This window comes from Nesoenas mayeri (assembly GCF_963082525.1).
Source record: "Nesoenas mayeri genome assembly, chromosome: 8".
Taxonomy (NCBI): Eukaryota; Metazoa; Chordata; class Aves; order Columbiformes; family Columbidae; genus Nesoenas; species Nesoenas mayeri.
This window is the reverse complement of record NC_137554.1, coordinates 33478701-33549386: the sequence shown is the minus strand read 5'-3', so window position 1 is coordinate 33549386 and position 70686 is coordinate 33478701. Positions and strand designations below refer to the sequence as shown.

At 45.4% G+C, this 70686-nt stretch overlaps 3 protein-coding genes across 5 annotated transcripts; 2 read left to right on the top strand and 1 right to left on the bottom strand.

Annotated features, from left to right (window-relative positions):
• Positions 1 to 17810: 17810 nt before the first annotated feature.
• Positions 17811 to 34088, bottom strand: CMPK1 (cytidine/uridine monophosphate kinase 1). Its single transcript, XM_080348551.1, has 6 exons — positions 33658 to 34088; positions 24171 to 24317; positions 23239 to 23391; positions 20755 to 20831; positions 20579 to 20675; positions 17811 to 20117 (listed from the first exon to the last, which is right to left on the bottom strand). Exons 1-6 carry the CDS (start codon positions 33730 to 33732, stop codon positions 20076 to 20078), a joined length of 591 nt encoding a protein of 196 aa, XP_080204677.1. The 5' UTR covers positions 33733 to 34088; the 3' UTR covers positions 17811 to 20075.
• A 776-nt stretch (positions 34089 to 34864) lies between these two features.
• On the top strand, positions 34865 to 54908 carry STIL (STIL centriolar assembly protein; the record flags this gene model as incomplete). Its single annotated transcript, XM_080349172.1, has 16 exons — positions 34865 to 34896; positions 35998 to 36105; positions 37772 to 37887; positions 37995 to 38182; positions 39146 to 39393; positions 40181 to 40264; positions 40379 to 40465; positions 42036 to 42183; positions 43355 to 43464; positions 44288 to 44402; positions 45208 to 46266; positions 47540 to 47699; positions 48473 to 48698; positions 50628 to 50820; positions 51437 to 51690; positions 53553 to 54908. 16 exons carry the CDS (start codon positions 34865 to 34867, stop codon positions 54379 to 54381), a joined length of 3957 nt encoding a protein of 1318 aa, XP_080205298.1. The 3' UTR covers positions 54382 to 54908.
• A 3372-nt stretch (positions 54909 to 58280) lies between these two features.
• TAL1 (TAL bHLH transcription factor 1, erythroid differentiation factor) lies at positions 58281 to 70482 on the top strand. 3 transcript variants are annotated; one of them, XM_080348495.1, is made up of 5 exons: positions 58281 to 59083; positions 61851 to 62279; positions 63049 to 63140; positions 67386 to 67843; positions 67999 to 70482. In XM_080348495.1, exons 1-4 carry the CDS (start codon positions 59070 to 59072, stop codon positions 67802 to 67804), a joined length of 954 nt encoding a protein of 317 aa, XP_080204621.1. In that variant the 5' UTR covers positions 58281 to 59069; the 3' UTR covers positions 67805 to 67843; positions 67999 to 70482. The 3 variants fall into 3 exon arrangements, with proteins under 3 accessions (XP_080204621.1, XP_080204620.1, XP_080204622.1); XM_080348496.1 differs by adding an exon at positions 60413 to 60562 and having other exon boundaries at positions 58292 to 59083; positions 67386 to 70482; XM_080348494.1 differs by having other exon boundaries at positions 58284 to 59083; positions 67386 to 70482.
• Positions 70483 to 70686: the final 204 nt, after the last annotated feature.

The following is a 70686-nucleotide window of genomic DNA, read 5'->3' as shown; positions in this document are numbered from 1 at the left end:
CAAAGCAGGGTGGGTTGGGAAGCAAAACAAATACTCAGGATTTGGGGCACCTACACAACCCAAAGGGCCTCTTGGTGTTCCTCCACCTGTGGGATGCACCACCACCTCCTCCTCCCCAGCAGCTTTTCATCTGTGCCTTCCTCCCCCCTGCATCTGGGCAGCATCTGTGATTGTGGGGGCATTGAGGACCTCAGAAGAGGGTCCATGGGTATCCCAGGGAGGCTCTTTGGGGTCCTAAGACCCTAAGCTAGACAGAAATGATGCAAGGGAAGGGGACACAGCTTTCATGCTGTGCCCCAGGCAGGACATTTGGTGGCTGGCTACTGGGCTGTCCCTCCATTAGCCGCAGCTAACTTCATCCTTGAGTATAATATGTGGTATTTCAATTAAGTCTAGAATGAGGGATTTCAAATTGTTCCACCTGGCCTCAAAATTTCTGTGAAAGTATGAGACAGTCAAAGAAAAGCATCCCTTGCCATGCCTCTGAACTGCAGACAAAACCGCTTTCAGGCTGCCCTCCCTGCAGATTTCAGCTTCTCCTGCTTCTATGAAGATCCTAACAAGGTTGAAATGCCCAACTGGTGTGGAAGAGACAATTTCCCACCTTGGCTGGGGCCCAAAAATAATCCAGTACCAGGGTGAAAATGAACAATACAGAGAATGAACAATTATCTCAGCATTTCCAAATGGGCACCCATGAGGGTGGAGGGAGAACAGTGGTGAAATCTGAGCAGAAAAGGAGATGAAGGGAAAGATGCCAAGGAATACTAACAGGAGAAAATGGGAAGGAAGTAACTAAAAATCAGGGAAGGGGTTCTACCTGTGAGGGATGTCACACCATGGACACCTGCATTGTCACCAAGAGCCTGCTCCAGATTTCCTCCAAGTCACTCCTCACCTCCCTCCTGTGAGCCCAGCCCCACCTGGTGAAGATCAAACACCCACATGTGGGATCTCAGCAAGTGAAACCTTCACCCCCGAAAAGCCATTACGGTCCCAGTGGAAGAAAGAGAGCTTTTCAGGGGGATCATCACAAATTCAACACAAAGAGATGCTGAGGAATACCTGGGGAAGACCAGCAAAGGTGCCTGCCTGACCCTGGGGAACAGCAATACTTGGTCCTCCTTGAGTATGGGGTGCAGCCAGGACCAACCATGCAGTTACACACACATTGAGGGCTGTTAGTTATCTTAAATCCCAAAGAAAGAATTAAAAAATAAAATTGCAAGGTCTCTCTGCATCCAGAATCATCTCCCCTGGAGGCAGGTTACCTAGACCATGTGCATGCAGGTGTAAATCAGAGGTTGCAGCCACCCAAACAGGAGGTAAAATTGTTCTGCTGTGACTACTTTGTTCCCCAGGTAACATCTGAGGGGATCAGGCTTCAGGCAGCATCCTTTGGATGGTCCTGGCTGTGTAGATATGGATAGACAGGGCAAGTGCTGGATGCTCCTCTTTGCCCATCCTCAGGCATGGGAGAAGGGCAGCTCTCAGGTTTGGTCCTCTTGTTCTGGGCTCACACAAGCGATGGGAAAAACCACTGGTCCCCAGACCTCTCCTGAATCGCTGTGGCAAGGGAAGCACATCCCCCTGTGCAGGAAGGAAGGGCTCAGTGGGCATCAGGGAAAGGGAACACCAGCCACACCACTGCTTGGGACAGAAGGCAGCTCACATGTGTTGCATTTTATAGAATAAAAGTGGATCCAGCTGGTCCAACACACTGCTGGTGCCAACAGCAAGAGCCCTCTGCAGGGAGGCTAACCTGCACCTCCACCTGGCCCCTCTTTCCCAAAACCCCAACAATAGTAAATGTGAAGGGAAATTCAGAACAAGTGGAAGGGCTCTGTACGGCCCCACGCAAAGGAGACTCCTATTTCTAAAGAAAGTCTAAACCAACTGTCATCGGCCAAGGGGTGCATTGTCCCTCGGAGCAGCGGCTGGTGCCACATAGGAGGTATTCAGTCTAAATTAACTCTCCCCCTAATACCTGAGCAAACATTTTCAGCTTGAGACTTAATATCCCTGGACATGTCTGCTGTCTCCCAGGTGAATCCCCAGATAAACAAGGTCAGTTCAGCTCTAATGCAGCTGTAAAAAGCTGTCAGTCAGCCCAGGAGGTCTGGCTGCAAGGTCAAACCAGTTCTGAAGGTTGCTGGGGCCAAACCTGGCCTGTCATTCATTTTAAGAGCATGAAGGTTTGTTTTCTTATCACAATGTCAGGGATCCCAAATTTAGGATTAGCTGTCAGCCGTCACAACACTGTTCTTTTTAAAAACAAAACAACACCCACACACAACAACCCCTGAAAAAGCCCAAACGTGCATGCATGCTGCCTCATCCACAAATGAATCTGTGTGCTGAGCCTGCCTGCAGCTGGAAGGTGAAAAGAAACTTGCCCTTCAAGAAAAGAGAAAAAAAGACATTTCCAAACATTGTTTGACATTTTCTGGCACAAAAGAACCCCCAAAAGCACAGAGTAATATCCTTTAGTTAAAATACACACTTGAATTATATTTCCACCTGAATAATCTGCTTCTGAGAAGTCTCTTTGTCCAGAGGAATAGGAGAGAGGCAGGGCAGCCTCCATCTCAAGGGGAACAAGTGGAAGCTGTCCTGAGCCAGCTGTGTGCAGAACAGCTTTGCGTGGGATGAATCCTTGGTGCCACGTGTGAAAGGAATGCATAGTCTCTCCCAGACTCCACCAGCTGTGTAAGCATGGGGACCAGTTTGTCTCTCTGCATCTTTTGTCCCAGCTACACATCACACGTGAGCAGATGACGCTCTGGGAACAAGGACCAAACCAAACAACCTTGGCTTGGTCCTCCCACCACCCTTCTAGTAACAGCAGCTCATCACAGCAGTAACATCCACAATCTGAGGGATAAAGGGGGAACATATAGATGTGGTCCCCAGGAAAAAAAGACCTCCATGGTGCTTCTCTAACCACAACACCGTTTAAGGAGAAACTCTGCCTGGGGTGGTTACTGTGGAAATAAGTCCACAACGAGGGATGTTAAAGGGCATCTTAAGGCAGTTCATCCCTTTCAGAAGTACATCAATGTCTATCACAAAACTCACTTGAGCTTTTGCCTCCCACCAGCTCCCATGTCAACTGGGTTCAGCACTTCACCTTCTGCTGCTAAAAGCAGCATAAGTCAATCTGTGGCCACTTTATTCCTTTTGGGGAGTATCCACATTGTTCCTCCTCTTCTCCCTTGGTGTTCGGCCACAGCATTGATCCTGCAGATGTTTGGATGCGGTGTTTCTGCTGGTGCAGGGACCATCCAGGGCAGCCCAAGGCATGTGCCAGGGACCCTGCCTGCAGCTGAAGAGCAGGAGGATTTATTCAGGAGGGATGGATGAGGAGCAGGGAGCTGCCCCAGCCCCTCAGAACAAAAATGACAAAAAAGCTCCTTGGAGGAGGAACTACCAGACTGTGCACAAAGAAGTGAACCTGAAGAGACTTGTGCCAGGAATGCCTGGCGTGAGACAGGCTCACGACTGACAGCATCACCCTCCCTTCATGGCAGATGTTGTGGCAAAGAGCAGGATAAGTGCCTTCACCTTAGCCCCTGGTGTTGTCACACACCAGTGGAGGTTTGGTGTCCCATTCCTCAGCTTGTGTCGTCGTGCTGCAGCCATCTATGGAGACTAGTGGACCAGGCAGACTTTGCTGTGGTACCTCAAAGAGATATATTGACCTCTGCTCCCATCACTAAGCAGATCCAGAGGTGCCCCAAACTCCACCAAGGATGTAGGCAATGTTCCCAGGACAGCAGAGAGGACAGGTAACCATTGCCTCTTTGGGGCACGAGTCTTCGCTCTCCAAGGCTGTCAAAAGACTCTCTTCACCCACAGTGCGTCTCTAGGTTTTGCTAGTAAGCAGCTATTTCAGCATGTAAATGACTAAGGAAAGCATCTCAGCCACCAGGATGATTCATGGGGAGAGATCATCTGAATGGCAGAATATTAGTGTGCAACTATATAAAGCCTCGGCTCCCAATGAAATAACAAATTAAGAAATCACCATCCTTGGTGCCCGCAGCTCCATGCTACACTTCATTGCCATAAACCCCCCAAAAGGATTAGTTTTTAAGCAGGACCATTTGATTCTCCATCTAACTGCATAGCACAGGAGATGATCCATGGTATAGCTGGGAGAGCAGTTGGGTCAGGAAAGGCTCCTTTGGGTTTTTTTTCAGCCAAAGTAAGTGAATTAATTATCTATGGACTTCAACAAAATTCAGTTGACACCATCTGCTGCCCATCCTGGAGGAAACTTCCCAAATGATTATCTCATGGTGAAAGAAACCTCCAGAAAGCAAATAGACAACAAAACCCTTTAGAATGTCAAGGGTGACCCTCATCATCTGCAGGGCTATTTCCCCAGAAAGATTCTCCTCCATGCTGTCCACCACAAGAACATCCCACAGCCAGTTCACAATATATAAAATTGTTGTATTTTTGTTGTTCTTTCAATTTTCAAGGCATGTTAATAATTTCAAAATGAAGAAGCAGGATACCATCCTTAAACATCCCAAATATTTCAAAGTCAGCTTTGTTTCCCCAGAACTGTGGTTTTTTCAACAATTAAATCAGTAATCTTTTTCAGATCCACGCAGGACCTTATCTAGATACAACATTTATCTTCCTGATCTCAAAGCCAAGGAGAAAATAGCTATTTTTTTTTTAAATTCTGCTCCTGCAAGACAATACTGTCACAACATTCACCACTGCTTCCAACCCAGGCTGTCAATGCATTCAGGTATCGGGCTTTCCTCATGATGCAGCTCAGCTTAAAAGATATGATTCTGTTTCACCCCATTACATCATGCTCTCAGCATCCTAACAAAACCAACCAACCAACTCCCACACCACAAACAGCCACTTAACCAAAAATCCGCTTCTTGCTGAGAGCTCTGAGAAACTCTCCCAGGTTGTCCCAGAGAGGTCTCGAGCTGCTGTCACCAGCTCCTTGCTCTGCTGGAGGTCACTGCGTCCACTGAAGAAGGGGAATGATCCACCCAGCCACCTACTTCTTAGCCTAACTCATCACCACTTGACCATCACAGCCCTTACTCATTCCTATAGCAGCTTACGTGTAGGTGTTGCTCCATCTTCTCACCTCTCTATTTCGCATGAATTTCAGCTGAATACAGATCCACTCTCCAGCAAAGGCATTGGAGCTGGTACTGATGCACTGCAGTGGTGGTGAAGTCTTGGCCAAAAACCAGCTCTCTTTCCCAAACAATGTCATTCTCCATCCTGGAGCATAGCATGATGGATGTTTTCACCACCAAACAACACTCAGAGCAACACAAACACACTCATGGTTTACAAAGCATGTTCCTTGCCTCTCCTCCTGCCTTGCCTGCTTGAATTCAGAGATGGCCAATAACTATTAAACACATCTAAGTAAACGTTAGTAGATCGCTTCTAATAGGAAACAAAAATGTTTTGAGCAAAGCTAATTGCCGGGAAATAAGGTCATTCCAATATTTCAGCAGGGGGTTATAAATCTCTAGGTTCCTGCCTCCTTCCAGCATTAAGGTTTTACAGATGTTGCTGTCAGAAGGAGAAGAATGATTTCAGATGGTTGTTTCCACTTTACATTAAAAAAAAAAAAAGGCAGATACTGCCGAGTTTTCTTTCTACAAGAAAAACACACAAATCTCAACAAACCAAATAAAGAAAATCTGCACTGGGACTCCTAAAATCTTATAAAGGTACAAATTACTCAACACACTGACAACTGGCAAACTTTAAAATGTAATTCCACTTGGCCAATTGCATTGACCGCTAAAATGCTGCTTCCAGTCCTCTGCTTCTTTTCACCCTTCTCTGCCACCAAATGTTCAGTGTACATGGAGAGGGACCCTCCAGCATCACAAGGAGGTCAGGAAACAATCCAGTCCTTCCAGGGCTGGAAGAGAAGGGGTTAAGCAGCCATGGAGGAAAGCATTGTTCTCTGCTAGACCTAGACACAAATGCAACCACCAAGAGGTCTGGGAGAGGGAAGAGAGCATCTATTAAGCACAAGAGGAAGCTTAGGGAAGAGAATAAGTCATAGTGGCTGCCTCTGAGTTGGCTGTGCAGGGGAGTTAACTATTTGCATGGGAAATACCCATCAAAGGGGCTGGCTCAGGTCCTTTTTCCTCACGCAGAATGTCTGATGAGCTCTTGGGAGCCCCCAGACACATCCAGTCTTAGGGTGAAGCTCCCCTCCTGCCCCATGCTGACAGCCCACAGTGCATACTGTACATGGACACAGGGTGTGCTCATCTCTTTGGAAACCATTTCTCAAACAGGAAAAAATCTTGTTAAAAAAAAATAAGAGCAAGGTCTATCAAATTGAAGTGCTCGGCTACATGAAGAATTCTCTCCCTGGATAAAACAGGGGAAGCGTGGAGAAGACCAAAGGCAGACAGACCCTCCAGGAAGGTGCCCACTGAGTTTCTCATCACTTTGTTAATTGAGGTAACGTAGGCATCAGGCAGGAGGATTACGCTGTGGCTCCTGCTTAGCACCACCACAAGATCTCGGTCACCTCCCCAGCCAAGCTGGTGTCCACACTGTCAGCAGCGTCTGCACCAGGAACCGGTCACACGAGGACTCAAGCAGGCTTCAGATGCCCGTGTCCAAAACTGCTGCTACAAAAGGCGAGGTGGCTCAAAGTGTGATGGGGATACATACACAAAAGCACCCCACTTTTCTCAGCTTTAACCCACTGAGCTGATTTCACATTCACGGGTATCAGCGTTACATATTGCAGCGTGCTAATGTGACCTTTTTCTCCAGAAAAGTGCTATCCACTCACTCTCCTTCAACTTTACTTACTTTTAACTCCTTGACACAATCTAAAAAGAAGGAACCCACACTTTGCTCCCCCCATTCCTGTTACCCTCAGTGACTTCCTTGGGGCTCAGTGGCATCTGTCCCAAGGCACCAGCCTTGCTCCAAACACACCTGATACAAGCCAAGGGGCCAGAACCTCTCACAAGAGGCATTTGGGCTGCTCTATTTTTCCCATCCAGCAGAAGCTGCCTCTCCTGCTGAGAAGCCTGGAGCCAGCTCTGAAGACTATGAGTCTGTTCCAGATTTACACTATTTTTCCTTAAGCTCAGAGATCGCCACTGGGCTGTCTCTCCTCCTGCTTTTGGCACCTTCTTGCATTTTAAACTACAATTATACCCGCCTCCAAAAAAACATATCCAGGCAAGGGAGTGTCCAGTTCAGCTCTTCTTACATTCCCAGGACACCAGTATGACTTCTCCAACCATGGTGGGGTTATAACTTTGGATCTGATTTCCACAAGACCCAAGTGGCACCCCTAAAAAATAAGCCAAGCCAGTAATAATCCACCAGGACATAAGAGCTGAAGTCCAATATATCTCTCATTCAAGCAGAGGGACTCATGTCTGTCTTGGAAACCAGACAACCACCATGTATGAGGAAGCAGGTACGTGTCCATCTTAAATCTCACGATACTCACACATGGCTGGACCCCAACAAGAAGGAGGATGTATGAGGCTGTATTCATGAAACCCACATGGCTGTTCTTCTCATTTCTCACCACATGGGATGCTTTGCAGGACCCACGGGTGATGATTTTATTTAGGATAGCTAGACCACGGACCCATACTTTGGAGAAGATAAAGGTGCTGGGATGGCCCATTTCAGGATCAGCCTGTTCAAGCGCAGAGGCCAGTGTGGCATCTCCAGGAGTCCCTGTGTGGCAGGTCAGCACCTCCCAAGCCACGGGCTCAGCAAACCCACCAGCAAGGACAACCCTCACCACCTCCCCGCAGGGGATCGCACCAGCTCCTTGCAGGAGGGGCAGTTTGAGTGCCAGATGTGCACCCTGGGGTGCCCATTTCAGGAAGGTTCCTCCCCCCAAGTTTAAATACCAGCCCCAACTGCAGGTTCCTCCGCAGCTCGCCACGTTCTTCCAGCACAAGTGCCAAGACAAGCCCACGTGAGCCTCCGTAATCGGTGGTTTGTTGGTCTCCTGGGGCCAGTGAAAGCCCAGATTAGACTTTACAGCTGACTTGAACGCACAAGCAACCGAGCTCTGTTAGGGCTACAAGCAACTGTGGAATGATTTAGGAAATAGGCCCTTGAAGTTGCCAATTATTTATCTAGTTGATGACTCAGACAAGCAGTTTTACTGTCCAAACCTTGGGGGGAAACATGTGGAACTAATCAGGTGTCACTTAAAGAGAAAAAAATTCTTCTAAAATAAATTGCACGATGCACACAATACCAAACATGATTTTTCCTTCCAAATAGGCACCATATCTAAGTGAGATGCGTTCTGTTGCTTACTTATTATTCTTTTGCTTTTAAAGTGCAATGAATAGCAGCAGAAGACGTTTCTGCAAGCACAACAAACCCATCTATTCACAAAGAAAGGCAAAGGCTGTTTATTCAGCAGGTCCCTTCTATTCATAATGTTGCCATCTGAAAACCAGAATGTCACTAGAAATAATAATAAACCAACACATTTTTGTGATTACCCTAGAAATACACCAATTTAGGTGTTAAACCAACCAATATAAACAAGATTTATGCTAATAGGTACCTTGCATTTGTTGCCTGTTAGACTAAAAAGGGAGACAAGGTGCTTTGGTAGTTTAACGTTGGCTGGGAGACTTGGGGTCCTCGATGTTTTGTGCCCCAGCGCCCTTGGGAGACTCACTTTAGCTCAGCTCATCAGAAGCTGGATGCTCAACTCCCACAGAGATGCACATTTTTGGGATCTTGTGGGATTTCGGACCACTGCACCACACAGCGATGTCCGGAGCCCTCACACTCAACCAGCCAGGATCTGTGCCATGGTAATCTTTAGTTTCAAATGTCCACATATGGATAAAAACTGAAACTTTGCTTAAAAATTACAAATGTTTGCTGGAATTCCATTCTGGGGGAGGGCGACTCAAGTACCAACTACATTAAAACAATGTACGTAGAAACAGGTCTGAAAACTGTTGCACCCAGCATCAGAGAGGACATAGACTTGAGTCAGCTTAAGTCAGACTCAGCTTCACACCAGCTCCGCTCCAAGCTCTCACATCGCCTCTCCAGCACCAGGGCAGCACATCCCCTGTCCCACCAGCCACCACTGCCCCGTGGGACCCCAGGGCTTGACTCTGAGCCAGAGGCTCCTGCTTGCCTGCCCATTCAGCTGCCTCCTCCTTGATGCACAGCCTCTCAGATAACATCAGGCCAAGGCGACTAAGTCCCCCCCCAGGGCCAGCAAACCAGATTTTCTGAGTGACCTGCCCAGATCACCTCTCATCAGCCTCACACACCGGTTGGTTCCAGGCATCTTCCTCTACAAAAGTCGCCAGGTATTGTCTTGGAGTCAGACAGTTCCTCTGTCCTTATGTTCACCAAAAGACTGACTGTGTCGTTTCTGGAGCCATTCATTTCACACATGCTCCAGTGATTCACATCCCCACACCAGCATCAGGTCACTCCAAGACTTACCCTTCCACCATGCCCATCCTGTTTGCTTTCTCTTTAGAATTTGCCTTCTTTGACTAGGCAAATACTAAAGAGCAAACGAAAGCACACCTTAAAACAGAGCAACCACCTCATATGGCATGCAAGAGACTTCTTTTTATTAAAGGGGGACAACTGGTATTCAGGCTGACTTGAAAGATCGAGTGACATGCTGCAACTGCCATTTCAGGGGAGAAAGACAGAGGGAGAGGGGATTTGGATTCAAACTAAACCCTTGCAGCAGGTACCCATCAACATGTACCCCAAGGTCACACAAGGGAGGCAGGTCCTTTCAAAGTAACAGGACAGCTTGAGGCTTTCCTAACCTTCAGAAAGGCTTTTTCACTCTGCTGACTGTGGCATGTCCATGGATGCCCACCTGATTAACCCATCCCCAGACAGGCTCTCACCCCTACAATACATAGCCCTGTACTGACACTGCACTAGGATACTGTCCCCTATGTACATGACCTACTGGGGGGTCAGGCTCACGCAGCCTCTTATCCCTCAGCAGCACAGCCCATCCTTTCCACCTCCATGTACCTGTGGACACTCAATTTTAAGCCATATAAACCCATATAGACATCTGATTTCCTTTGTTCACACCATTGTATGTTTCAAAACAGCACAGATCAAGCCTGAGATGACAAATTTGCTACTGGGGAGCAGTGGGTCTGTCCCCATGGCTGGACACAGCAGCAGCAGAGCCACCAGGTCCCACTGCAGCAGCTCAGTGGTGTGGCAAAGAGTTCTCATTTCTGTCACCCCTCTCAGGGGTTAAAAAACCCATCTTTTTGAAGCAGAAAAGCCATAACAGCACCTCCTGTACATGAGACGGAGAGCAGGGCTGGTGCTGCTGTGGGTGAGGACAATATGGGGTTATGGTCTTTCTGTCACAGATCCGCTGTGCATCCCAGAGCCCTGCAGAGGAAGGGACAGGGTTTCCTCCTGCAGGTCACTTGCCCATTGCTTAGAGCTTGCTCCAACTTAAAACTGAGCTCAAAAAAGACAAAGTAACATGGCTCCTCCTCAGAATACGTGCTGATACACAGGCAGAGCTGGTCACCAGCCCCATAAACCAGGGCAGCTCCTCCAGCAAGGTACACCAGCTTGCTCCAGGTTGTCTGGCAACTCATTTAACCTTCAGCATTTCTCTTCCACCTCTCATCCTTTGCTCATTTTCTTAGTTTAATCCCAGAATGTCAGGGGTTGGAAGGGACCTGGAAAGCTCATCCAGTGCATTCCCCCCATGGAGCAGGAACACCCAGATGAGGTTACACAGGAAGGTGTCCAGGTGGGTTGGAATGTCTGCACAGAAGGAGACTCCACAACCCCCTGGGCAGCCTGGGCCAGGCTCTGACACCCTCACCGGGAACAAGTTTATTCTCCAATTTAAATGGAGCCTCTTGTGTTCCAGTTTTAACCCATGAGTTTAAGTTTGGTAGCAACGCTCCCTTAAGGCTTGCAATACAGAAGTTAGAGGGACTCAGGTAGGATTTTGTTTTCCCCTATAGATGCAATTCTAAGAGATAATACAGAAATCTGAGTCTGCTTCAAAAGGCAAAAACAACCTTCCTACTCCTTGTGGTTATGGGACAGAAACAAACAAAAAGGAAACCAGATAGCAAACTGAAAACTACAAGCTTCAGATGATTTCTAACCAAATTTCACGCTCTCCAAGTGCCTAGCAGGTTTACCAGTCACACAGGCTTCGGGCCACCAAGATTCTCTTAAGTAAAATCAAACTCCTCCATAATGTGGGAGTTTTGGGGCATTTACTAGTAGTGAAGGGGACCAACAGGCAGCACAGCAAAGCCCCACAACTGATGGAGGCCTCTGCCCAAGGGATGCCAAGGTTTTGTGCTCTGACTCTGCCTCCAGTGACACCCAAAGAAAAACAAGGGAACTACTCAGACACGGTCATCAACGCTGCCTAAAAGCACCCCCAGCACATTCCCCACTCACTAAGTCCAAAGCAGCAGCTTTGCCACAACCAGCACAGAAATAACTAAAACCAGAGCTCTCACCTCTGCTCTTCTCTTGGATCCCAAAGCAGAGGCTGCAGGACCAGCTTTTCTCTCCGTGGGTGTGAAACCCTAAACAGCAGTTTGCAGTTCTGCAGCAATTTCTAGAGACACCCAGTTAGCAAGTGTCCCTCTGTCCTCACCCACTTGGGCTGAGTTCCCTGCTGGAACCAATTAGTAGCACATCAGAGTTACCCTTCATTTGTACTGAGAACTGTCACCTGTGGGTTTTTGCCAACGCTCTTACCTATTTCTGTGCCCTTCAGCATCTCCTTGGCTGTTTGTAGGGGGTCTTCTCTCCCCACTTTTATCCTTCTCCCACAAAGCTCATGTTTTTAGGGGGCTGTGCAAGTGAGAGAGGGAACAGCAGGGTAGATAATTCAGGAATTAATGAATTGCTCACGAGGAAGAATAACAACAAAGCTAAATTAAGGCTCTTCATATGTCTCCTGTCATTAGGTGCTGTGGTGACCCTCTGCCTGCTCAGACAGCAAAAACCTGCTCTCCCGAAGGACTCAAAATCTCCCTTCTCCGGAGTAATCCCTATTGCAGCCTCAGTTAAGGGATGAGTAATTTTTTCACTCATTTCCAAAATTATTTCTTCATTTCCTTTTATGCTTCTTCTTATTATTAGGGTCCCTTGGGCCTTATCATTTGAAATAATTGATGCTCTCATTAACTTCTGAAAACATGCATTATCTGAAGCCTAATTCTCTAGTCTTTTATTCTGCATCAGAGATGGACATAAGCAGTTTGGACACGACTGCTGAGAGGTGTCACATCCCTCAAGGGCAACTGGGCTCCCAGGCTGGTTTTGCTTCTCACAATCTGCCCACACTGTGTTAACTGGTTTGTGAGGCATTTCCCTTCCAGCATGAGCCTTAAAAAATGGCATTGATGAATTTCCCGGGAGAAAAAATGGCTATTTTAAATACTTTGGAAAACAGAACTTGTTCAACATCCTGACCTAAACACCTGGAGTAACTTTGCGGGTAAATGACTCTCAGCTCATTGAACTGATGCAGTGAAGTTCTCCTAAACTGCAGTAAATCTGTCCTTCCTTCTGCTGCTCCTCAAAGCCTGTCCAGCAGCCAAAAATACCTGTTTCTTTCTGGCGATTAATTTAAAGTTATACAAAAATGAAAACAAAATGATTTTTTTTCTGACAAGTTAGGTCTTTCGATATATGGGAAATACTGTACAGCTTATGAATGATGCTTTCAAGCTGCATCCTCTCCTCCGTGAGACTTGCACCCCTCCTTGTGGTAGATTGAAGCAATTGTGTGAGCAAAACCCTCTGCTGGGCTTTGGCTTCCAAAAAGAGCTCAACTAACCACCCGAGATGGGCGTTCAGCTCTGGCATTGAGCATCATCTTCTCCAGGTTGTTCAGCTCTGGCATTGAGCATCACCTTCTCCAGCTTTTTCAGATCTGGCATTGAGCATCATCTTCTCCAGGTTGTTCAGCTCTGGCATTGAGCATCACCTTCTCCAGCTTTTTCAGATCTGGCATTGAGCATCATCTTCTCCAGGTTGTTCAGCTCTGGCATTGAGCATCACCTTCTCCAGCTTGTTCAGCTCTGGCATTGAGCATCATCTTCTCCAGGTTGTTCAGCTCTGGCATTGAGCATCATCTTCTCCAGCTTGTTCAGCTCTGGCATTGAGCATCGTCTTCTCCAGGTTGAGAACGTCTCTAAGTTAGAGCTACAAACAACTTCTCCTTCTCACTAGAAGTCAACTATAAGCGTACGTTTCAAGCATAATTAAACTGGAGGGTGTAGATTTGTGTGACACATTGGAAGAGTTAAAATACCCAATCTTAATGTTTGTTTAAAGGTTACTTCTGGATGAAAGCTGGTTAGAGAATACATAACAGATGCTGAAGGCATCCATTATGTATTTTTGCAATTAGCAGAAAATCTTAGTACTTTCCTTAAAGAACATACATAATTTTGTGGGATGTTTATTGCTGGAAGCAATCTGCTTTCGCTGGCAAGAACGGCATCCAAGAGCCTAGAGAAGCTTCACAAGAAGTCACACATGGTGAGCCAAATGCCATCCTTGCTTCAGGAACAGCACTTAAAATCCTCAGCTCTCTGTCACAAGGAAGCGGTCAAATGCACTTTCGTTCCGCAGAAAATTTTAAATTAGAAAGAACATGGTAAAATTATCCCTGTTTCTATTTTCCATTGACATTTTGATTACCCAGCAAAAACGTGGCTGCTGATTATATTTCCATTTGAGAAACACAATCAGGATGTTTCATGCCATTGTTGTCTACAATGCCCAAGGGTTTCTCGCATGGTTTGGCTACCAGCTCCCCTGTTGCAGTAGGGACATACTACCATACCTTGGGAAACCTTGTCCATCCAGGTTGGAAAGGAAAGTAAGGAAGCCACTACAGCTCCCAGAGAGCATCCACCTCTCATAGCAGTTTGTGTCTTTAGAGTATGAGGTGGGGCAGCAGCTTAACTTGAGACTCTGACAGTCCTGCCCCTGAAATAAAAGCACTGGTGATTTCCATCATATCCAAACAAAACCACAGGAGGTGCTCAGACCAGGACAGAGGTATTTGGATTGGAACACAGTGTGGAGCTCAAGATGCTTGGGGTACACAGCTGTGGACTTCAGCCGGTTCTAGTTTAATCAGACAACAGGAATAACACCCCGAACAGCAACCTAAAGAGAGAAATCTGTGCTCAGTCAGGAAAGAGGAGCACTGCATATTGCATCTTCCAAATATATTGATAGATCACAGAATCCCAGAATGTCAGGGGTTGGAAGGGACCTGGAAAGCTCATCCAGTGCAGTCCCCCCATGGAGCAGGAACACCCAGATGAGGTTACACAGGAAGGTGTCCAGGCGGGTTGGAATGTCTGCAGAGAAGGAGACTCCACAACCCCCCTGGGCAGCCTGGGCCAGGCTCTGACACCCTCACCGGGAAGAAGTTTCTTCTCAAATTTAAGGGGAACCTTTTGTGTTCCAGTTTGAACCCATTACCCCTTGTCCTGTCACTGGTTGTCACCGAGAAGAGCCTGGCTCCATCCTCCTGACACTGCCCCTTTATGTATTGATGACCATGAATGAATCACCCCTCAGTGTCCTCTTGTCCAGCTCCAGAGCCCCAGCTCCCTCAGCCTTTCCTCACACGGGAGATGCTCCACTCCCTGCAGCATCTTGGTGGCTGCGCTGGACTCTCTCCAGCAGTTCCCTGTCTTGCTGGAACTGAGGGGCCACAACTGGACACTGGTCGTCCATGAAGAGCTCCATCATAGATTCAGCTCCACTCCTAAGACTTGATCCCAGTGAGAAGCTATCCTGAAATCTCTTTTCACATCTCATGGCACTAAATACAAGTCCCTGTTGAGCACAGAGTTGAGGTTTGTGCAAGCAGAGCTGCTGAACGAGATTACCATTTCCACGTACTATCCGCACATCATTACGCTTTGGCAGTCACGCAGCAACCCGTGCTGTTTCTTACCATGAAGAAACTGCATTGTGCTAAAAAGCCCTGCAGAATAAAGCAGATAATATCTTTTGGGATGGTGCCTCGTATTTTCCAAGAGCTGTCTCGCTGCAGCAGCTGTTACAAGAAACTAAACCGAACCCTCCTATTTGTAAATCAGAAAGAAAAAGCACAACACAAACTGGTATTTGGTTTAGGACTGTATGGTTCACACAGCGCTTAAGGAGCATTTTAGACAAAAGCAAGCTTTCTGCCAAAAATTCAAGGGGAAAAAGAACATTTCTGCTTTGCTGTCTGAATACAGTTAGAAACCAAGCCGACAAAATAGCCTGGCACTGCTGCCCACTGTGAAATAAGCCGTGCATCTCGTTCTTTACAAGCACAGCTCAATTTGTCTTCATCCTGCCCAGTTTAGCTTTTGCAGATTTACCCTAAGGAGAAATTCCTGTCCCCACAACCCCTGCTTTTGCTTTAATTTCTACCCAATATAATCACAAAATAGCTAGACCAAAACATGCACCGCTGCTGTGTGGAACAGATCTGTACCTAAAGCTGAAATCTGAGTAGTGAAGCCAAACTCATTTAACCTCTTCCAGCATCTTTCCTTCAGTTCTCCATCATCTCACTTGCTCCCATTGAAGCGTAACAGGTCACTGCTAGTTTAATATCTAGCGATCACGGGGGGTTTTTATGGAATTGCTGCTAAGTACTGTGTCGAAGATGGACACATCTGATCTATATAAAAGAGCATAGGAGATTTTCTGTAGTTGGAAAAAAAATAGCTTTGTCAGTTTTGTAACAGATTATGTCCCAAGCCCAATGGCAGAAACAGTAGTAGGTTCTGAATGCTCCAACTGAACATACTCAAAGATTTCTGCAAGGAACAGAGATTGGGAAGAGCATCCCCCTCCCCATCCCAAAGAGCATCTGCAATTCAGAAAGGTCAGAAAATGGCATGAAAATGCAGAAATAAGGAGGATGGAGAACACATGAGCTGAAGTTAGAAAACTCAGGAAAAACACCTATTGTTACCAACAAAAATACAGACCACAGGCTGAAAACCACTAAGCAATACATGAAAAACAAAGGAGAGCAGCAAGATTAAATTCATCTATCCCTCCCCTGTCTTCATTGGAAGATTTATAAAGACCTGCAGATCAAAAGAGTGTGAGAACCACTGCTGTAAGAATCTACTAGTCTGAATATTCTTGTTACCGTCCCCTTTTGTTACCTGATTAGCTGAATCCTCTTTGCACCATCTTGCAGTTTCCATTATTAGCTGTTAAGGCCAAGATGTTGGGATGTTAGCAACACAACTAGTGAAGGGACTTGAACATAAGACCTATGGAGAGAGGCTGAGGGAGCTGGGGTTGTTTAGTCTGGAGAAGAGGAGGCTTAGAGGTGAGCTCAGCACTCTCTAGAACGACCCGAAGGGCAGTTCTAGCCAGGTGGGGTTTGGGCTCTTCAGCAATAGGACAAGGGGCTATGGGCTTCAACTCGCCAGGGGAAATTTAGGCTGGAGATGAGAAAGCAATTCTGTGCAGAGAGAGTGGTCAGGCATTGGAATGGCTGCCCAGGGAGGTGGTGGACTCACCAGCCCTGGAGGTTTTTAAACTCAGATTGGACATGGCACTTAGTGCCATGATCTAATAAACGGACTAAAGTTGGACCAAGGGTTGGACTCGATGATCTCTGAGGTCTTTTCCAGCCCAGTCGATTCTGTGATTCTGTGACTCTGGCACAGCCCCGAGTGCCCAGTCTCTAAGTCCTGCTGTCCCACGTCTTGAAGAAACAACCTAATCCTGCGAAGGGGCCAAGTGTTGTCCCCCTGGAGCAGGCAGCCAAGCTGAGTAGACACAGATCAGAGCTTCAGAAACATCTGTATCGCAACAGGCACCAAACTGGTACCGAACTTCAGACTAAACAGAAAAGTAACCCCCTAAACTGCAGCTTTCCTGAATGCCGGCAGCTAGAAACTGCCAACTGGTAACGGCAATTGGCAGCTCCAGCGTGAACTGAGGCTTTGTGTCATTTAACTCTCCTGTTCCCCCCAGTCCACACAGACGTGCTGCTGGAAGACACGGCATTTTGCACAAGACCTTGGAACTCCCTCATGAACCATCTCTTCTTACTGAGAACAAGTGTTGCTAGTGGGGAATATCTTATATGAGGCAATTCTGAACGGCACGGTTATGGTCTTCTCCACAAGTGTCTCCTTTGCTTGCCGCCACCCCAAAAACTTGGCATCTTTTGGGGAGGGTTCTTCAGTTCAAGTGTCCCACTTGTGTGAGTGGGAAGTCCCTAAGGAGACTCTACTGCCTCAGGACAAGCTTTGAGAAGGTTTTTTAAAACAACATTTGGTCTAACATAGTTTTACCAGCATAAAGAGACTTAAATTGCTGCAACCCCCCTGCTTTTCTCATCCCTTCGCAGACCAGTTCTGTAAGTCTTTCCAGAGGAAGGTTTCAAGTTCAACGTGATGCTGCCTGACAACCTGTATGTGAATAATATGAGGATGTGTTTTAAAATAAGCCCAGCAACCAAATGCTCAACTATACAAATAGAGTAATTTGACAAACAGATCAAGAAGAGGTACCAATTCCACAGTCATTTGATGGATCTTATCCTGTGCCTAACAGGCTCTTCAGGAGTTCAGTTTTGATATAGAAAGCTGAAGTTTTATACATACACCTGTGTTTATACAGGCTCACAAAATAGATAACACTAATAAATACACACTTTATATAGAAATATATATATAAAATATCCCTTGTGACAGATAACCATAAGCCAAACACCCGTATTAAGCCACAGAACAAAGTTTATTGTATCTTCTCAAATTCTTTGTACAGTTTTGCTGCTAAACAGACACAACACAGCGGCATGTTGCCTTTAATCTTTATTTCAATCCTAAGTCCAACTTGAAAGAATTGGTAACACATTTAATGGCATCTTCAATAAATAAAATGACCCAAAAAATCTAGTCTTCGCACAGACACATTACAATCCACTCCAAATTCGATATTGCCAAAACATTTTGTTCTAAAAACTTGCTCCGAAGGCGTTTTTTTGTTTGTTTCAGCGCTTAAATACACAGAAAAGTATATGATGAGAGAAAACAGATACCCTATTCTGAACAGAACTTGTAAAAAGCAGTAACTTAGAAACAAAAGATAATTAAATCTCTCTAAGTAGATTAAAGAATCCAGTTTGAGGTCTGTTTGGAAAAAATCCTGATTTTTAACCTTCATATCAAAACATGTAGTTTTGCCAGATCCTATTCTATGTCAGCACACTTATACAATAAGAATTCAATGCCATGATTTCATTTTTAAGGGGAAATTCACAAAGCGAAAGCATTAACCTCCCACGCTCACTAAAGTAGCCGTGGTCCGTATATTGTGCAGCGGTAAGAGGCCATTTGTGCTCGGTCCATCATTTGAGCTCCTACCATAGTGGAAAAGAGCCTGTAGTTCACCCTTTGTTTCTGCATCTCAGTGCAGGAGCCTCAGGAACCTCAGCGAGCTGAGAATTCCTGCAAATACAAACCTTCCCGCACAGATCGGATTGCAGGACGAGGACCAACGCGTCTGATTCTCATTAGAAGTCAGGCTTTATTTAAAGCTTTTCTTAGAGAAAACCATCACTGAAGAAAAGCTGATGCCCAAAAAAAGCTCCAAATTGCAATTCCCTGTGATTTCCAACATCTATTAGCATATCGCAAACCAATTACAGTGTCAGTTGATGTAGGAAGAACCATTCTATCACTAAAATTAGTTAAAACACTCATCTTCAAGCCTTCTGGAGCCTTCTTCAGTGAGAGCTTAGGGCATGCAAGGAATGCATAGTTGGGCCCCCCCAGACCTATGCATAGTATATAGGGGAGAGAAAAGGTTACTTTAAACAAAAGGCAGAATTACACCACATCTGTGCAAACATTTAAACCAGTTTGTTTCATCTGGTCGCTTATCCCAACCACTTGTCTTGACTGTACTTGGCTAATTCAAGAGAACGTGATGAAGCACAAGCCAATTTATTTAAGGGAATGGAAGTTCTTTTCGGCAGGTGTCTTCCCCTCAGCTGACCCCATGGTAACAAAAGTGCAATAATTTACAATCTTTTCAAACAAACAGCTATTAAAATAACACAACTTCAGGGAAACCAATTCACTAGTTTCACCATAAAAATAGTTCCCCAGGTAACAAACCTTAAAGCATTCGGTAACACAGTATTTCAATAATAATACAGAGAATCCCTTCCACTTGTTAAAAAAGACAGAACTGTTACAAGATTTTGCTTATTTTACACTATTTAAGAGTTTTGCAATCTTGTGAAGACCGTGCTGTAATTAAGAATATAACTGTCATTTTAAATACATGAGTATGGAAATACTGGCCTGACTGAAATGATATTCTCAAGCTTTTGCAAATAAAGACAAGGTAAAGGCCAGGGCCATGTCAGCCAGGTTACTCAAGAACTTACAAGACAGTTTACATCCGGAGTCATACGAAAGCACCACTTCTCATACTTTGTCTACCTGTTGCTGAACAGCATATTAAATGATTTTGTGAGAACTGCTAAAGCAGATTCTCATCCTAACAGTAGCTTGACTTAGAGAATTCAGGTTTGGGGACAACAGGGAACTTTGACAAAATTGTCTGAAAAATTTCTGCTAAATTTGGTCCAAGCATCCAAAAACCAACCAAGGGCATGCACGTCCCTCATAGCTTAATGATCTTTAGTTATCCTTAAAACAAAAAAGTGTATGGCAATAAGGAATAAGGGCTGCCCACGATAGGCACAGAATAAATAGTTCCTTCAGAAAGACGTTTCAACTGTGGTTTTGCCATGTGAGAAACTGAACTTGTACTAATCAAGAACCCTGAAATTTGTACATCGTAGCCACGAGAAATTTCCTATTTAAGAAACAGATCCATTTGTAATTTACTGCTTTCCCAATCCTCATTAGATATGTGAAAACCAATAAAAAAAATCTTTTAAAACAATTACAAAGAGTGGACTGCAGGGGCAGCTATTCAAGCAAGATTCAAGCATGAGTTGAAATGAACGTTCAAGCTGGGCATTAGCCTTCTTTGTCGAAAATTTGTACGACTTTTTCAAAAACCTAAAAAGAGAAAGAACAATGTTAATTTTATGAAGTGTCAGTCAACTAGTTATTTCAAACCAGCACACACAATAACTGATAGTATTTTTAAAATACATAGTTTTTTCTTAGAACATTCACAATAATTCTTTAATAGTGAAACTGGCATCAATTCTGGGAAACTGAGGCAGAAGAGCAGTACTACTGCAGAAAGGCAAAAGCTCATGAAAGTCAATAAGACAAGACACTGCTAAACACAGAAACGCTGAAAATTTAGCCCAGCTCATGTTCAAGCAGAACTAATTGATTTCTGGAAGTTATTCACATCTTAATCAATCCTTCAAGAGTCAAAATGAGAGTTCCACAGGCTCCCCCAGTAACACACATCAGTGCTGAATTAGCACACTAACCACATATCTCAGAAAAATGCCAAAAATATGTACTGCTGTCGTCCCCATGGCTTTTTTGGCTGATATACTTACTTCATCAACAGATTTCGAGGCATCCACTTTTCTGACTTTTCCCATTCTCTCATACAAATCTATTATAGGCCTGGTAGACTGCAGATACGTATGAATTCTAGGAGAAAGCACAGGGGGAAAAGCATTACACAGCAGAATATTAACAGAAGGGAACTGAAATGTTTTGGAGATAGTACCTCTTTTCCAGACTCTCCCGATTATCATCACTCCTACCACTGCTCTTGCCTCTTTCAAGACAGCGGCCAATACATATCTACAAAAAAACACCAAAAAGATGATCACGACTAAGAACACAAGGTGCTATCTTGAAAGCAGGAATGGAACAAAAATCCAGAAAATCTAAATAAGCCTGACACACAAAAGTGTCCAGATCTGGTAGGTGTAACCAGAATTCATGTGGCAAGTTAAGATTCCTCCAAGGAAAAAGGATGATAGCTGTAGATAGCTTTAGATAGCTTCAGTGAGGTAGACTGTGAACTGGCTGAAGGGAAGAAGCCAGAGAGTCGTGGTCAATGGAGCAGAGTCCAGTTGAGGCCTGGATCTAGTGCAGTGCCTCAGGGGGCAGTGCTGGGGCTAATTATTATTCAATATATTCATCAGTGATTTGGATGAAGGAATAGAGTGACTGTCAGCAAGTTTGCTGATGACACCAAGCTGGGAGGAGTGGTGACACTGGAAGCTGTGCTGCCATCAAAGACCTGGACAGGCTGGAGAGCCGGGCAGGGAAAAATGTAATGAAATAGAACAAGGGCAAGTCTTGAATCTGGGCAGGAACAACCCCAGGTTCCAGTATAAGTTGGGGAATGAGCTGTTGGAGAGCAGTGTAGGGGAAAGGGACCTGAGGGTCCTGGGGACAGCAGGGTGACCATGAGCCAGCACTGGGCCCTTGTGGCCAGGAAGCCAATGGCACCTGGGGTGGGTTAGAAGGGGGTGGTCAGTAGGTCAGAGAGGTTCTGCTGCCCCTCTGCTCTGCCCTGGGGAGACCACACCTGGAATCTTGTGTCCAGTTGTGGCCCCTCAGTTCCAGCAGGACAGGGAACTGCTGGAGAGAGTCCAGCGCAGCCACCAAGATGCTGCAGGGAGTGGAGCATCTCCCGTGTGAGGAAAGGCTGAGGGAGCTGCGGCTCTGGAGCTGGACAAGAGGACACTGAGGGGGGACTCATTCCTGGGGAATCAATATGGAAAGGGGGAGTGTCAGGAGGATGGAGCCAGGCTCTTCTGGGTGACAACCAATGGTAGGACAAGGGGTAATGGGTTCAAACTGGAACACAAGAGGTTCCACTTTTAAATTGGAGAAGAAACTTATTGTTAGTGAGGGTGGCAGAGCCTGGCCCAGGCTGCCCAGGGGGGTTGTGGAGTCTCCTTCTCTGCAGACATTCCAACCCGCCTGGACACCTTCCTGTGTAACTTCATCTGGGTGTTCCTGCTCCATGGGGGGATTGCACTGGATGAGCTTTCCAGTCCCTTCCAACCCCTGACATTCTGGGATTCTGTGACTCCATCAGTTTATTAAAATGGCAGCTCTTAAAATGGCATTGTGGTCAGTGGAAGCAAAAGCACCATCAAATTTCTGGTTCAACTGTGCATCCAACCTGAGGCATTCAAAGAAAAGAATTATCTGCTTCTCAAGGATGTGTTCAGACTGTCTGCAAAGCAGCACAGCAGCTTCAACCACCACTCTACGCCTGAACTGAAAGTCATGGTGGCCTATCCCCATCATTTTGTAAGGCTACACACCAAGTTAAAACGTTCTTACTTGACATTGCTATAATGAAGACTTAAAAATCAAATTATTTTCCCTACAAAGTACACCCATAGCAAAAAGAAATAATCCAGAAGATTATGAAGGCGTTGTTATTTATTTTTAGATCTAGTAACAAAATTAGAACCCCCAAATTAACACCCTACCATGTGGATAAAAAAAGAAAAATTAATCTTATTTAAGTTTATAAATAGAAAAAAATAATCCCTCATTTGTTGAGATTTAAAAAAATAAATAAATAAAAAGAAAAGGTAAAAAAGATTCTCAGGAAATTGGGAAAAAGGGTAAAAGGATGAAAATCAGCTAAAGGTGTTGGGATCCTCATATCAGTTTTCATGCCTCAAGGGCACTGACATATTAAAGTGACAGCCTATCATGGGACTTGTCAAATTAATATAATGTATCACTGTCAAAATGCCCTTGTGATCTAATGACTAAAAGCGTTGATTACTGGCTCTCTTATAGCACAGCTCGTAACTAGAAAATAAAGATGACTGCTGCTACCAGCACTTCAGAATTAAAACAGACATTGCACTCAAATACATTTTGGACTAAACAACAGTTAAAAGCAAACCGAGTAATGTTTTTTGTAAATTAACTAAATTTTGTATAATGTATTTAAAGTTTTTATAAATTTTGCTTAAGAATGCAATTGCCTGAAGTACTTCAGTATAATGTATTCACACATGATTATACCAAGTGTCCCCCTGCTGCTTCAAAGCCATCCAGGTTTTTATCTGCAAAGACAAATAGCCAAAAAATCCTTCAAACTCACAGACCAAGTTTTCCTTCTGCTCTTACATTAGTCCATTGACTACCTGACAGAGTTTATTGTTCTTCCTGAAGGATTCTCCCAATACAGCAAGAAAAGAAGTTACAGGATGACACACTTCATTACCTCATTGTCACAATCAAAAAAGAGAACAAAAGAAACATCCGCCTTTCCATCCATAGTCTTATTCCAGCCTTGAAGATTATCTTCATTCCTGGGAAATCCATCAATTAAGAACTTGTTCTTCTGGGAATTGGCAGCCATTGTTTGATCCATAGCCTGATAAAAGAGAATTCAATTCATGATCTCTTGTACATACAACCATTTATCTACTTACTAAATTACCCCCAAAACGTTGACATGGTAAATTGAGCAGCTTTTATCTTTGATTTACTGCAGATTTACAAGATGTATTTTTGTTTCACCTTCAATGCATGCTAATTAACTCCCTGATGCATCCACACGTCCCTCTTTCAAACTGAATTGGCTATTTCATAAAGCTCAAAATCTTGTATCACAGAATCACAGCTTAAGAAGTTGATTTTCCATAAGATACTGGAAAGTGCTGTTACACAATAAGATGCCAAAACATGACCTAGAGTTAATTCTAATAGAAAAACTCCAGATAAACCTAGTGCCATGAGCAACAGAAGCCTTTTGCCTTAAAGGAAATACTCTGGTTGTTTTCCTGGACATCTAATAAGGGTAAAGGCTGGAGCTTTTCCTTCCATAGGAACATTACCAGGTGCTCTTCTCTTTCACCTGGCTATCTATTTCCATAAAATTGACATAAATTTACTACATCTAAGGCCTCTACCCTCCCGTTCAATATGACTGAGCTGACCAAGAGGTCCAAAAGCTAGTCAAGAAAAATAAGAAATCCAGAGTTGTGCTGATTTCCTTAGAGCTACTAAAGAATAAAGTAAAACATGTGCACCCACATGTCCACTGTTTCATACTAGGCACACCAGAGGAAAGGCAGCTCTTCCAGAATGAGGCCACTGCCTTGTTGCTTAGTCTGCAAGAGTGAATCAGCAAGGAAATAGCCCTTTCCTTACCCTCTTCAGCAAGCTGATTGTTATTTCAACCGGTACAATTTCCCCTTCCTTAATGTAGTTCTCGATGAGCTCTCCATACTGTGAGCCCGGCCTTTTCCGTTCATCTCGAAGGAGGTCACCGGCAGAAAGGTGCGTGTAGCCGTATTTCTGAAATGTGCAAAACAAACAGGCATAAATTCCCTTGAATTAGTACACGTGCAAAGTTAAATGTGGTTGATACTGTTGACGTTATCTTCACACTACAACAGAAAAATATAGGGAATAGCATCTTGCTAGTGACAGATCTATTCCACCATCAGTATGTAATCCATAGTATACTCGGTATGCGCAGAAAGCACAGCGGTACAGAGATTCTTGGATAAAACGCTCAACAGGCTTTCGCTCAGGCAGTTATGTCCAGTTTTCAAAGGTAATTTTGCCATGTTTGGAAACCAGACTGGCTCAAAGTCCTTCCTGAAATATTACACTGTGCAAGGAGACATTTAACAATCACCAGATCTGATGCAAGCAGTTCAATTGATTAAAAATTAGAAGTGGTTATTAGTCGCTGGGGAAAGTCTTGATTTACAAAGTGAAAAAGTCAAGACAGTGCCTCTCCTTGCTATGTTTATGGAACAGGTTGGCAATTCTATCTAATTACCTACTTCTACTAAAAAAAAAAGCACATGAGGTGGTTGCAGGTCCTTTGGGTCTGGAAGGAGCACTGTAGGGGAAAGGGGCCTGGGGACAGCAGGGTGACCATGAGCCAGCACTGGGCCCTTGTGGCCAGGAAGCCAATGGCACCTGGGGTGGGTTAGAAGGGGGTGGTCAGTAGGTCAGAGAGGTTCTGCTGCCCCTCTGCTCTGCCCTGGGGAGACCACACCTGGAATCTTGTGTCCAGTTGTGGCCCCTCAGTTCCAGCAGGACAGGGAACTGCTGGAGAGAGTCCAGCGCAGCCACCAAGATGCTGAAGGGAGTGGAGCTGTGAGCTACTGAAGAGCAGGCTCAGGCATGCAGGAGGGTGGCGATGGATGTCACCACCCTTGGGGAACTGCTGGAGAGAGTCCAGTGCAGGGCAACTAAGATGCTGAAGGGAGTGGAGCATCTCCCGTGTGAGGAAAGGCTGAGGGAGCTGCGGCTCTGGAGCTGGACAAGAGGACACTGAGAGGGGACTCATTCATGGGGATCAATATGGAAAGGGTGAGTGTCAGGAGGATGGAGCCAGGCTCTTCTGGGTGACAACCAATGGTAGGACAAGGGGTAATGGGTTCAAACTGGAACGCAAAAGGTGCCACTTAGATTTGAGAAGAAACTTCTTTCCAGTGAGGGTGGCAGAGCCTGGCCCAGGCTGCCCAGGGGGGTTGTGGAGTCTCCTCTGCAGACATTCCAACCCGCCTGGACACCTTCCTGTGTAACCTCATCTGGGTGTTCCTGCTCCATGGGGGGATTGCACTGCATGAGCTTTCCAGGTCCCTTCCAACCCCTGACATTCTGTGACATTCCAACCACAGCGCGAGTCAGAAATCCTTATGTCCCCGTTGTGGTTCTGACACCAACTTCCTTCTCCACCTGGGTCAAGCCACTTATAACTCTGCAGCTGCACAGGCACTCCCCAAACCCGCCCTGCGCACCCGTCCTTGCTGCCTCCTGCCCCAGGAAGAACAGGATAAACCGGGAGGGCAGCCCTGGGGGACACCGGTACCTTCCGATGATGATGATGTGGCAGATGAAGGTGAACAATTCCACCGGTACCACCCTGTGCCACGCCATGTACAGTCAACAGAGAGCAGTGAGATCATGTCCAAATCTATCCATTTGGTGCCAGCAAACAGCAGTACTCTTTTCTTTCACCTCCTTGGTGCTTACCTAAGCTAGGTATACATCCAAAACAGACCACACCTGTACACACTCATCCTAAAGTTTTTACACACAAAAAGAGTGGCAGCAAAAAAACCTTTCGGGCTATCAGCTTGGCTGCAGCAACATCCAAAGCAAATTTCAAACAAGGTGCCTGAGCAGCATAATAATGTGACTACACACACTTTGTAAGGCCGTGAACTTGGGATTTAAAAACTTGGCTACTGGACTAAGCACAACAGAAATATTACATGAGCCACTAAGTGACTTTCGAAATACTTCAGTTGCTTTCCAATTTCGCCCACAAAAGTGTGGCAAGTTAGTTCTGCCATAGTCATAATTTAAGGAGGGATATAATTACCTAAATCTCCAAAACTCTACACAGCTGGTGGAAAAAGGAAGCAAGATTTTGCTCTAAATAACTGTGAAGGAAAAGCTCCACAGACGTCCTCTATAAGCTCACTGTACTCCTGCTTTAATGTGCACTGCATTTGGATATGCCTATTTCATTGCAAATCTAAATATTAACTATGAACTACAGAAGCCATAAACCAGAATAAATCTTTCCTTATAAGCAAGAAACCTTACTCTGCTGAACCCTAAATTAACATGTAGCTCTTCTTGCTGAAGTTAAAGAATTATATTTTTAACATTAAATTTCTACAAAGGAGAAAACGGGAGGAAAATATAATCCTTTTGGTTTTAGAGGATTACCAAACCATTTAATTTTCCTTGGCATTTCCCTTTTCATGCATGAAAATGAAATCAAGTCAGGCAATTTTTGGAATTCTCTGTCCCAAACTAAAATAGGTTTTAATGGCTGAACGGGAAAGTAAAAGATAGAAGTGTGCTAAAGTGCTGTTGCATAAACAGACTTGTTTTAAATAATAGTAAATTGTATTCTAGAGTAACCTTGAGAACGGATTAACCAGGCAACAAGAAAAACAAGCTTCTCCTTCAGGGGCAAAACATCTATTTGTTAACTGTACTGAGTCAAGAGCCAAAGACAACACATTGATTTAAACAATGCGAACAAGCCCAGAGAAAGGCTTGGCTGCTGTTCTGGGAAGTGGTGCTCACACTGCTCTCACCCATTTAAATCAATTAACACAGGGCACAAAGTTTTCTTTGGTCTTCAGAGAGATAAACCCTCAGCAAGCGTCCTGAATTGGACAAAATTGTCACATCCCCAAGAGCTCGTGAAAGAGACCGTGATGTAACTGCCCAAAAATGGGGCGTCTTGCTGAAGTGCCAAGCACATCTTGATGCAATCCCTAGAACGTGACTGCTGCATAATCCTTCTCCTCCAAAATCAGAAAGGGAGCGGGACTGCGGCGGCCAAACTATGAAAGAGCTTTTCCTCCAGTTTTTGAAGGACACATATATGCTACATTCGTAATGTCAGACTGAGAGGAAGATTTGAAATAGAAACTAGGTTAGAAAAATATGCCGAGCACCTTAAATCTGGATTTTTAGATTACAGAGATTTAAAAAAAAAAAAAGAAAATATAGCATTAACTATTCTAAAACTTATTTCAGCAGTAATATTTTCTGCTATGCTTCGCTGTGGGGGACTACGGTGGGTCTGTGGATTCCCTGATGGAGGGCATGGGAACAGAAATTAGCCTTGAAGATATGAAGGCCTACCCGTGAGAAAGATGGGAGTAAAGGAGTATCTGGAGATGTTAAGGATGCACCTGTGAGGGAGAAAGGAGTAAAACAGCAACATCGATGATAGCAAAAATAGCCTATGAGATGCTACTGTTGTAACTTGTAACCAATAGTGAAGAGACACTTGAATTGGTAAAACTGTATAAAAATGCACTTGTGGCAATAAATGGCATCTACTACTTTCATTCTGGAAGAACCTGGTCCATGTTGTTTGTCCATCTCAACCGCAACACTTAGCAGACTGCTGTGCCATTCTAATAGAAGAAAAAATATTAAATTGCTGTTATTTCTAAAGCTATTTTTATATTTGGAGAACCATAATCCAAATATCTTACAGAAATGAGCTGTGAATGAATGAATGAGATAAAAATCAGCTGTCTTCAGCACCACTGTAGTCACCTGCTTCCTTTGCTTAAAAAAAGATCAATCACAGTGCCATGGAAAGGCAAGCTCAATTTTCCATCGATCCCAGCACACAGGGGCTCATCAGCACACACTTAGTACCGTGTAGAGAAGGGCAAAACATCGCTCGCTTGTTGGACTCCCAGTGGCCTGGGAAATCAGTCCCCATGCAGCAGGACAAGCTGGGCCAAGCAAGGTGGATGCCTCACATCTCCAAATCACAACCCGAGACCACAGCCTCCCTGGATGCCCTTCTCTCCCCTGTCCTACAGCCACTTGCAGCTTTCTTCTGTCAGCCAGGATCTACAACGTCCACTGCCCAGACAGAACATTCTTTGCTTTCAGGAAACACACTAAATATACTGAGATAACAGAAAATACTCAAGTCATCTCTGTGCCGTGCTTGATTCAAGGAGGACATTGCTGTAGCAATGTTCTCCGGGCAGTAAGAAAGGATCAGGAGTGTGCAGCTGCTGAGACTCCTCACCCAGCTGGCTTTGGGGGGATCTGAGTTTATTTCTGCTTCAGCCCTGTCTGGTCCAGCAACACATCCCTCCACTAAATACACAGCTTGAGACTTCCCTAAATGAGCAGAAGCCAAGAAAAAGCAAGAGAAACACAAATTACTACTTTGACCTTGACTCCTATCTTGGCTTATCGTTGTTACTGCAAAAATGAAAGTCACAAGGCTTAAGATCTAAACACATAAAATAACAAACATTTATTGCCCTTCTTCTGAGCGGTCGTATCTTGAGCAACCTTAATAAATAACTGAAGTTTGCTACATGTTCTCAGACACACCATTCAATAAGCAGTTAAAATAAAAACAGAGCTGGGTAAAGCCTGCAGCCTTCGTGGTTTTCTTTTTTTTAAGCCTAAAAAGCTTTTGTCTGTTCTATTAGCAATTAACACATGGAATTCTAACTTTGGGGTATAAACTATAATGCAGTAATAGACCTTCTGCCTGCTTATTCCAAAAGGCGACATTTTCTTAGTTTGAAATATGTTCTTGTCTCTGGGGGAGGAAAAACAAACACAAAACCACATTAACAAAACAAAATGCACAAAGGAGATGCCACTGACTTTGCCCCCAGGGAAGTGGGTGGATAGACCAAGCACCCCAGGGCTTCAGAACACTCAGATCAACCAAGGCAACCAGTGTAATTGGGAGAGACCCAAAATCAATGCTCAGAGTCTGTGTCCTGCAAAATTGAAGCATAGTGATAAATCTTTGGGGGGTGGGTGTGAATTTATACGATCACCCACCGTGTTTATAACAAAGCTCCAAAGTTCAGAAATATTAACTTATATTTCAAAAAAACCCACCATACACTATAAGAACTTAAGGCTAAGTGGACTACTAATACTTGGCACTCTCAGAAGAGACTTCAGAAATTGAGTTTAAAGCAAACAATTCTAATAACGTTTTTATTTCAAGGCAGTTAACGCTGTCTCAGACTTCCAAAGGACATTTAACACATGACAGCCAAGCCTAAATCCACTGCTACTTTCAGACGATTGTTTCTGATACAATAAGTTCTTCTTTGCATTGTTTCTTTCACCCTAGGAAATCTCCTTATCATATATCCCAAAGCAACTTAACAGCTTTTTCCACTTGGCTATTAACTTATGCTCTTATAAAACAAGAAGGCTCAGCATCCCACCTTGTGTGATTAATTTTAGATTTAACCACAACCATACAGGATAAGGCTGAGGTGAATGATATTTTGGGTATCCAGAGAGACATGTCTTGCACACCCCAAATCCCTACAGAATCACGTTGCCCAAATAAACAAACAAAAATACAACTTCAATCTTGCTTGGAATAAAGACAAATGACTTAGTTATTACTCTTTCCTCCAACCAAAGAGCTTTGCATTTCAGAGGTTGTAAGGAGTTAAATTTTATATACATGAAAGCATAGTATGTGCAGATTTAAAGAACGTATTTCTTTCCCTTGACTTTTATAACCATTTGATAAGCAAAGTTCCAAAGTCAGCAATAAAACACATTCAGCTTGCCCTGCATTCAAGTGACATCATTCAACTACATGCCCAGATATTCTGCCTCACACTACAAGCTACACAACAGTCTTAGTTGATGGTAAACTCCACCTCACACGGCTGTGGAAGGTTTTGGGAGCTTATTGGCAGAGCTGGAAGGGAGAGGACAGGAACTTAAGAGGGAATTTGAGATAAATTCATCCCTTCCTAAAAAGAACAAACTGGTCTAGAGCAGCAGTTCTGCCACATCTGCATTCCAGTGACAATTCTATGAGTTTGTGAAGTGTACACACGAACCTTCCCTTCATATCAGAGAAAACCAGCCTGGTTCAGCTGTCTCCTCCAACCTTATCTGTGAAGATAAAGAAACCTAATCGCTTACCTGCTGTTCCCTTTCGCACACTGTGTCAATACCCATTTCCGCTTGTTATTATGTCGTCTTCCCTCAAATCATTTCTCCATTTGGTCCAAATTTGACATGAATACCTGCCATCTCCAGAATGAAGGACTCCAGCACACACACATTGAACAGTTATGATTTAGGCTAGTACTTAAACACATATTTTGCTCAAAACATGTGATAGCCATCTCCCTTTTCTGGGAACGTAAACCACAGTCAGCAAAACAATTGCAGCACTTTGAGAAATTGTTCCCAGGTAGTACGTAATACCCCCGTTACTCTACATATCATAGCTACCCTTGGTTTTGTAATAAAATAATGTTAAAATCATATAAGATAGCAACCTTCCAGTACCTCAAGGGGACCTACAAGAAAGCTGGAGAGGGACTATTACAAGAGCATGTAGTGACAGGACAAGGGGCAACGGCTTTAAACTGAAACAAGGTAGATCTAGATTAGATATAAGGAAGAAACTTTTCACCACGAGGGTGGTGAGGTGCTGGAACAGGCCAGAGAAGCTGTGAATGCCCCATCCCTGGAAATGTTCAAGGCCAGGTTGGTTTGGGCTTCAAGCAACCTGGTCTAGTGGAAGGTGTCCCTGCCCATGGCAGGGGGTTGGAACTATAATAGATGATCTTTAAGGTCCCTTCCAACCCAAACCATTCCATGGTTCTATCTCACCTCAGCAAAGTGAGACTTCTCCCACATGTGATGTGCTCTGTCTCAGATCTCTAGTACGAATAGAAACTGAGAAACATTTATAGCTCATATTGGACTTTTTGTTCCGCACAAACTTCAGATTTCCAGCAAGATACTGGGTCAGATTCATTCCAAATGTAAACTAGCATTATTCAGTTCATTTACAAGGATGAATAAGGTTTATTATCACGCAGTTACAGCCTCTCTTCTCTGTGGCAAGCTGCCAACAGGGTTTAAAATCTGAACACAAATACAGTTTAAAGCTAAAGACAGCACTGACTGCATACAGGCTGTTCAGCAGGGCTCTCTGAGGGGCTGCCAGGGGCCTGGCCAAGGCTGTGTGCTTAAAAGACAAGTTGCTCTCCAGCACTTCAGCTGCATTTCATCCACACTTCCCTGTTCATGCCTCCTTTTTCTAGTTTTCCAGACTGCCATCAGCCCAGCTCTCCCTTCAAGCCTCTCTCCCTCAAAGTTCACCCAGTGGCTCCTGTAGAAACATGCCAGAGAGGCAGAACACCATCCCTCACAGTCTGCACATGCCTTCTACTGGCAGCCCACTGACTTCAATTTACTTCTTTCCATGCAGTGAATAGGATTAGCAGAATTTAAGCAAATTTACATTTCTTAGTACTTGGACTTCCCTTTCCACGCTTAGAAAAGAAAATAAATACAGTACAAGCAAAGTTAACTTTCTTCTTTCATTTTGAGCTGCAAATACAACTCAAGTAGCAATGACTCATTCGAAGTTCTCCTAATAAAGTGGTCTTTATCCAATTATATTAGCATATCAAGCCAAAGGCAATTAAATTTCTAAACACAGGCCAGCAGCCACACAAGGTACTTCAGCCCTGAGGCTACACGAATGGTTTGGTGAAAGCCATTAATGACAGCCTACAAGATTCCCCTACAGTTTAAGCTCATTTGTTTGCTGTGTGCCAAGGGCAAAATTTGACCCTACCAAAAAGCTTTTAAGAACGCTACGAACCTTTCATCCCACAATTTAATTTAATGAGTAAGCTGGTTTGAATGAGAGTCCGTAATTTGAGGTTAAAATCCTTCAGAACTAAAGTCATAACGGCATTTTTCAGTCTGGACCAAATTCGCCTAACATAGTTATACAAGACTGACAATTGGGATATAATGGTAGCGTGGATAAACTGTAACAGCACTGCCAGGGCATCACCAAAACAGATGACACACAAAATGCGCCTGTACCAGGAGTTGTGGAGTTTTTGCCCATCAACAGCTTCAGAAACATGGTCATTGCTACAGTTCTTAGTCATTTCTTTCAGTACAGGTATGGATGAGCTTTGATCCTAAATGGCTTTCAACAGGAAAAATATATTAAACTGCTCTGAGGAGAAATAAAAATGTTTCAAATTTGGCATACACACACTTGGAAGCATCCAGTGTTAACTATGCCTGTAATTATCCACCTGAACACAGTGCAATTATCTCATTGTTTTTTAAAAGAACAATACTACATGCCATAGCACTTGCTGTTCTTTCTTAAATACTTGTTCTATCTCAAAGGGATGTAAAAATATATTTGGAAAACTGAAAATGTGAAAATTACAGCATAACGTGCTCTCAGACTGCAAGGTCAGTTTTAAGCTCTTTTAAAAGAGAGAACAAGATTAACCATCCCTGGAGTGAGAGCATCCTTTGACTTCTATGATATTCTGTCACATAACAAAATTTTGGTTCTATTTTTAACATTTTACGTAAGCTGGCACCAGGTCAGAAAGCCAACACCCTGCAGTGTCTACTGTACCAGCTCTAACATTTACGGGACGGGCTTCAGAAGACACGGACCTTGACCCCACGCATTCCCATTCAACACATTGCCAACCCCCGTAAACCACCTCGCCGCCCCTGCCACGCCAGCAGCACACGGGTGGCAGCCCTGCAGTCACCTACGTGGCCATTCAGACGTGTACAGAGCCACCCACGGGGGCCGGGCTGCGAGACACCCAGCACCGCCCGGCCGGCAGCGGCTCCTCGGGACCGGGATCTGCCCCCCGCGCCAAGGCGCAGCAGGACATCGGTGCCCCTACCCGAGCCACTGCCCGTAACGCCACGCTGGGGCGTCCTCCAAGCCCCAAGCGGGTGTCCCCCTGCCCAGGGTGGGTGTCACTACAGGGAGACCCACCCGTGGGGCAGGATGCCGGAGGAAGAAAAGGCAGCAGGAGGGAAAAGGCCAGCCCCTGGCTAAGCCACCTGGCAAGGGCTGGAGCTGGAGGCTGCGCCCGCCGCTTTACCGGCTAACGGGGAGACGTGGGGCTGGTGGTTTTATTTTATCGCGGCGGAACGAGAGCCCAGAGCACAGGGGGGATGCGGACCCGCCATCGCATGAAGGGGAATGCACTCCCCAAGGAGCAGAACAGACCCTTCGGGGAAAAGGGGGGCTACAGCTCCCAGTCGAGCCTGCAGAACCCCGCAGCCGAAGCCCCCGGCCCCCACCAGCCGTCCTCACCTCCACGATGCGAGCGCACTGCGTCCCCTTGCCCGCCCCGGGCCCGCCGAGGACGAAAACGACGACGGGCTTCATGAGGAGTTGGAGACGGCGGCGGAGCAGCAGCAGGACAGCGACAGCTCGAGGGCGGCCAGGGGGAGGCCGCGGGGCGGGCGGAGAGCGGCGGGCACCGGGGCCCGGGCCGGGGCTGAGGCAGAACCGCCGCCGCGCACCCGCTGCTGAGCTGTCCCCACCGAGGGAAAGTGCTTCCGGGTCCCCGGCGGCGCGCGCCGACCGGGAGGGGCGGGGCGGGCACGTGCGCGCAGGGCCGGCAGCGGCGGCTCCGCCATCCGGCGCGCAACGGGCAACGCGCCGCGCTCCGATGAACGCCCGCCCTGAGCGGTGTGAAACCGCTAGGATCGGGGCGAAGCGGCCGGGCCCTGTCGCTGCTCCTCACCCCGGACGCGCCACCGGGCCCCGACCGGTTGTCACAAGCGGGCAAGAGTGCAGGCCCTCACTGACCCGCGGTCGCCGTGGGTGGCGCACGCCCTGGGACACCCGGCTGGGAAAGGCCGCGGCTGGAGCGGCGCTCACAGCAGGACCGGGCAGGCGGGACGGTTGTGTCGGTTTAGCTTGAAAGCGACGTCAGCAGCCACAGTCCCTCCCGGCGGCGCCCCGCGCTGCCATGGCAACCGCAGTGCGCCTGCGCGCTCCGCGCCCTCCCGTTGACCGTTTATTAGGCCGCCGGCCTTTTTAAATCCCCGGCGCGCGCGCTGACGGTTGGTTCCCCGGGGTGTGCTTTGATTGGTCGAGAGAACCGTTTCCCCCACCGCGCGCCGATTGGGTGGAAGCGCGAAGTGGGGGTGGGACGCGACCCATCGTGCCTTCTGATTGGCCGGCGGCTGTTGGCGGCGGGGAACGAGGGGTCGGCTGTGGGCTGAGGAACGCGCCGCGCCGGGGCGGGCCGGGTTGGGTCGAGTCCGGTCCTGCCGCAGCGGCGGGAGCCGAGGCGGTTCCTGCTGCCTCCCCGCAGGGACTGCGGTGCTAGTTAGGCCTTGGGGAGAGGGTGTCACTGGCCATTCCCCTTTCTCTGGGAACGCTGGCAGGGCCCCTCTGGCGCCCAGCTGAGGGAGGGGCTGCGGCGGGCAGGCCCCGCGCCCGAGAGCTGCCCCACACCGGTGCCCCGCGGCGGGGACAAGAGGAGGGGACGAAGCTGCGGCCGCCTCGCATGGATCCCATTCTGCCCGGGCCGGACCCGAGGTACCCGCTTCCCGTCGGGGAAGGTGCCCTGGGAGGGTCCGCTTTACCTCCGCGAGCGAGGGGCGGGAGGTGGAGCGGGGCCCCGGCCCCTTGGGAACACGCTGGGGCCGGCGCCGCTCTGGTTATGAAGAGCTATGGGGGGGCGGGGGGGGGGGACGTGTGTTTGTAATCCGTGCTTGCCAAAAACTAGTGAAAACAGTGAGGCTTTAAAAAAGCTTCGCCTTTTACAAGCTTAAAGGAGGGACTTACTTTCATGGACATTAGGCTCTTAATGAGAATCAATTAACTTTCGCTGGAAACATGAGAGGTCGGTGAGTTGCTTAGAGGGACGCCTTAAAAGCACAGTTATTTCCTGAGAACTTAAGGAAATGTGAAGAATCTTGGCAAAGTTTAACGCTTCAGATACCTACAAAGGAAGTTCTTATTTGTTAGAAAATGTTGAGATATTTGCCAAATGATGTGGACTGTCAAAGGTTTTGTATTTTACTTAACATACTTGGTTCGGGCAACGACTGTAATTCTGTTTGTGTAAGTAAGTTTACATGATTGTATACTAATTTCTTCAAGCCTCTTTGAAGTCTGATTGAAAATTTTGTGCTGTATTATTTGAGTCCAGCCAACGCTTTATCTCAGAAATCTTCCAAGCTTAGGTGAATTTAATGCTGACTTTAAAAAGTCACTAAAACAGGGTTTTTGGAAGCTGATCTAATGTTAAGTTTGCTAAATCAAGATTTTCTGGATGCCATGGAAGTTTCTAATGATTTATGACATTTTTCTTTCCTACAAGGTAACCAGAGTGTTTTTTTCTTGAGCTTTATCTGCAAACTTGTATTTTTGGTCTACGCATCTTCCAAAGTTACATGAAGGAACTGTCAGGTGGAGAATTAAATTTATGTGTTGACTTTAGTTCGTATCCTTGACAACTTCACAGGACAAAGTTTCTGCTTGATTGTCCTAGGCTTGAAACACAAAAAAAGTACCAACAGTTTATGTATGTTATTTGTTGGTTTTGTTACAGTGTTACTCCTTTGTTCTTATAAATGCTACTTTAAAGTACTAAGCTTAATGCATTTTCCTTTCATATCTCTGTCATCTCCCTAGATTTTTTGCTGAAAGGATGGTCCCTTTCAGTTTCCCTCTGTCCAAGTGTGCACTTTGGGACCCGGTCCCTATGGGTGATGTCATTGGTTCACATATTGCCTATTACAGGTAGGAATAACCTTTTTTAAGCTACTAAAGGTTAAAATAAATCCTGAATTATGTGATTCAAAGCCTCGTTTTATCTTTTGAGTCTAGTGTATGATAAGGCTCAAAGGAAAATAAAACAACTGGTGTGTTCATTGTAAGGGTAAAGGGATTTTCATTCGAAAGACTTGAGGATTTCCCTTTCTGTGCTGTATCCCAGCCAAGCAGGTTGGACTTGCCTCAGTCTAGAGTAACTTACAGTTTCTTTCAGTTCCCTTCTCATGTGGAAAGGTGTAAAATAACTGTGTACCTGTAGTTTTCTTTAACATGTTTTTCCTTGTCTCTAAATATTTACAGAGGAAAAAAATATTTTTGACAAACATGTAGCAGATTCCAGTAAAACTTTACATGTTTTGCTTGCTTCAGGAATCTGGATTAAAATGCTGGGAGCTCTGATGTGTTTTTGTTTAGAATGAGTCTGGAGGCAAATCTGAAGCACCTGTGAATTTCTAGGACAATATGGTCCCGAGCTGACTTGTAAAACAAAGGGAGGGTAAAAATGATCCTTATTACTTAACTGGTTAATTTTTATATAGATGTTATAAAAATCTTACTGTAGTTATTAAAGCAAGTATATGAGCAAGTATATGCACTTATGTGCATATAAGGTTGAACAGCCCTTACATGCAGGTCAGAGGGGCCTCTACTTGTCCTTGCCACATAGTGCTCTTTGGGTTCAAATGAAAACCTTCAAGTTTTAGTAAAGTTTAAAAGCAATTACTTTTATTTTGATGAAGGCACTTCACTTAGTTAATCTTAAGCAGGTAGGGTATGAGCCGTCATCACAGTATTCACATAAACCACCAGCTTCACTTTCAACTTTGACCTCTTTCCAAGTCAGAATCATATACGCTATCTCAAGCTAAAATAATATTGATGTATTGACTGCCCTAGACTCCAAACCGACTAGCTTTTTTTACTAAATAGTGATTTTATAGTTACCTAATCTTTCTCTATTCCTGCCTTCTTGTAGCATTGAGCCCAGTCTGCTGCTGCTTTAAGTATCCACACTAAATGAGAGTGCTAAATGTGCTAAAATGAGAGCAACGTGCTAAAATTAGTTAAGCTTTTTGGCCTATAATTCTCTTTAAACTTAGCAGACTTTTAAAATGTTCTGTGTTTTGGTTTTAGTGTTTCTAACTTTTCCCACCTTCTATTAAAATAATTCACTCATGTTCAACCCTGACCCTTGTGACGATGTTGACCTTCCGATGGAAAAGCTTTTCTCTCCTTTTTACTTATTCTCCATAGAAAAAAGCTCTTCTCTCTCCTTGTTATTTATTCTCCACAGGAAAAAATGTTTTCCCTCTGATGCTGGTTTGTTATACTGGTCAAGCCAAAATATTCATGTTGAGATGATAATACAGAGCATTCCGAGGAGCTGTTCTAGTTAAAATGTGGCATTCTTGAATATGAATAGTTGGGGCAATGCTCAGAACATGAGCTAAAATTCCAGTGACATTTTATACCATGTTGTTAATTTTTACCTTTTTCTTGGTTAGGGCTTTGGGCTGTTTCTGTATATTTTTTTTAAAGGACAAAAAAATATTCTGGAAGCTATTCCAATATAATAAATACTTTAAAAAAAAAAAAAAACCATTAAACTTAAACTTGCTTATTGTCTCTTTAGAAACCCGAAGTTATCTATGACAGAGAAAACCTTACGACTTGCCTATCGCCATGCCAAGCAGAATGAAAAGAAACTCTTTTCCTGTTTTTTGCTTGGGACTCTTGCAGTAGCTGAAGGTAACTTTGAACGTCAGGTCGACAGACAATGTTGGTTGGTTGAGTAGGCTCTTATCAAGGAGCCCGAGTTATTGCTCTTGGACTAACTTCATTTATTTATTTCGAAGATGGGGAAAGTGTAATGCTGGCAATAGACCGTTTTGATCCTGGTCGAGAAGTTGCTGGTGGATCAGGCAAAATTCCAACGGCGTTTCTTCCTGGAGACTTTTTGATTCCATGTACAGTCAATGCCTGGGAACCTTCTGCTGATAATATTATAGTGCACACTGCTGAAGATATCAGCTTGGCTTTCGAGGTAGGCTCTGGGCAACTTTGGAGTCTCTTAATAAGTTGTCTTCTAGGAAGGATGCTGGACTATGCACAGGGCTTGATTTCCAACTGCCATAAATTTCAAATACAGCAAAGTTGTGGCTGTGGCAAAACTATTTAGTTGGTCATGTGAAATGTGCTGCTCAAGTGTCATTGAAAAATGTATCAGAAACTATTATAGTTAGCTTTTGCAAGTGTTTAAGGATCACATAGTCTTTAGTCTTGGACTAAAATCTTGCTGTCTGACCAAAGTTGTTCAGCTGGTCTGACCACCAAAACCAGCAGGACAACAGTGATTGCAGCAAACTTATTTAAAAGCGGAAAAAAAAGCTTTATCTTTCAAATCTGTCATGAATGAGTTGCAATATTTCTATGATTGTTGATTAAAAAAAGGTATTGTTAGGCAAGTGACTTGCAAGAAAGCATGTCAAGTCTATATATGTTAGTTGTAGCTGAAACATGTGCTGGTGTACTCTGTTGCAGATATATAATCTGGTAAACACACCTTTTTGCCCATAGATATGTGTATTTGTGTATATATACAAATAATGCTTACTTCACATATAGACTTTCTCATAATGATACCTCCACATGTTAAAATATAAATTTCCTGAATACAAGCAAAAAAAGCTTTGACAGATCATCTTGAACCTTCTAGTTGCCTATTCTTTTATTGATTTTCATAGAATTTAAGTAATCTCAGGGGTTTTTTTTAATATAAAGCAATGCTAAGATATGCACGGCTTAATTTCAAGTGTATTTTATGTTATTAATTGTATTCAGTATAACCACAAGCTTTAGAGACCTGGGTTAACAGCTTTTTATACAGGGCCTACTGCAGCAGTAGCTGTGATAATGATTCGAGTTTCTAGTGTAATACAACTTGAATCATGGTAGTTATACGAAAACAATATCGTGTATTTGAACCTTCTCTTTTCCCAACTTCTAGGGTCTGCAGCGCAGTCTGTGCAGTAAAGAATCACTGGATCTTTCTAAGCTACTCACTGTTAGAGCTCACGTTGTATTCACAGAAAACCTGGATAATCTACATTTCAGTTTTCACTGGGCTTCTATTACTGCAGCAAATATCTTGGAATACACCCCTGTGAAGTCTGTCCCAATTATTCCCACAGCCCTAGCAAGAAATTTGAACAGTCCTATGAATATTGCACAGGTTCAAGGAACTTATAAATGTGGGTGAGTAAAGGTGATGCTAAAAATACCAAAGTTACTGGGCAGTTTGTTGTAATTCCTAAAGCAGGTAGGTGGGCAAGATCTCACCCAGTGCTTTGCTTTTTAGTTAAATAACTGGCATAAAAATAAGATAACTTCTTGGACTTGGAAAAATTTAAAACGCCATAAACAAGAAACAGGAAATGGGGTGGAGCAAAAATCTGAACTAGTTCAGGAGGAGTTCTTGATTTTAACTTGAGTAGAAGGATCTTCCACTGGGGTAGGGGGACACATCTCTAGTTAACATAATGACTATAAACAGCATTGAGCATTTTAAACAATGTCAACGCTGGCTCTAGAATGAAAATCAGATGAATGCAAGTCAAAGCTTTTTCCTTTAATTGTGCTTATAAGATGCTATTGGGGAATCATCATCCTGACTGATAGCTGAGTGAGTGGGATGAACTAAAGGTAGATCAAAGCAATAATTTGAAGCAACTGAATGTCATCTTATTTGGACCTTGTGAATGCCTCTCAGAAAATTACTCTTCAAATTTAACATGACTTGCAATTCTGGATTTGTTGTGACTACCATGATACTAAGCGAATATGGTCCTTGATAATTCTTTGATACACAGGGAATGGATGAAAAGCTGATTAATTGCTGTAGTTATGAAGGAAGAATGGGTTTGGGTTTTTTTTTTCTGAATTTCTTACAGTATTTTCTAAACTTGTATTTATCTCTTTGTGATTATTCTGAAAGATTAACTTCCAAAATAATAAAAACCAAAAAACTTCTGCTTTGTTTCAGCTACCTTACTATGGACCAGACACGGAAATTGCTTTTGCTGCTCGAGTCTGATCCCAAGGCTTATGCTCTGCCGTTAGTTGGAGTGTAAGTGTTTGTCTCTGTTTGTACAGATTAATACATATTGATCTGGGATGTATTTGGTGGATTATATAGTGGAAACCGAACTGTCTCTAATTGGATGTTTCTTCTTACTTCTAGCTGGCTGAGTGGAGTTACTCATATCTGTAGTCCTCAAGTCTGGGCCTGTTGCTTGCGATATTTATTCAGTTCTTCAATTCAAGAAAGGCAAGTCACGTTTGTCCACGAAACATAGAAGCTACTGGCTGCCTAAAAATGCATTCCACAGAAATGTATGGCAACATGGTCTCCTTTTAAACGTATTTGAGGAAATTCTGTGATTCATGTAGGATATGGGGCTACCTGTTTTAATTGTTCTTTCTGGTTTTAACTTCTGCCTCACAATTTTTTGATGACTGAAGTGTTAGAAAGCTGGGCTGATATCTCAAAGACAGAAGAGGATAAACATTAATATTATTAAGGTGACTGCATTTTAGTTTAAAGAAGGGCCAGCAAGCAGAAAACACTAGTTTAAATAGTGGTGGGGTTTTGAACTTTACTTATGGGTGTTTTATTTGACATAGGCTTTCTCCTCATCTGACCAACATATTGAAGCATATTGATTTGCAGCTAATACTCTCTTGTTGTGACTTCCTGCTAAATATTCTGCTTGTATAGTTTTTTGCGTTCTGATTTTTTAATTGCGGTGTTAGTAGATACTCATTGCTCATTCTCTACATCTTTTCACTTGCAGGATTTGCTAAGTTCTATTTATAGGGAAGGTGGGATGGAGTTCAGGTGTTTATAGTTTAAAACTGCTCTTCAGGTAGATAAAACTTTAAAATATACTGTAGGCATCTGCTCGACCACACTTACTTTTAAATCATCAAATATGCTTTTATTACATAATGACAGAATAGTCTGTTTTACCTTAAGTTAATTATGCCCAAATACAGATAAGAGCCCAGTTAGATTATTAGATAGGCAAGTTAGATGCTTGACTCATTAACTTTTGCTGATTCCATCTTGGAAATGGATTAGACAGATTTGATGAACCGTGCAAACAGAATTAACCTCTGCAGATTGACTGTTTAATCTGCGTATCAAGCATTTGTAACTCCTAAAATTGTGTGTGAATGTATTTTTCAGACACCTTGTTCTCCCTGCTTTCTTTATCTCATGTGTTACTCAAAAAAACCCCAACCAAATACACACATACCTCCCTTTCCAACAAGTGCTTTACAAGTGCTATCAAATGAAAAATTGTTCTGCAAGCAGTACTACATTTTCCTGGAAATGCACAATATTTTCATTATCCTTGATCTTTTGTGTTACATGTAGACTGTTTTTCCTTACTGTTCTTTGCCTGTAGACAAAACTTGAATGTAATTTCTCTTAAAAAAAAAAAAATCTTGTTACTAATGAGCATTTTTGGAATATTTAGTGATAACTGAAACACTGTCTTTAGAATATGGCTTCAATTTTTACAGCTTTTTTTTCTTCTGTGGTATGATTGAAGCCTTCCTGGAATTCAACGTACTAAGTGATCCTAAAGGTTTGAACTAGTGAATAGATGAATTGTTCCCATTTCTCTACTTTGTTTTGATCCTTTCATGTGGCATCATCAGCCCTAAGTCCCATCTGTCGAGCACCACTCAAAATGCACTGATTCACCAATTTGCTGAACCACGTGGCAGTTTGCTGAGTATATTGAGAAACTAAGGGCCTTCTTCCTGTTTCTTAAGGTTTGTTTGTTTTTTGCTTTGTTTTTTTAAGATGCATTTTGTTTCTATTTTAGGGTTTTTTCGGAATCTGAGAGTTTTCTTATTGTGCTTTATTCATTGACACACAAGGAACCGGAGTTTTATGAGTGTGTTCCATGCAGTGGACAGACTGAACTAGGATTTCAGATCTTAACTTGCAGTGAAACAGTACACCTCTACAAAGTAGGTGCCTTGGTTTCCTACCGCATCACTTTAAGATTTGACTTTTAGTCTAAGTACATATACAGGGCATCACTATAATGTGACCCAAATTGAATTGCAGCATTTGAAAATGATGTGGTTCTAGAAAGCAGCCTTTTTGCAGTGATTACTGCAAATTCAGAGTTTGTATCTCGAATTGAGAGATGACCTCTAAAGTCAGCAGCTGCTCGCTTTTCTAAGAACATTAAGAATCTGTCTTTTAAAATGTAGCGTGCTGTGCTTGACCTGCTTAGTGCTCCTTCTTACTAGTGGCCTTTTGGCTTTATGAGCAGAGATTCTAATTTCCTATAGCATTTGTTAATCTGGTGTTCTATGTGCGTGCTGGACACGTCTAACAACTGCTATGGGTGATATATATCGGTGCTTTCTGGAGGGCAAAGCTGGGTAACTTGTGCTTTGCCTGAAGTTAAATGCCATGCAATTCAGTGGCTACTAATCTGCAGATCTCTTGCTGCATTACAGTAACAAAGCAGGAACAATTTTATCTCTGTGCAAAGTAACTCCTTGAAAGAATTTAATGATACAGTGTCTGGAAGATAACTAATAAGGTTTGAGGAAATTCTAGGAAATCTCAGCTCCTTATATGTTTTCCTAGGCTTGTGCAGAACCTAAAGTTGAACTGTTATATATGCTCCTATGCTCTGGTAGAGTAGCAGCCAGTGTAACGTGTGTCCTGTGCTGTTCTCTTTCCAATTAAATTTCCCTGTTCGGGGCAGCCTTCCACCTTTGGCCTGGGCACAGCTTATTTTTCTCAAGATGACAAGTCTCTTAACACAGACTCACTTCAGTTGTCTCCAGGACTTGCCCCGCTGTGGTGTGTGAAACACTAGAGGAACAGTTGCTGTTTCCTATGGTGGTGAAGGCTTGTGGAAAAGTATCTAAGCAGTTACAGCAAGGAAGCATCTGCTCATGGCTATAATTAGCCCAATTACTTTACAGAGTAACAGGGGGAACAGTGTTAAACAGGAAGGGAAGTTGCCTCCCTCCTTGTAGTGGTGAAAGAATTGAGAATTGAAAGTGGAGGACAAGCAGCAAATAATCAGATATAAATGTCTTTAAAACTATTTTTTTGTGAGTAGTGCCTCAGTGATTAAAAGTTGGAAGTTTTAATAGATAGAAAATTCCATTCCAGAATGTTGAACCTTCAGACAAGAGCCCTATCCAATTTGAGTTGAGTGCAGAAAACCAAAATGCAGAAACGGAGTTCTTCAGCAGAGTTTGCGAGAAACTTCCTATCAGAAGGTAAACCTTTCAGATGTCATCCATATGCAACAATGAAATCTTTATTAGATGAGGGGTTTTGGCCTCTGCTGTGCCAGGTGTCAGTTTAGCTGTGCGTACAGTGATTTTATTGCATTCAAATCTGCATATGTGCTTTTGTTTATTCCTAGAGCTAATATTCTTCAAATCAGATGGTCAAGCTGACCAAACTCCAAGAGAAACTACTCATAGTTCTACTCTTGATACTGCTGGTTGTAATTTATACAGTTCATCGTTCTAAAAAGGCTTCATTGCTGATGGAGATTGGTTCACTGTGTGAAGCTTTATGTGAGATCTGCCTTTTGAAGCAAATCTCTCATTGAAATCTACTGAAATTGGTAGAAATTCCTTTTTCCTTCTGATGTTTCAGAGCTGTGAGACCTGGATAGGTTGAAATTTGGGGATTTTTAAGAACCTGAGTTATCAATCAAATTATCTATGAATATAAGATGACCTTTATTTTCTGTTAAACAATGATGCAGTCTTTACTGTAGCACTCCTTATCTTTCAAATATAAATCAGTATTTTACTGTTAGAGTGTCACTTAAGAGGTGTGTATGTTTGAGAGAAGGTTACTATCTTTTTGCCCAAAAGCAGCATTTGAATTTTCACTGTTTGAACTTAAAAATATTTGCTGTATGAACTCCTTGACTAATCAGGGAGGAGATGTATAGCAACTGCTTCTTGAAAAAATGATACTCGTATTGCACTGTAGATGGCATAGTGAAAAATATGAAGATTCATGTTACTGTGAACAAATCTGACAAGCAAACATTTTTACTTTGATTTTTTTGGTTGGTTTTAGTCCTTCCCAAGGCTGTTCACCCAGCAAGTTGTCAGCAAGTGATCATGACTCTGGTGTAGAAGATGAGGATTTATCCCCCAGACCAATTCCAAGTCCTCACCCAGTGAGCCAACAGGTAACTAAGTAAATAATGTGACACTTAGAGCACCAAAACTCATTGTGATGGGACTGGAGAGTCAAAAGCTCCTGTCTTAAAATAGTAGCAGGGCAAAACAGGACTGAAGAAATGGACCAAGAGTCCTAACTCCTGCTCTAGTTAACCTGCCTTTTTTTCCAGTATTATAGACACTTTAATTCCTGTGTATGGTAGGATCTGGGAACAGAGAGAATAGGTTCTACTTTGGGAATCTTGCTACCATTACATTGGAAGAGTTGTGGTGTCTGAGGCAAAAATAGATGCAGCAAACTCTTTATCGTGTATTCTGTATAAATGAAATAAAGATCTGATGGTGCGTCCTTTTTATTGCAGCATATACAAATATAATAAAATAGCAGCCCTCATACAGTACAAGTCTAGAAGAGTGTGGCAGTTGTGGATGATAAAATCTGATCTGTTGCACCTACCTTGTGGGTCTAAGAAAAGTAAGAGAGAACATGTGGTCCACTTCTTGAGGGGGAAAGATCCATACTGTGAAATGTGCTCCAGGATGACATGGAGCATTCATTTGGTAGACATGACTGTTATGCCTTATGAAAGCAATTTTGTCTTTTAAGAATGATACTAGAGATCTTGCTGCTTTTTCTGTATCCAGATTCTCCAGTTTTTAGAAAAGTGGTCAATGTGTAGTTAGTTCAGAACTCGCAAGGGTCTATATTGATTTTAAATGAAAACATTTTCTTTGATGAAATTCTGCATGTGAAGGGCTGAAGGACAACGTTTTAAAATGATCTTAAACTTGTTTGTGTAATTGTCCCTTCAGGTTACCAGGATCTTTCCTTCGGTTCCTGAACTGTCACTTGTTATGGATGGGAGTTTCATAGAATTAGGACAACCATCTAAGCCTATGGGGACTTCAAGTGCTAAAAGTCTACCCTCAGTGCAACATCAGCCTATTCTAAAGAAATGGTGCTTGGGATCGACATATTACCCCACACAGCACTCTGAAGACAAGCAAAACTTTTCTGCTAATACAGGAGATCCCTCTTTGAGGCAATTACCAAATAATTTAAGCCAGAAAATTCCAACTTCACGGCCTTCCAGAGGAAAGCAAGCTCTCCCACAGCAACAGTTGCACTGTAAGAAAGCTTGCCTGCAGTCGAGAAAAAGTTCCAGGTCTTCTTCTCCTTCAACCCCTTGTAGTGGGTCTTCCCCAGATACCTCTGTACATCACCCCAGAAAGCCATCAGAAAGACTTGTATTAAATCCCAATGGAGTCACACAGCAGGGAGAGCCTCCAATTAGAAGAACATCGATATCTGGTTCTAAGCAGCTTCCTGCTGTTGCTCAGCCAGTCCTCCACACCTCTGCTTTTTCACCACAGAGCTGCAGAAGACCCCCAGAACTGCAGGTGCCGGTTCAGGTGCCACCATGTTGTCCAGCCAGGGCATGCAACTGTCAGTATCCTGCTTCAGTCCAATATAATCCCATAAACTCATGGCAAGGAATTGGTCAAATGAGCCCCAAACATGGAGCGGAAATCCAATCAGAGATGGCTCAACAGAATCCATGTACGCTGCTCCATCAAAATATCGTTTGCCCAAATATTTGCTGCAATCCAGGATATACCACAAGCAGCCCTGTAAGCGCGAGATATCATGGGCAAACAGGGAACTGTTCTCTCGACAATAGCTTATCACCTGCAATAAGACTGCCTTCAAGTGCAAGCCCCTCTAGTCCGCAGTTCTGTGCGGCCCACTCACCGTGCATGCACGTCTCTGCTTCTAAAGCGGGATCAGATAACGGAATGATGGGATTATCTCCAGATGCGTACCGGGTTCTTACCGAACAAGACAGACAACTCAAATTACTTCAAGCTCAGGTCTGTGGAAATGGCAGCTTTCTCCTCTGCCCTCGTAGTGATTATGCTTTGATAGTTCCCCTGCCAAAGGAATTAACTTAACTGTTGTCTGTCCTTGTTAGAACAAGAGCCTGTTGTGCCAGCTGCAGTTTGCAGATAGAGAGGGGTCCTGATTAGGTCTGTTAATTGGTGTCCCTTAAATGAAAACTATTTGACTCTTGCCTAATTCAATTTTGCATTTATTTTTATTGTATTTCCATAACATCAAGGTTTCCCTTTTTGCAGACTGTTTTATAATGCAAGCCAATATAACTTCTGTATAAATGCTTTCCCATATATATTCTTGTCTACATAAAAAAATCACTGCATAGGCTATAGACTTTGGAATTGCTGTAAGTGTACAGGTGAAGCACAGAATGTCTTGTGTTGCTTTGCCAACCTTCAAACCTGCAGCTTCCTGAGCTGTTGAGACTGTTGCTTTTGGAAATTCCATTGCCTGCAGCAGACTGGCAGTGTTCGCCAAGTGTTTGTTGCTGTACTGGACATTAGGCTTCGGTGGTCTTGCAAAGTTCTGTTTTGATACCAAATTTTCTTCAAAATATCGGCCTTTTGACTTATACTGCCAGAGTTTCAATTTTGCTGCTGGTGATGAATAATAGGAATAGGAAAGTTGCTCACAATACATATTTTTCCCACTGAAATATGCTTTAGATATAGTTCAAATCAAGCTCTCAAAGCGTGGGTTGTGCATGAGAGGCAGAAACCTTCCGTTATTGTGTTAATGCAGACTTCACTGTTATGATATTTCTCCATGGAGCTGTGAACTAATCGGTGAACAAGGTAGATCCAAATACTACAGTGAAGACTGGGCAACCGTAATGTATTCATTTAAGTGCTTCATTTTGTAATTAACATAAAGTTGGTTTAACATGGTGTAGGGACAGTTGGCATATAAATGCTTGGCTGGTAAGTCGGTAATAGGCTTTGTATATGAATGAAAGGGACAGAGAATACTTCCAACAAATGTACTGCAAATAGGCTTTACTCAAGTTGTCTTGGTGTAGTTCTGCCAGCGTGCTTAAAAGCTCATCTTTGCTAGCTCTGCCAACATCAAAACTGATGTTTTGATTTATGCTGCATGCACTGCTGGGAACTGGAAGGTTATCAGACTTCTGTGGCAATGCAACCTTGATTTGAATCCAGATCTCAGAGAAGCCTAATTTAATGATTCACTTCTGCCTGTTATACTTTATATTTTATTGTACAAATTCTAACTTTTTGATAACCGTTACAGATCCAACGCTTATTGGAAGCTCAGGCTTGTCAGGCGGGTTCCTCTGGCCCAGCTGCAAATGCTCCACAGCCTGGGGAGCAAGGGGACCTTGTTTCTATGGAAACACAGTCCTCACCGGCTTCGCACACGAGGAGAAGTGTGAGCATTGCAGTGAGCACAGGTAACGCTTTATTCTTTAAAAACAGACCGACATCACTTTTTCTGGAGATTTCTGTGATTTATTTGGGCACGGAGGGAATATTTTGCAGAAATGCCGAACACATACAAGCGTGCACTTGGATACAATAAGCAGCCAGGTTCTCTAGGTGTTATATGGAAGTTTAGGCTGGAGGTGGTTTTTGTCTTTGGGCTGCAATGGCAGTGATTGCCATCACTGAAAGAATTATTTTAAAAATAGCTTTAGCAAGGTCTTCTATTTTAAATTGTGCCTTATTGCAAGAAAAAATCCACATCTTTTCTTGAATGAATGTGTTGTTTTGAAAAGCAATAGCTTCTGTCCCATCTGCTGTTCTGTTAAATACATTATTGATGCTTTTTGTAAGTTGTGCATTTACATGCATGGAGAGGAAACTGTATTTGCTTTAATTTTAGCAAGTTAGGCAGCTGTGTCTGTAAAGTTACATATTACCATATTGGTTTCTGTTAAATCCATGGAAATACTGTGGTTAGTCTGGAGGAAATTTTCAAACTGGCTCAAGGTCAATGCATTGAAATGCTTTAATACAACCATTTATTTTCATCAAGGATGCTTTGGCAGAAATTAGGATTCGAATGGTGTTTTGGCAACTTTTAGCTGTTCAAAACCCTCAATAACTTTTAAAATGGTGAAAAAATGTGAATGTAAGGAAATGACTCCTAGCTTTAAAATGCCAAAGGGTCTCAGAAGATAGTAATGACTTTCCTTAAATGGGTAAATCTCTCATTCTCTTCTAGGTGCTAGCTTATTTTGGAATACAGCCGCAGAAAAACAAGACGACTCCGTATCGCACGGAAAAAAAGAGGATGAAGAGATTTCTAAGGAAGACATAAGCATTTCAATTAATGCTGAACAAGATGCAAGTAATACAAGTATTGCTTCTTCCTTAAAGGTGGTTGACATGCCCAGCTTTGTAGACAGTGTTCATCTTGTGGAAGGAGGAACTAACCAGAACACCCTCCAGTAAGTAACCAGAATATCTTCTGTTCACGTAATATGCTGAACTACCTTTCATAAGTTACTACTTTCATACTTCTTTTTTTCTTTTTTCAGGAATTATAAATAGCCACCTGACTTCAGTTATTGTGTTCTTTCCCTTCTTTAATTATACATCGAACTGTACAGCTCACCAAAACACAGTTGCCTTTAGAGTCTGCGTTTATCAGTGTTGCACGTTTAGCTAGTTTACCTATCAGCAGTAGCTGATGGCAAAAGCCTTTTACTTGGAAAATATGTAGAGTGTTGGCAACACTTCCTTTCTTACCTTAAATCCGGAGGGGGAAAGGGAATGCTGCTGGAGCCAGTTGTTTTCCTACAGAGGCTTTTCCCTGTCAGCATTCAGAACCCTTTCAATTCTGAGGGGCTTAGGACAAGGGGTTTATGACTGTTCCCTGAATCTCTGTATGTTTTACACCTAATTACTTGGTGTGTAGTGAATGCAGGTATCAATTCACTGCTGTTAATTAAATTATTTTTAAGATCGTATTTTTTATAGTGCAACGACTAATCTCAGACTAGTTTGGGAAACGATTTAAAGATATTTGTAATTATCTATGTGGATATTATTTTTACATAGTGAATAGCTCAACAGTTTAGCATTTTGAATGATCTAGTATTCTCTAAGTATAAAAAGCCAAAGGAGGGGGAATACCCTTCCAGCTAAATTAGGTTTCTAAATTGGGAAAGATGATGATAATTAAGCTATAACTTAAATATTCTTTGTCCTTGATAAAAGTATTATCTGCAAACATATTCTGCTACCCTAAGTGTTACTGATTCAAATCAGTCATTTGAATGTTATATTTTAGAGAGATGCCATCTTAGGATTCTCCACAACTTAGATTCATAAACCTTTAAGATAGCTGTGTAAGTATCTTACAGTAAGAATGTAAAGCACCACCCAGATCTCTTGGAGGAGGAAGGGAACATTTTGGGAATGAAGAATAATTGCTAGTGGAACAGTAACTGATAACCTACATTGTCTATCTGCTATGTCATGTGATTGAAATCTTAGCGCTTTCAACACAGGCGATTGATCAGTTGAGTTCTGAAATTCCTTTATCTTATACTTGTCTCCTGAGGAGGGGAGGAGGATGGCCACTTAGGGATCTCCTTGGGCTGGTAGTACTATCAATAGGTCTGGTCTCAAAAGATTTACACAATGCACACAGCAGCTCGCTGAAGGGGACGCAGAGCATCGCGTTGTAACTCATTCTATAATATGTACCCCCTTTTATCTGGAGACTTCAGGAGAGATTGTTTCTTCATTCAGCTATTCATTCTGCTATTGAGAAATATTTCAACTAGGTGTTTGTTCTCAGTCAGTGATACACAGTGTGCATTGTGTATGTGCGTGCTTGCAACAGTATCTTTAAGAAGTTTTTAACGAGATTCCTGTGGCAGTTTAAAAACGCTTTATCACTTAGCTTGGTAAAAATGGCTTTTTGAATAAGTCATGTTTCAAAACATATGGAAGACACTTACTCCTAAAGGCTTTTCAGTGGCCATAGAAATGCTGAAACATAAGACAAACTCCGAGTTGTTAATAACTTTAATTTAATCTGCTTTAAGGTTAAGTCCTAGAGTGTTATTGAGTTTTGTCTGGTCCAGAGAAGCCATCGCCACAGTCAAATCATATTCTGAAAAAATAGGCTGTTGTAGTTCCATGCTGTAAGTTGTATTTCCTCAGTCCTCAAGTGCCTTTTGAAAGAAAACGACTGCAGAAAGGAGCAAAGTGTCAAGTAGTAGACAAACCAATAAATATTAGGATCTGTTTCCAGTACTCATTTTTTCTCCTCTCCTGGTGTTCATGAAAAGATCAGATACACATAGTGATACTTGTGCTTTTTCTGTTCCAAGGAAGTATCTATCTATCTTGGTGTTCTCTTTCAGAAATGGAAATGTTTCCCAAGCACTTGTTCATAGTTCATCCTCGGAAGAAAGTCCTAATGTGTCTTTACAGAAAGACCCAACAGAGGGAGCCTGCAACCATGTGGTGGCAACAAGTGAGCAAAACTCAGAGCCACCCACCTCATTGCTGCCTCGGCACCCGTCAGAGGATCAGAAACTTTACCAGGACTTACTGGTAATTCATGTATATTTGATTGTCTTCACTGAATACGACAGTCAAAGCAGCACATTGCTGAAGCTGTGATGTGGTATTGGCATGAATGAAAGTTGCGTGTGGTTTTCAAGTTCACGTGTTGTGTTCTACAGAAAAGTTCCTAGTTTGTGGTGGTTCTTAAGTGGGTATTCTATTCTTCACTCTTCCATGCATACACGAACTACTGTCTGCTGTCTAATAAAGAATAATTATTTAGTTCAAAGATAAATGTCAATTGGTAGCTTCCCAAATTAATGCCCTTTAAAATAGCACAGCATTTTACCTCCAAATCCCTTAAAGTGCAAGTACTTTAATCTTGAATAATATCAGTTTGTCATGTGTTTAAATTCAGAATGGACTCTTACAAAAAGCTTGAGATGCAAGATATTCCAGTGTTTGACTACACTGCTGTGAATTTACGTGACTGTATCTGAACTGAATCTGAATTTGACTTCTTTGTAAGAATAAGCTGTTAACCTATCTAGTGATAGATAAATTAAATTGTACAAGAATAAACCAGGATTTTGGGTTTTGCCACCTCCTGCATGTCATGATGGTTTTGTCTATGTGGTCTCTCCCCTGCTCCCTTTTTCTGCAGGGCCAAGTAAACCAACTCTTAAAGTCCTCGGAAGAGCAAGATCACTTGCCTGTAGAATCAAGATTCACTAATGATGATTGTCCTGAGCATCAGGATATTGATGATACAACAGAAACAGCTTCAGAGACTGACACTGGAGTGGTGGATAAAGAGAGTGTGATTAGTGCTACACTCAAACAGCTGAAGAGTCTTGGTGTGATGATTGACGCACCTGGCAAAATGAAGAAGGATACGCACAAAGTGGAGAATGCCAGGTAAATAGTGGTGGTTTTGAGTGGCAATTTGTAGATCCAACCAAAAATTAAGAGGGCTCAACGAGCAAAGAGAAGGAACTGTGTTCAGTGCCACTGGGCCCTTGGCAACTTGATCCATGTTTCTTGCAAAGATGAAACGCTGGCTCGTGCTATGGGTATTTCAGATAGGTTTAAGAGCTCTGCTAGCAAAACTCAGATTATTTAAATACAACACAAATAGCTCTAGCTGTTTGAGCATCTGGTGATTCTTAAAGCACTGTGCTTGCAGTAACACGAAATTCCCTACAATAATAATGAAGCTGCTTGAGTAATTTCAATCCTTTGGGCTATGTCAAAGTATTCCAGAGAAACACTGGACTTGAGGCTGAACGTTAAGCAGCTATATATTTTGTCACTGCTTCTTAACCCTTGTCTTGTGCTTCACCACTAAAAATTAAATTGTTATCTTGGTTTTGATGCATAATCAAGACTGGTTCTATGTAATCGCTTGTTATTGTGAGTGCCTTGGTCTGAAACAGGGAGGCTTCAGTGGCTGGGGAGGGGAAACAGCCTTGATTAAACAGAAGAAGGAGCAGAAGTAATTTCTGAATAAGGTGTTTGAGGCCCAGGAATTTACTTATGTAGCTGCTTAGCCATAGCCTGACTGCCTGGTACAACTTCACTTCCATCCTTATTGGCTTCTTGATACTAGTATATAACTGTTAGATAGAAAAATAAATTAACCATCTCCTAATTTGTCTTCAGCTATTTATCAAAAGCTGTTTCCAATCATACAGTTCCTAAGCTCTTTTCTCTCCTCTTCATTTGATTTCATTAGGCATTTTTCTGGAATTTCTAGGCTGCCTTCCTGACTGGAGAGTCTGTCAGCGTCCTTCTAATGTCAATAATACTCTAATAAGTGAAAAGATAAGACAAAACTGTAATTCTTGGGGTTTTTTCTTCCAACTTGGAGAGCAGGGTGGGATTCTTCCTTCTGCCACCTCCATGACTGATAAACAATTCTGAGAAAAGGTCTGCAGCTCAGCAGAGGAGTAAACAACAGTGCAGCTCCACAGCGTAGTCAGTGGTTGTTCATCTGAGCCCAGAGTTTGCTCTCCCTAAGAAAACTTCCGAATTTGTGCTCAGGTTGAAATAGAACAACTCTTCACTCTCAATGTGAGGAGTTTGAGGTTTAAACGTGAGGTTTATGAACTAGTGTATGACACGTGTACTAAATGCACTGGTTTATAACCGCTACCAGTGTACCAGAGCTTGTCCTTTCAGTCTTGAAATACCTAATGTATACAAGAAATCAGTGTAGCGAGCAACAGAATGAATGAAGGATGCCTTTGAAAACTAGAACCTTGCAGGCTTCTGGAAACTGATACTATGTCACAGTTTCTGTAAAAATCCAGGCATTGGCATGCATTGGGAAAGAGGAAATGTTCTGGTATTGGGCTTGTATTGTCTATCTAGATGTAAATTTGGGGTTGGATGCATCTAGAGTCTTATGATCAGAGACATATAATGTCACATTCGCTAGTGAGAACAGACCAAGAGCTCAAACCTGCTTTAAAAACAAAACCAACTCCAAACCTTGCTAGAGGTGGGTGGTTCTTCATAGGAGGGTTGTGGTTAGTGTTGAACCAGACGGCAATATCAGCAATTCTCTAACACAGTGTTTGGATACTGTTGGAGTGAGTAACTCGAGAGCTGCTTTTTACTCTGTGCAGAATGTATGTGGCACCGAACAGCCTGATTGAGCTGTGGTGTTCAGAAGGAAGGAAAAATGGGACAGCAAGCAAAATGAAATGATCAGATTATATTGTGAAATGTATACTTTGCCTGTAATGCTAAACTGACTTTTTGATGCTTTATTTCAGCATCTTAGCCTGCATAAATCCTGAAGCAGTGGTTCCTGGACTAAATTATATGTCATTTGCCAACGTCAGCATGTGTGGCTTAACTCCTAATGTTGTTGATCTGAGCATGGAAGCAAACGCTATAGCACTCAAGTATCTCAGTGAAAATCAGTTATCTCGACTCTCTCTCAGTCACTCAGGCCGAAATCCTCCTGGGGATTTCTCTTTCCAAGATGTCTTGCATACAAATATGGACAAGAACATGGTGGGTCTTAGCTTAATTTCACCAAACAATATGTCTTTTGCAACCAAGAAGTACATGAAGCGATATGGGCTGATACAGGGCAATGACAGCAGTGAAGATGAAGAGGAACCGCAGGTCCAAGATGGAAATTCTGGCACTGTCAAAAACGAAAGCGTGCTGGACAGAAACTGCACCTCTGTATCAGATGGCTTCAACCACCAGACTGAATTAGCCAAAAGAATTGATGGAAGACTTCCCATTCATCTAAAAAATCACAGCAGAGAGCTGACTACTAATGCTTCTCCACCAGAACTGAACAGCCCTATATTAAGAAATATTACAAATGAAATTTTTCCTCCCAGGGCAGATGAAACAGATGAAAACTCAGTTCAGGTTTTAAAGGATTTAAAATCAAAACTGAAATTGTTACCTGGGAGGGTTGAATTCACTGAACAACCTGGCAGGAAAGATGAAGGAGATATTCAAGTCTTCCCTGGCAATCTTCACACTCCAGCCCTGGAAACATTAAACCAGTCCAACAGCATTAATTCTGTTGGCACCATTCTTGATGTGAAACAACTCAGGCAGTTGCCAAAGTTGTTCTGAACGTCCCCCGAGATGGTTGGCAACCACTATTTCAACTCAGAGAGAGACCCCTGAGTAAAGCACTACAGGGAAGCGAGGATTAAGCTGTCTTTGAAGAGGTCACTCTGTTTTAGCAACATAAAACTGAGTTTTCAGCCCAGGTTGGGGACAGGGCCCCCTAAATGCCTGGTTGAGTCGGTGCTGAGCAGCACCGTGTGCACTTTTGTTTACAGTTTGGCGTGGTTTTAAAGTATCTAAAAGGTGAATCGACTTGAGCCCAAGACTTACTCTTAATATCCTTTTAACAATGATGCTTATTTAAATGTTTTTCGGTTTCCTTTTTAAAACACTGACTTTCCCGTGTTTGTGCCAGCTGTGAGCCATCAATACTGTGTGTGGGAGAGCAGGGTAACAGAGTTAAAGCACTAATTTCTAGACATTTGCTGAAATGGTTGAATTACTGTGTGGGGGGTTGTGTCTGATAGGAAGGGAAGTATAACTGTGGCCTTACTTTGCATAACATTATTTGGAATTCAGCCAAAACGGCACATGTAACTTTCTGTATCATGAAATCTTGGAAGGAAATTGGAAGAATTAGCACTTTTGAAACTACTTTATTTTTTAATGTTTTCTATTTATTTGAGAAATACATATTGCTTATAAAGGTCAAAGTTTCCATTAAAAAACCAAACACAATAAACTTCATTGCCTGCTGTAGCCTTTATTTAAGACATGCCACCTCCCAGTCCTGCTGTAGAATGGCTAACTGGAAATGTCAAGGTGTCACTTGCTACTGAACTCATCAAGAATTCCAATACTGGGTGGTGGGTGCACAAAAATAATTAGTTTACTTTGTTCTGTATTAACGAACAAGTATTTGGTGATAAAGCGCTACAGTCTATTAATGAAACAGCCTTTTTCCATAATGCTGTGAGGACAGTGTTCCACATGTGGAGGAATTTAGCGATTCCATTTCTAAGACTGACTTTCAGTCCGTTTTTGGTGTTGAGGTGGTTTTTGTGGTTACAATGTGTTGCCAGTGCCGTAGAACCCGCTGGTGCCCGTTCTACTCGCCCATGGCCAGCGGGTGTGAGGCCAGGGCTGGGCGAGCGGGCTGTGAGTAACACACCTCTGTCCTGACCTCTTGCTCTTGGGAATGAGACAGCAGCTCTGGAATTGTCAACTCATCTCCCTTCCCACCGTTCCTGACGGGAGGACAGAGCACAATGATGGTCGAGCCATCTGTTTTCTCACCGGCTCTAGCGCTTCAACGGGTGTTGGAACGAACTTTGCTTTGATGATGGCATTGTCTCAACAGAAGTTCAGCCTACAGCGCTGACCTTGTCTTTCCTGCTCCGTGAGTGTTAAATTGGAGTTTAAAGCACCCCACGCTGAAGTCCTGGGCCTTTCCCATTCAAATCCAAAGGGCTGCACTGTCAGTTCATGGGATGTTTAAATAGGGACTAATTGCTTATTGATTTATTAAAATGACATGAGAGTGTTTTCCATCTTGTACCGTTGGGGGTGAAAGAAGCCATTTGCTGTTTCAGAGCCAGTAGAGAGAGGGAGGCAGCAGCTCCCTCTAAGCTGTGTCACAATTTCTCTCACAGCCTCTTCCATCAACAAGAATATTTGCTTCCTTTCAGGAAAGGTGCTACTTTGATGTGCTGAAAAAATAAAGCCTTTCTCAGTCGCTGAATCTCCCCTGGATCAGGCACAAGCTTATTATCTGGCAAGCACATTTTCTGCTGAATCAGTCAAAAAATAGTTAATGTTTTTTGAACATTCCAGTGAGATGAATGAGGCAATTCATACCTCTGAGCTATTGTTGTGGGGTTTTGTTCCTTGTTTCCTATTGTAAAATGTCTGGAAACACAGGAAGATGACAGTTGTATTGGTTAATATTTTAAAGACTTTCTTCAAATGTTCAAGGGCTAGAAACAAATTGGAAACTCAGGACAAGGGTGTGGTGGTGTATGAAGTTACACAAATCATACAGTCCTGGACAGCAACCTCTGAGCAAGTGAAACGTTAATTTACTTGACCAAAACAACCACCAAAAAAACCCACCCTTCCCTGAAGCAGCTTTTCCTTTCATAGTGTAGTGCTGAGTAATCTCAAGGTTCCTGGATTTTCTTTCCTCAAGCATCTACTGTAGTTTGGAGTCAAAAATACATAGAAAGTTAGGTCTGGCTTAGTTAACCCTGAGCAATGGGGACACAGCTCAAGCGCTGGCTCAATCGCCTGTTCAGGCAATGCTGTGTGTGGAGGGGCAGCATACTTTAAGGTCGAAACGTAAATTACTATATATACTATAAATGTAACTACTCCTACATTTATACAGTCCTGAAACTACATTCGGCCCTTTGAAGGCAACTGCAAGGCTGAGGTGGCCCCCGGTGAAAATGAGTTTGACACCCATGGTTTAAGGCTTTATTGTTGGAATGATTATTTTTTTGCTTCTGTTATTTCCAACTGTTCTTTATTGAAGGAAATACAGTCCTCGCTTAACAGGTTTTGGGCCTTCAGAGCATCACTGATGCTCTTTAATCTGCAGAATGTTGCTGCTCCATACGGCAGGACTTGCTACCTCTTTGCCTTGTGGAAGCGTGGGGAGGGGGCGACCCCCGTGTCGCTCGGTGTGACCACGAAGCCCACCCGTGGCAGGGCAGTGAGGGACAAAGGGCCACATTACCTGCCACACTAGGGTCCCCGTTAGGCTCGGGGTGGGGGGACCACGGTCACAGCTCCCACCCCTCCCCACCGCGGGCAGGCGCGGGTGGGAACGGCCCCGCAGCGGCTCTGGGTGCACAGAAGATGCTCGGCTTCCTAATCTCCCCCGCCCAGCCCCGGCTGTTCTATCTTTAACGCTTCCTGTTGGTTAGAGGAGCCGGCTTGAAAATGGTCGTGTTTCCTGGCGGGAGGCACGGCGGGCTCTCCAGCGTCGTGACCGTCCCTTCCCCGCCGCCCCACGCACGCTGCCGGCATCGTGCGGGCTCCTGCCTGCCGGGACCCGACCCCAGGCGTGCCCGGGAGGACGGGGGAAGGGTTTGTGGAAACCTCTCCCACGGTCATGTCCAGAGCGGGAGGTTGAGGGGAAGGAGTGAAAGGAAGAATAACAGCTCCGGCATTTCCCCCTGCGAGAGGGCGTGCAGGTGGCGGGAAGACAATAGCGACCCCCGCAGCCCCAGCCCCCTCGTCCCCCCGACACGGGCCGCACGGCAGGTGCGGCCGGTCCCCATTGCCCCGGCGGCGGCCGCGGCCGCCCCTTCTCCCGCTCATCCCGGGCTCCGCGCTCGGCCAGGGGTCACAGCCTCGTCTCAACCCCGCAGCAGGGACCGAGGGGCGTCCCTGGAGGTGCTCAGCCTCGTCCCTCTCCTCCCCGCCGGGCTTCGGTAGAGATTTCGTTGATGTTCGGTTGCCCGGGCAGGCCGATCTCCCGAAAACCGCTCCCCACCTCTGTCTTTAGGACCGCTTTACCTGTGGGTTTAGGGGGACGCGGACCCAGAACCCTCCAGTGATTCTCGCCTCTCCCCCCGTCCTCTGCAGAGACCCTCTGGCAATTTGGCGAGGGTTTCAGAGACTCTTTGCAAGCGCCACGTAGGGCACCCGACCCCTGAACCAGCCCGTCTCCCTGTCCCCCAGCAACCACTCCGTTTGCACGGCGGCTTTGGTGAAGCCTATGGGTGTCCCCGTCCCCCCGCTCCCGGAGGCCGCCGTGGCCGGGCTGAGCTCCAGCCCGACGGGACGCGCAGGTGGTCCCGGCTCCCGAGCCCCGCTGGCTGCCCCGCGCTTCTTCGGGGTGGTCAGAGGCTCTTTCTCCCCTTCCCCAGGCCTTTCTCCTCCAGGCTTGGCCCTACCCTCGGCGCCGAGCTCTCCCATCCGCTCGCATCCCGAATTTCCCAAGGGCGAGGGATACCCACTCCGCTCCACGCCCCGCAGCGTCCCCCAGCATCCCCCGGCCCCCCTCTGCCCCAGCACGGCGGATGAGACAGGGGGTTCGCCCCAATTTAGCCCTTCAGCGAAAACACACAGTGCGGGGAGGAAGCCTGGGGATGGGGCCACTTGTCTCCAAAACATCAACTCTCGATGTGCTTTATTTACCTCCTCTTGTCCCAAAGCAGCCCATACCCCTTCCCTCTCTCTCAGCATCTCCAACAATTTATTTTGGCTCATTAAATTTAATTAAGAACGGAGTAGGTGTTCCATATTTAATTAAAAAAAAAAAAGCAGAGGGGAGAAAAAAAAAAACAGGGGCATAATAACCTCCAAGAGGACTAAAATAAAGAATTGCTATTCAGATGCAGGCAGCCACAGTGCAATTTTTTATTACTCTTTCTCTCTCTTTTTTTTTTTCAGTGTCTTTTTAAGAGCATCTAAGCACACACACATAAAAAGCTAGAAGGCATGCATTCCGGAGTTATTCCTATGCATATCCCTGCAATAATTTTCCGCTTTCCTTCGATAAAATTGCCAAATAATAATGAATCATTTCATAAATAATGGGTTTAGAAGCTTATCAGGGCAGGCGGGCCACTGCTGGGGTTTTATCTCTCTCGGCCACATTGCAGTAGTGTTCCGCTCTCCATACTAAATAGGAAACTGGACGTGATGTGGAATTAGAGCCTCCCCAGCTGAAGCCACCCAACACTTACTACAAATATACCCGCGATGCGTAGGCCACAAAATGGCTCCACTCACTTTTCCCAATGAAAAGCAAATGGTGAGTAGCGAGGAATCCGGCCCTGCAGCCTCTTGGGGTGGTGGGTGCGGCGGCCTGGGGTTTTGGGGTACAGCGAGGGGTGCTTGGGGGGCTTTTGCCCCATGTAAGAGATAGGCAAGAGGGGAAACAACCCAAAGTCTTTTCCGCGGTTGGGGTTTTTTTTGTTGTATTTCCTTTGATGCGGGGTGGGTCGGAAGACTCTTTCCCTTTTAAAATGTGGGGTGCGCTTTTCTCCCGGGACCCCCGGGGTACGGCAGCGCGGAGGCGGGTGGGACCGGCCCTGGGGGAACGGGGGGCGAAGCGCCCGCCGGGCCCGGCTCCCTCAGCCTCTCCCGGGGGGGGACACCAGGACCTGGCCCGACCGACGACCAGGGCCTGTTTGCTTGTTCCCGGGGGGGGGCTCCCCCATACACCGCTCCCCCCCCACCTCCTCCTCTTTGGGGCAATTTCCCTACAAAGGGCCGGCTGGAAAGGTGCGTTTCTGGACTGGAAATTTCCTGCCGATCCGCGGCTGGAAAACAAAAGGATTTTACGGAGCAGAAAACAGCGGGCGGGGATTTAATGCTCCCCCCTATTTTTCTAAACGAAATTACCCCCAATTAAACGCAAAACACTGCGGGTATTTTTGCGGCTTTGCGTATTTCGTTTTTAAAGAAAGCAGGAGGCGACGCTATCGGGATTGTTTCTTTTTTTTACGAAGAGGAAAACCTTATTTTTCTTGATTTCATTGGCGGGGGGGGTGGGAGACCGTCCTCGCCTTCGTGTTGATCCGCGGCGAGGAGCGGGCTCACCCTGTCAGCGGCCGGGCCGCGGCGCCTCGGGACGGAGCGCTGCCGGTAACCGGCCCCTTTAGAAATACAATTTACCCCATTAGGAATTAAATTTTCCACCCGGGCGTGGGAGAAACGCCGCCGCCGCTCTTTGCGAGCCGAACAGGAGAAAAACAACTCCATCTCCGGGCCCGTCTGGGATTTCCTCCCGGGGAGACCGGGCTTGCAATGTGTCCAAAAAAACCCTCCCAATTCACCCCGAACTTAGGGCTTGGGAGTTTTTTTGTCTTTTTGGTTTTTTCCTCTGTTTTATTATTTCTTGCTATGCCAGGCCGTGCCCGCCGCGCGTTGCGGCCCCGTGTGCGAGGCGGCGGCTCCCGGTTGCGGCGGCGGGGGGAGGACCCACGGGTGTCCGGCTGTTCCCTATAACAGGGGCCGCCCCGGGGTGCCGTCCCCTCCTTTCTTCTCCCCTGCACCCCTCTCTCCACCGATCTCTGGCAACCCAGGCCCACGAGATCCACCCTCTTCTCCTTTTCTCCCCCCCTTCTCTTCCTCCCAGGATTTAGCAGTTTTATCCCGATGCGGGTGTCCTTCCTCTCTGTAAAGTCGTAAGTACCTTGAGGTGGGAGGAGTAAATTCATCCTGACACTGAGAGCGCTTTTGTTGAAACAGGAGAGACTTGCGGTGTCCCTACTTAAATATGACACATGTGAGTAATCTCTTCCTATACAATATCGGAATAAGCAATTAGATTTTTCTTTCTAGAGAGATAGTGGGGCTGAAGGGAAGGCAGAGAGCTTGTGCTTTAGGTTGGGTGGTTGTGTTTTGTTTTGTTTTCTTCCAAGAGAGATTATGAAATATGGCCAAAAAAAAAAGGAGGGGGGGGTGTTATCTCGTAATTTTGCCCAGCAGAAAGAGGAAAAAATACTACCCAAGGCAAAGGAGTGAGAAGGATGGGGAAGGAGAGCCGGTGTGTAGTAGCTCTCTGCTCTGAGAAGCCCTTTATTTATGGCGGGGGGTGGGCGGGGAACAAACAAAAAATACCACGAATGAGGGGAGCTGTGGGAGAAACAGCACGGCAATAATAGCGATATCGCTGCCCGCCCTCGGTGCCCTGTCGCGACAGTATTCGTTCTATGGGAGAAGGGGGACAATGATGGTGTGCGGCCGCGGATGAAGGGCTGCTCGGCGCCGGGCCCCTTCCTCCTTCCTGCGGTGTTGAACGCGCGGGGGCATTGGCTCCGTTATGGGCTGCTTTAACCCCCTCTCCCCCAAAAAAGTGGCTTCAGGTATAATTCGCTGTTTTAAAAATAATGCTAAAAATAAAAATGGGAGGAGAAGTGGTCACCCGTGAGGCTGAGGCTGCTGCCGGCAGGCCGGGCTGCGATGGGGCTGGCTCCGCGGGACGGCAAACACCGCCGGCGCCCCAAAACGGGGATAAATCCCCCTAAACGGGGCTTGGGGGGGAGGCTGAGCCTCCTCCCACCGGCCCGTAATTTGGCCGCATAATTGAGCACCCAACACGCGGTGCGCCGGGTGCTGCCCGAGCGCCTCTCGCTGCGTGAGCCGCCGTGATCGTGTCAGCCCCCCGCGTGTAGTGGCGGAAATGACCGCGGCTGCGGAGTGGGGTGACGGGGGTCCGGCCCGGCCGCCCCCTGCGCGATGCGTCGTGCGAAGCCGCGGAGTTGCGTGACGTCACGGCGCCGCACCGTTCCGCGGGGGGTCCGTGACGTCACGCAGGGCCAGGGCGCTCCGTGACGTCACAGCGTGGCCCCGCGAACCCCCGGCCCTTCTCGCAGCGCTGCCGGGCCACGTCCCGCCGGCAAATTCCAATCGATTCGGGGTGTTTAGTGCCTCTCCTGCCCTCTCCCCGCTTTCCTCCACTTCTCGCCGGCGAAGCCCGAGTCCCGAAGGGTCCCCCCGCCTCTCGGGCGGTGTCTGGGACGGGATACCCCCCCCGCAGCCTGGCCGCCCCTCACCGCTGCCTCTCTCCACAGGACGATGGACAGGCCGCCCGCCCCGCCGCCCCCCAGTGACCCCCGCGATGCCCGCCCTCCCCGGCGGCACGACTCGGAACCGGAGACCACGAGCGAGCCGGAGAGCAGCCGCGGGGGCATGGATGCGCCGGCCGACCCCCAGCTGCTGCTCAATGGGGCGGCCAAGGAGGCGGGCCGGCCCTCCCCCGGGCCCCCCGCCGCCCCCGTGCCCGTCATCGAGCTGGTGCGCCGGGGGGGCTCTCTGGACCTAAAAAGCCGGGAGGCGGCGGGGGAAACGATGCAGAGAGCGCCGGTCGCTGATCCGTGCCGCGCCGCCGAGGCCGCCTGCGAGGCCCGCATGGTGCAGCTGAGCCCCCCCGCACTCCCGCTGCAGCCCCCCGGCAGGGCCATGCTCTACAACCTGGGCCAGCCGCTGGCCACCATCAACAGGTCCGTGTCTCTCCCAACCCTTCGAGGGTCCCTCGGAAGGGTCCCCGCTCGGCTGTGGGGCTCGGTGACGGGGAGGGAAAGGGAAGGGGGCGGCAGCAGCATCCCTTCCTCCGGGCTTAGGGCTTAGTCATCGCGGGTTTGCATGCAACTTTGCAAAGGAAGAAAGGGGGGAAAAATAACCCGCAACGAAAAACTGCCGTTCCTAGGAAAAAAAAAAAAAATACAAGTCAGGGTATAAATGCTTCGGGCAGAACAGATACTGGGGCGGTGATCCCGTACTGAGGTGCAGCAAAAGGGTCCGCCAGCAGACGTGCTGCTTGTCCAGAGCTGGGTTAGACCCTCGAAGTTCGCTGGGACTCTCTGTCCTCCGACGAGTCCCGCAAATAAGAGCAAGGGCCAAAAAAATCTTTCGCAGGGGCAGAGCGCAGCCGCTTGTGCGGGGATGGAGCCCCCGCTGCCGCCACCTCTCCTGAGGGCAGAAAGCCGTGCGGAGGGGGTGGTTTTTGCCTGGGAACCGCTAGCTTGGGTGCCCCACGCCTCTCGCAGCGCTGGCTCACGCTGCACGTCCCCGAGGCGGCGGCGTGTCCTGTCGTCGCACGACCCCCGGCTCGGCTTCGTGAGTCGTGAGCTCCCTCCGGGGTCACGGAGCTGCTCGGCTCCCCCCCGGCCCCGGGCAGCCCCCGGAAGTTTCCCCAGCCCCCCGTAGGGCCGTGCGGTGCAGGGGGGGCTGTCGGTGTGTCCTCACGACCTCTCTGCCTTCCGTTTGCAGCGGGTTTTTCGGAGAACCGGACTCCTTCTCCATGTACGGCAGCAACCGAGTGAAGAGGAGACCCTCTCCCTACGAGATGGAGATCACTGACGGTGAGAGTTTCTCCCCTGCGCTGTTTTTTTTTTGGGGGGGGTCCCCATTTGCTGAAGGGGGCAAGTTACTGCTCGGTGCCACATGCTGGGATTAAAAACCCCAAATCGTAAAGGGGAAATAGGGTGCCTGCCGTGGCAGGGTAGATCCCCCCGGTAAGGCTCTGTACAGCAGAGCTCAGATCTGTTCCGAATAATGCCCAGCAGCCTGCTCGGCGGATTTACTTTCTCGCAGCAAAGCAGTCCGGCGTATGGTTAATTATATCCCTGTTCCGCAAATTGCTTAGAGATTAAATTCGAAGGAAGCCATTAAATTTAAGTCCTTGTTGAAGTGCGAAGGCTGGATCATGGCCATCGCAGTGACGTGCTGTGTTTGCAAACCCTTTCAGCCAAGAGACATTTGTAACGCAGACCACAGCCTTGGGCAGAAAGATCCAACCCGCCCAGAAGCGAAGAGCTAAACCTGTGCTAAGGTGTGCGGGCTGGCAAGGGGATTGTGGCTGAGCCATCTTATCTGCAGCTTGATTCAGAATATATCCACACCGTGCTGCAGTCTGCCGTGGAAAAATATCCCGTGCCCGCTCTTGTGGCAGATCCCGGGAGCAGCCGTGGAGGGTGACAGGCTGGGGTCCGAGCTGAGATCCCTGTCGGACCGACAGGATGATTTCCAAGCCAGGCGGGCAGGGTGGGATCCCGCTGCCCGCTCCCCGCAGCCGGCGTGGATTGCGGGAGGAAGCCCACGCAAAGGGGTGTTTGCAGGAACCATTCACACGTGGAAGGCTGACGCGTTTATTCTGCAGAGTTAACAGCCCGTACAAATGAGATCCGTTGAAATGTGTTTTCTCTTTAGCAATTGTAAACAGTGCTTTTCAATCGCCGGACAATTAATTTTTCCTTCTCTCTAGCTGGCTGTCCCTTTCCTTCCACCTGGCTAATCTAAAATCGGATCAAATAATAATCCACACCACTCTAGAATAATACAGTACGAAGTGATGGGCTAAGGGCATTATCTGCGTTCATCAGCCCCGCTCTCCCCGCTCGGTTCAGACCGCAGCCCCATGGGACAGGGGCTGTCTCAGCCCCCCGGCGCAAGAAAGGTCTTTTTGTCTGGGATTCGATTCAGAGGCTTAGCGGCTGTGCTGAAAGTCCATCAAATCACAGTGCCTGGCTAACGCCTTCGACTTGCTGTTAAATCAGATATTGAGGATTACTGAGATATTTGGTTGTAACCAAATTGTTGGATATGTGCTTGTCAGGTAAAGCAGGTGTAGCGATTTGGCTGAATCCTGCATGTTCTGGCTCATGTGAATTTCCAAGACCAGGCTCCGAATTTTTTTTGGGGGGGAATAGGTACCAGATGATACTGTCTAAACCGGAGCAATTTGTAGGGATGCGTGTCCTGTGCTGAGGCATCCGTGCAGTCTGCTATGCTTTGCTTGTTGCTCTGGTGGTCACCTGCTGGGTGGCATCTTTGGCACCCTGGACCATCGTGCATATGCCTCAGCCCTTGGGAGAAGGGCAGGAGAGTCTTGCTGGGTGTTTGGTGTTTTTCCTCTGCAAGGAAACGAGTGGTGGTTTATTTGCAACTATTAATTCGTTCATTTCTGGGAAAGTCTGATGCACTGAATATCTATTAAAATAGATATAAACGGAGATAATAATGTAAAAAAAGTATATGCAATGATATTCTGTAACTTTGGAAGCTCATCTTTTTACTAGTTTTCCTCAGATCTCTAGTTACAATTAAAAAAGCATGAGTCAATCAATTGCAACAAAATCCTAGCAAAAAATTCTCAGCTGACTGCTTGAATTAGTTATAAGGCAAGTTTCTTTATGGGAAATAGATCTATTATAACACAGCGATTGGGCATTTTGAATTTCTCCATCTCTTGACACGTTGTGGCCAAACCCCTATCTTTCTAAAATCTATGTTTAATTTGATTGATGCAAGAAACAAAAACGTGAGCGGTGTCAGAATTTGTGTTATATAGTGGAGCTTGATTTGGGTGCCCTCAGATGAAAATGAACAGATTGAAATTTTTTGGAAAACACAAAACAGCCAAGTTTGGTTTGTTTGCTTTTGGTTTTGCCTCATACCCTTATGGGAGTAAAAAGATTTTAAGCTCCACCTCCTTCTGGATTCAATGCTGGTTGCTTTGTCTGAGAAGAGCATCTAAGTGTCAAAACCGTGGTTTTATTGGAGCAGGTTGCAGCACATTCTCCACTGCATTGTTAAAAGTGCTGAGCAGCCCCGTGTTGTTGGGGTTCCCTCAGTTTCCCCCACCTTCCCCACAACCCCGTGGGACAGCAGGTTGTGCACATCAGGGAGGAGAAACCTTCCTTTTCCATGAGCTCTTGCACGTTGGTGCATACAAAGGGCATTTCTGTGCTGTTTGAGAGTGGAAAATTTCATTTATTAAAGCATCAGACTGGGATCTTCGAGGTCAGGGATGAGTTTCTCCTTCTGATACACCCCAGGACCTCTTTGCAGTTTTGGGGGGCTCCCTGCCCCTGAGTGCACTGTGACGAGAAGTGAGGTGTGTGGCTACTTGCATGCTGGAGAACGTGGTAACTTCAATCTGGCTGCTTGGGAGTGTGTCTCCATGCAAACTCTGTGATGGGGGATGTTTCATGTGATGTGCTGGACCAAAGGGGCTCAGTTTCCCCTGAAAGGGGGAAAGCATGATGGTGTTTAATCAGCTGGAGCATGGGATTCCTCTTCTTGCACCATGGCAGGTGGGACCTGTCAAGGTGCAGCCTGACTAGGATGCCTCCAAAATCACATCTGTTCGGCTGCTCTACCACAGTCCAAGCAGCCAAGAGTTTTGCTGTATGTGAATAATGATGCAGAATGATGTATATGAATAATGATGCCCCTCAGGATGCTGGTTTCATTGGATGATGGGAAAACTATGGCTTAAACTGCCCACCATGGCCAGGGGCTTGGTCCCACTAGGACTGATAGCGTGGATGGGGATATCCACAGCCTGTCCTTTGGGGTACAACTCACCAATGTGTTATCTGCACCTCTTTACTTCACACTTTGTGATGATTTTCATTGCATATGGTGCTTTCCAACCTATGGGGGCTCTGCCATAGTCATTCTCCTAGAGTTTCAGGAGATTGCTATGTCCTTGCACTGTTGGTGTCTCCTGGAGGTGAGGATGGCAAGGGTGCAATAATAAAAACATCTTATGGTAGTATCTCCTTACGTTAACTGGTTTTCTTGTACCCAAGGACCTGCAGTTCTCATTTGCAGCATTGCTATTCCTGTAGCCCATTTGGGTAGACATGCTTTTGGGTCTTCTCTAGCACAGAGACAATGTCTTGCTCATGCCAACAGGAGTTAGTTAGCCTGATGATCTAAAAAGAGAATTGGTGCATTTTGTGCATCCACCCTGTGTAACATGCCCTGGCAGAAATACGGCTGTAAAATTACAGGGATTTAACTGGAGTTCACATATAACTGAGCCAAATGGACACCTCCAGCAATTTAGAGCGTCTTCTCCAGTTAGCATCAGGTAGGAAGTCTTTGCCTTGTGGCACTAATGTACAGAGAGAGGGGGTGGCCCTCAGGTCAGCTTTGAAACTGCTTCATCCTCCACCTGTGATCACCCTTCCAGCCAGAACACTGCCTCGCTCTGTGGGTCACATTGCTGCTTGGCCTCATTGCTACGGGTGAATCCCGACACCTCATTTCATACAAGCCACTCTTGTGGCTGGTGGCAATCCTGTGGTGTCTGTCAGCTCTGCATCCTGCCCATATCAGGAAAGATCTCTGGATCTTAGACTTGACAAAGCTTCTGCTCAAGCTAATTTCCTTCTGTCCCAATGGTGTGTCCTTAATATATTTTTTGGGATAGAAAACAAAGCTATCTAGTTAGATAAACTTTTAATAGGACCTTCATTGCTGAAATACTCTTGTTGATAGCTGAGAAACCCTAAAAATACAGCAGCCTTGTGCGCATGTGTCATGGCATAAACCTTTCTTCTTGGAGGCGTAAATATAGGTATTTTAGGAGCCATCTAAAAAGCCACAACTCAATTTTTCCTTTCCACTGGATTGAATGGAAATTACAGCTATCTTGGCTCATCAGGTTAGCTTCTAGTTAGGTGGAAACTCCTGTTTCACTGCCTTGCTGGCATCACTAAACTAAATCAGTTATTTTGTGAAACTGTGACCTATTCAGCAAAGCAATAAACAACCTGTTATGCCCTGCTCCTAATTCTGCGTGGTTGCAATTGCAGGTCCTCATACGAAAGTGGTTCGTCGCATTTTTACCAATAGCCGGGAGAGATGGAGACAGCAGAATGTCAACGGAGCCTTTGCAGAGCTTCGCAAGCTCATCCCCACCCACCCACCCGACAAAAAACTGAGCAAGAATGAAATTCTACGCCTGGCTATGAAATACATCAACTTCCTGGCCAAGCTGCTCAACGACCAGGAGGAAGAAGGAAACCAAAGGGGCAAAGTGAACAAAGACTCTGGGATAGTCCAGGAAGACCTCCTGCAGGACATGTTGTCTCCCAACTCTAGCTGTGGAAGTTCTTTAGATGGAGCGGCGAGCCCGGACAGCTTCACAGAGGAGCACGAAACACTAGATTCGAAGCACACGCGGAGCCTGCACCACGCGATTCTCCCCGTCGAAGGCAACGCGCAGCGGTGATGACCTCCCGCATCGCTCCCGGAGCACCGAGGCGGGGAGGTGAGACCCAAGTGTGCAGGCGCTGGAACTTGTGCTCCTGGGACTTGTGACTCTGCCTTTCCCAGGGGCTCAGGCTCCCTGTCCTCCCCAGCCGGGGATGGAGCAGCCGGTGTGTTGGCCGAGGATAAGACCAAACCAGATGGATGTTCATTTAGGTACGTGATCGTACAAAGAAGAAAAGCATTGAAGTCCTCTTCATTGTACATACTGCTCGTGATGGGACTCTGCGGAGGGGCAGGAGACGCGGCCAGCACCTCTCCAGCATTTCGAGGGTTTTCAGACCATTTGGCGACTGTTGCTTTTTAAACAGTTGCCTGGCTGAGACATGAAACTCCTCTCTCACTGCCGATGGAGGCCACTGATGCTTTCCAGCTCCATGTGGCGCTGGGAACTGCTGAAACGTGCCAGCACTGTGACATTTCTCCAGCCTGCGGCATACACGGCTGGTCTGAGCAGGAGCTGGGGCCATGCGTTCCTGTTGTCCCAGAGCTTTTGACTGTATCTTTTTAAAGAGGTGAAAAAATACCCTCAGCGAAAGAACAATTAAAAGGATTAAGGCTTTTTCTTTCTCTCTTTTTTTATTTCTTTCTTTCTTCCTTTCCTTTCCACCTAACTTTGGATTGTTTGGGGGTTGTTGTATTTATGACATGAGATTACTTCTGTTTAATGCTGTCATGCAGTATCCACTGAATGCAAAGGTACATAGGTGATTTCTGCCACCCTCCCAGTCCCTGATTCTTCTGCTGGTAATGTTCAGTGGGTGAGCTTCAAGCCTCTTGTGGTCTCCTAGAGTTTACCCAGCAGTTTCTATAGGGCCAGAGCTTCTCTCAAGGAAAATGAATTTCAGAATTGGTAAGGGAAAGCAAAAATTTGGTAGTGAAGCATCCCCTTGGACTGGGGGATTTTTAAATTCCAAAGGCAACAAAAAGGCAAAAAGAGTCAATGGTGCATCAACAATGTGTGTGTACATAGGGTTATAAAAGGGTTTTAATGATACGCTTTGAATTATTTTGTTTTATTGTGTGAAAATGGTGGTGGTTCAGCTGTGCCAACGCCCACAGGCTGGACTACAGCGCTGGATTTATTCTGGCGTTAGGAGGGTCCATACCTGCCTGAGGCTGGTGGGAAGCCACAGCCTCTCCAAATCTTGGGGGAAGCACTAAAAGCAGTGGTGGGATTAGACTCCATTCCTCACATTGCTGCAAAACTGATGTCTGGTGGCTGAGCTGATCTTCTGATCCCTGCTGCCCCCTTGGGAGGGTGTTTGGGAAACAGAAGGAGTGGGGAGCAGGAGGGTGCTGCTGCGGTGGCTGGGAGCTGAGGACCACAGCGCGCCATCACCGCGGCTTCAGGCCCATCTCTCACCCACCACCTGATGTCTGAGGGAGCAATTGCCCCAAGCCCATCCTCTCCCTCTGCTGAGATGTCAAGGCATAGAAATCTCTACCAGGCTACAGTAAAAAACAAAACCAAACCACCCACAAACATCCTTTGGAAGGGAAATAGTCCTCTGAGCAGGGACACCTTCCACTGCACTCATTCCTTTCCATGGGTGCTGAGGTACAAGGAAACGCGGAGGATTTGGTCGGGTGTCTGCAAGCTGGTCCAGGCTTAATTCAGAGCCCTGTCATTTCCATCCCCACTTGGTTTTGATGCTTCTTTGTAAATAATAGGTGGGAGGCTGGCACATGTGTTGGCACGTTAGGTGGAATTAGCTGCTTAGGAAGGGGTCCCAGCCCAAACGAGGGTTTCCAGCACAGACCACAAATCCTCTGAAACCGCCAGCCTCCCCCATCTAAAATTGGGGAAAAGAAGGAAAACGCTTTCTTGGCTTTGGATGTCCCGTGCATGGGGTGTTTTACAAACAGGGGGTTCTCACAGGGCTGGAGCGGGGAGAGGTGCCGGTAGGTGATGGAGTGATGCTGGGGAAGAGGTTTGGGAAGCAGGGGTAGGAGAGGAGGGTGGTGAGGGCTGACAGGCAGGGGAATGCAGTCACAGCTAAAGCCGCTCTTGGTTTCCAGTGTTTGAAATAACCATGGGGTGGGTGGGGGAGTTACACCCTTTTATTAAACTATTGCAAGAAAAAATCACACTCAGAAATTCCTTATTCCCCACTTCTTATTTGTTTTTTTAATCTTTTCGGTAGCTGAACAGTTGGGAAAATGGTACAACCCTGGTGGCACCCCCTCAACACCCCCACACATACATGCGCCCGCTTGTAGCCCTTAGCAGAGTGTGCCATAGGTCTCCTGGGGTATGTACAGTTGTACTTTAATTGTGATTTGAATGGTACATTTCCCCTGTCCACCTCTCCTGTTGCCTGCTTCATCTCTCGCTGTGTGGACCATCGCCCCCCGTTTCTGCTGAAAACAGCACTTTGGGGCAATGTCGTTCTGTGTGAGTGAATTCCTGCCTTACAATTTTGGGGTTTTTCAGTCCTGTCCCTTTCTCTGCCACCCTCCCCTTGGATTTCTGCATTTTTTCTGCAGAAACAAAGTAACCAGACCTGGTACCCTGAGTCTCAACCCACTGTGGATGTGCTATTTGGAAAACACATTTGTTGTAATGTGTGTGTATATATAAATATATATATATAATGAATATATCAAGAACATTTCTAAATAAAGTTTTACAAAGCAGCCTCCACTTTCTGTCTGCCTCTCACCCACCTCGTCGCTCAGACCCATCATCGTTTCAGTATTTCATCCCTAGGCATTACGGGGCAAGGATGCCGGGATGATCCACTCCCAGCCATCAAAAGTAAGAAACAGGCAGCAAAATCTTGCAAAAAGATCTGCTAATTTTGCCCTTGCATGGCTCACGCCATCCAGCCTGGGCTGGGC

Excerpts from the sequence above, each read along its gene's own strand:
- TAL1 (XM_080348495.1), top strand. Across the intron at positions 62,280-63,048 it reads CCGCTGGCCACCATCAACAG|CGGGTTTTTCGGAGAACCGG; the intron begins GTCCGTGTCTCT and ends TTCCGTTTGCAG. Across the intron at positions 63,141-67,385 it reads CGAGATGGAGATCACTGACG|GTCCTCATACGAAAGTGGTT; the intron begins GTGAGAGTTTCT and ends TTGCAATTGCAG.
- CMPK1 (XM_080348551.1), bottom strand. The coding sequence starts at position 33,732 with ATGAAGCCCGTCGTCGTTTTCGTCCTCGGCGGGCCCGGGGCGGGCAAG. Across the intron at positions 24,318-33,657 it reads AGTGCGCTCGCATCGTGGAG|AAATACGGCTACACGCACCT; the intron begins GTGAGGACGGCT and ends TGCACATTTCAG. Across the intron at positions 20,118-20,578 it reads CCTCGAAATCTGTTGATGAA|GTTTTTGAAAAAGTCGTACA; the intron begins GTAAGTATATCA and ends TTCTCTTTTTAG.